Source organism: Vitis riparia, chromosome 8 (assembly GCF_004353265.1).
Source record: "Vitis riparia cultivar Riparia Gloire de Montpellier isolate 1030 chromosome 8, EGFV_Vit.rip_1.0, whole genome shotgun sequence".
Classification (NCBI taxonomy): domain Eukaryota; kingdom Viridiplantae; phylum Streptophyta; class Magnoliopsida; order Vitales; family Vitaceae; genus Vitis; species Vitis riparia.
The window spans coordinates 10,780,882-10,851,300 of record NC_048438.1 but is presented as its reverse complement, the minus strand read 5'-3'; the positions used below and the strand labels follow the sequence as shown (position 1 = coordinate 10,851,300).

Sequence of the window (70,419 nt, the reverse complement as noted above, 5' to 3'; positions counted from 1 at the left end):
AAATAAATAAATAATAAGCTGAATTTGGTATTTGCAAAGAGTATTAAAAATATAATGAAAATAGAGGTGAATCATAATACGTTATAGAAGAAAGTAATACAAATGTTTTATATAATAATTAATAAATATAGATAACATCTGGGTGCAACAATACAACTCTTAAGCTCGGGGATAAATCATTCAAAAAATGTTTACACCATGTTTCATATATTTTTTTTATTCCCTTCATTTTAGTGAAATAATACTATTATATTAAAAGATAATATCATGGATTAATACAAAAAGGGTATAAGCTTGACAGTTATTTATAAATATGAATGTTAGATAAATAAATATACATATTCACACCAGCAATTTACCACCATCCTGAATGCATGTGCAATTATGACCCATTAATCAAAATTGGAAAAAGCTACAACCCAATATTTGATCATGCCTTAAATGTTACATATTTTATAATTTTGTAATTATGACCCATTAATAAAAATGGAAAAATGTTAATCACCAAAATCTAATTATTTCGTTGAAGTCACATTTTTTATAATATAGTTTTTTTTTCAACAAATTAATTATTTTATTTATGGTAAAACATCGTGCAGAGCTTAACGGTCCACCCCCGGCGCGTGCGTTAGCATTTCTCTTTCACAGCGGTAGGTACCGTGGTTCCAGGGCCCACCGGGCATCATAATCACCTAATGGAATGACGTCACAGAGCATATTCACCGTCGGATGTAGCACCCTGGCGTTGACTCCTAAAAGAAGAACAAACCCACGGCGGTCACGCGTTTACTCATGAGACCGTTGAAGTGGAGGACCCGGGTAAGCGTACTCTCCAGTCTGCACCATTGGAACACCAACACGGCCGTATCCACGAAGGCTCGGCCGTCAAATCCGAGTATTTCGGGGGGTATTTCCGTAATTCAACAACCGACTCCATTGCATGCGAAATATGCTATTGGATTAAAAGCCGGCTAGTGGCGCATTTTTCGGTGCTGTCCTGACGCCCTAATTCGAAAATTATTTCAAAACCTGAAAAAAATGGGTATCTTCCTCACGCTCTCCGCACTCGCCAGTACGTCACTCGCCACCCCGGATGGCAGTTGGACTCATTCTCGTTATTAAACTCAGAAGACCTCGAATCAGAGCGCGAGTGCTTAGATATGAGAAGGTGTGAGAGTGGGGAGTGTTTTTTTGGGGTAATTTTCCATTTTTTGGAGAGGTTTTAAAATTTAAAATGAAAAATAAAAAGATAAACAGTGGGGGGTAAGTGGGGAGAGTTCGCCGAGTCTTGAAGTGTCGTGCATGCATTTTTGCATCTTTCACTTTCTCTCTCTACATCGCTCTTTCTCTCTCCATTTCTCCATATATTTATATTTCTCTCTGAGGCTTTGCATGCACACGCTTCTTTCCAAAACTCGATCGCCGATTGGACTCGCCGGTGGCCGGCGGTGTTCGACGCCTTGCTGATCCGAGGATTTCTGCCCCGCCGCCATTCTTCGATCAAATCTCGGGAGTTCGAGGACTCGGAAGATGGCTTGAAAGTTTGTAGTGGCGTGTTCGTGCTCTGATTTACAGACGGAGGGAGTGGTTCGGGATATAGCTGTGGGGTTAGCTTCGTTTCTACGGTTTTTCGTGTTCGTGTTGTTTTGTCTGGGTTGATCAATTTGTCGTTCGGTTGTGGTGTTGATTGAATTCGGGGAGCCGGGTTGGTGAGTTAGGGTTTTTGTTTGTTTGATTGGATTTTGTTTTTGTGAGTTTTGCAGGCGTTATTGAGTTTATGAATGGCATCGAAAACTTGCGCGAACGTGTCGTGCCCCGGGGCGTCGTCGGGGTCGACGATCGAGTGGAGAAAAGGTTGGGCTTTGCGATCTGGTGATTTCGCCATTCTCTGCGATAAGTGCGGGTAATCCAGATGGATCTCTTCTTCCTTGTTGTTATTTGCTAATTTAATGCACTAAATATTTATGGACTGTGTACTGGATATATGGGTTTAATGGAGGTTTTAATTTAGTACATGTGGACTTTTGGTGGACTACTTATGGGATTTATGGGTTTATTGGAGGTTTAATTACTGGGTGTTTTGTTTTGCTACGTTTGTTTCCTTTTCTGTTTTGAGTTTGTCAGCTTGCTTTTTCTTAGCATGTTTGTTGATTGCAATTAATGGCATATTGCGTATCTTTTTAGTGTAGTGAAGAACTATTAACTTGGATATCACGAAAATAAGCCGAAGCGAACTATGAAAATTAAATGGACTAATCAATTGAGCTGTGTGATCTGTTTATTTAAGATATGGTCAAGTGTAACAGGTGATAGGGCCCAGTACAATTCCCAGAATACAGAAATGACTCTGGGTCTGAGAGCAGCTATAGTGATGTTGGTGAACCATAAGTAGCAAATAAATTTAGCAGAGAGGAGGGAACAGATGGTGTTCTGTGCTCTGTCTATTTTCTTATTTTCTTTTTTCTGTAGCTCATGTGACCGGAGTATAAACTTAGAGCTCAGATGCTACAAAGAATATGAACTTCAGTAATCAAATAATGGAATTGAGGTGGACTTATGGTTGATGTGTCTGAACACTGTTTCTCTGAGACAATGGCTTGGTGTAATGTGTTAACAATGTCCTGTTTCCAGGATATTATACAACCAACTGTATTAGATGTACACTCAATACAACAACCCAAAGAATAGCTCTGAACGAATGTTGGTGAAGAACAGTAGGGAAGCAGGAAAGAAATGAACCAAGAAGAGGAAGAAGTTATTTTCTTATTGTATGTGTTTCTGAATTCTGATAGTACAATTATATGGCTGTTTATAGATGGAGAGTAGCAGAGAGGAAGGATTTCGCCAAATAGACAAGGGGAAGATTTTTTATTTTTTTATTCTTAGCAGAGGAAGAGGATGCTCTGTATTCTGTTGCATTTTTGGTGATTTTCTTGGTATAATTTTGTGGCTGTGTATAAGGAGTCGCCGAAGAGAAAAAATAAGCAACAAAGAAATTGAGCAGAGAAGACGAAGAAGATATTCCCTATGTAGCTAAAAAGAAATGTAGCAACCAAATAGAATGGATAAAAGAATATTCTGAAGTAGCAGAAGAGGAGGGAAGCCGCAAAAAACAGAGAAAAGAAAAGGATGAAAAGAAATTGAAAGAAGAGGGGGATATTCTATATTCTGAGTCATAGCGGAAAAGGAAATAAGCAGCAAAGGAATAGAGTGAAGTAGAGGACGTTCTGATGCAGCATAGGAATAAGAAATGTTCGTTCTTAGGAATTTTCTGGCCTCAGTAACCACAAAATTTCTATTAGCTTAGCCTCAGTCTTGATCAACTCATTCCTGGATTCAAATCCTCAAGTTTCTATAAGCCTTGCTCAGCTTTGGTTAACTTGATTCTGGATCAATTTCACAGAAGAGGACATTAGAGGTCACAAAAGAGGGAAGTGACAAATATTTTGAAGCAACAAAAAATGTTTCCAACTTAGTCTCCTTTAAGGTTCTTGTAGCCTTGCCATGGTCTCAGTTGACCTTTTTTGTATCAAGAGAAGAGGGTATTTTGACATGGCAGAAGGTATACAATGGAAAGGAGTCAATAAATAAGTAAAGGTTCCTATACTCTTTTTAAGATTGGTCTAAGAGGAGATGAAATTCATATATTTTGACGTGGCAAAGAAATAGGAAAGAAATAGAGTAGTGAAAGAGCAAAAGAAATAAAACTTCATAAGAATATGCAAATTGATTGCCTCAAATTCCTATCAGCCACACCTCTGTTGGTTAATTTATTCCAAGTTGGTAACTTCAAATTTCTAGTGACATCACCTTTCTCTTGGTTGGTGTTGCACATTGAAAAAGAGAGAAAAGAAATTGATTGACTTATCCCCAAGTTAGTTGCCTCAAATTTCTATTGCCTTCCCTTGGTCTTGATTGAGCTTGTTGTTAGATTGAAAAGTGATGTAAAAGGCAAAGAAAAGAACCCTTAGAGTCATTTTGGGAAACCCAAGGTAAATGGGTATTGGCAGAGTCTTCCAGGATCATTGAGGAGAGGTGGGTAAATCTTTTTCTAAGCCCACTGAGGAGGGATTGGCTATGGAGTTGGCATTACTTAAAGGTTTCACCTTAGCTTTTCCTATAGGTTTTAATCACTTCCTAGTGGGAGGTGACTTGGTTTAGTTATCTTCTTGGTGTCTTATGAGACCCTCAAAAGTGAGATGACTAATTACCCAAAATTTTCCATCTCCAAATCTAGTTTGGTGGATCCTTCACTTGGCCAACCAACAGACTGGTCGGCTAAGTGTAGTGCTTCTCTTTTCAAGGTGTTTTTTTATTAGGAGTTTTTACCTCCATGAGCTTTCTTCCATTATTTTATTTTATTTTATTTTATTTTTTGGTGTTATAGTAGTCCTTGTTCGATGGTGTTTTAGTTGTATATTGGGATTTCAGTTGTATTTGGTACTTGTGGATGTTTATTTTCCAATAAATGTCTAGGAAGCATTGTTAACACAGATTTATTTACTGTGATCCTAGAGGATTTTCTTTCTTGGAGGATTGCTTGTGCTTTTTGTACAAGAGAACAATGCCCATCCTTACCCTATGGTGTTTTAGTTATATATTGGGATTTCAATTGTATGCTTCTTGTTTGCAAGAAAAGAAAAAAAAAGAAAATCCTCAAAAGGTTAATTTGTTCTTAAGTAGGTCACCTTAAATTTTTGTTGTTCTTATTTCAGTGTAGTGTTTGCATGATACTACTTACATTGTATAAAAATTCATCATTGATCCTTAACAAATAATCTCAAAGCATTTGTTTGTGAATCAATATGGGACAAATGATTTCCGTTGCTTCTAAACGAACTTGACAATAGGGAAAACAAAGTGATAAAAAAGAAACCTTACTCTTGAATTTTGGCAACACTTTCAACATTTTGGGATTATTTATTCCTGCACCACAAGGAACCATTTTATGTTGCATCCTTATTCTTATGTTCAATAAATAGATGAATAGATAAGTTTGCAAAATTAATGATCTACTCTTTATATCTAACAATAGATGATAAATCAATAGATTACCATAGAGAGGGATGGCAATGGGGCGGGTTTTGTCGGTACAAACTGTGGGTTTTTTGAGCTTGGTACCGATCTAACTAAATTGTTTGGTTCCCCTTTCGTTCAAGGGATGCCTGCACATGTGGAGACCAAACCAGATAACTCCGGCTATTAAGCCTAAATGACGCTTGGAGATTTTGGTATTCACTAGAGGAAGAGTGGATTACAACTTGATCGGAATTTTTTATGGAGGAAGAGATTTGGACATTACTAGATATTTCAGACATATTGAGAAAGAGAATAAAAGCATAGAGAATGTGGAGAACCAACAATGAAGATTGTATTTCTCTATGTCGATTTCAGCAATGAAGGCCACGAAATGTTAAAGCTGCAGCAAAGAAGAATGCACTTGGCTTCACCAATTAAGGCCAAAGAAACGAGAAGCAATTTTAATAGTACTTTGCTGGATACCATGTAAACAATCATGGAATTGCATTCTTGTATTGATGGAGGAATTTACAATTAATATATATAAGGTTACAGGTAAAACAATAAAGGAAAATAATCCAAGAATACATTGAATGTAGTCACTATTAGTCAACTATACAAACAAGCTAGGAATCCTTAATTTATAATCCTAATTTTATCACTGATTTATAAGCTTAATTTACAGCTTGTATAAGTTTTATATTTTAGTCAATCACAATCAGTCAAGCTGTCAATTTCCACAATCAGCTAACATCAACAACTTTCATGTAGATTAACCTCAATGGAGTGAGCAGCCTGAATCCAACAACATGCAAACAAAAAATGTTTGGGATGGTTATAGAACACCTTCTCCAATGGTCAAGTTAGTGATTCGAAGAGAGAAATGGAAAAGAAAGTTGCAGTATGATGCTCAGGATAAAATGACCTTTTTAATGTCATCATATGCTTAATTTATATTAAGATTGAAGATAACAGTGCCTTTTCTTAACAGTAGTTGCCCATGATAGTTAAAATATAGCCATGACTGGCACTCACTAACAGTCATGACAATATTTTTGTTGTTAAGGCAGTTGTGGACTCATTTAGGCTTTGCCCAATGGATCATAGGCATTTATCTTGAGTTCAGGCTCGGCCCATACAGTTTCTGATTGGGCTTGAGACTTCTTTTTGAGCCTAATCGGCCCCTGACCCTAGCTGTCAATGGGCATGTCTAGGCCTTTCACCTAGAATAAACCTAAACGTTAATGTTCTCAATTGAATTTTGTTTTGCAATAAAGTTAAATTTCCATTTGAACTAAATTATGTTTTAGATGCTTATTGTGGACTATGAAAACTTAAATAGTATGGAAACATCACTGGGAACTTAATGTTATTGGAAAACATAATTTTTGGTGTTGAACTTGGTTACAAAACCTAGATTTAAAAAAATTAATTATGAGTTATGTAAAAATATAATATTTGAAAAAGTAGAATGTCTGGACTTCGTTGCAATAAACTGATTTGTTAAGTGTCTCTTTTAGTCAGCCCAATGTTGAGTGGAAGATGCTAATTTTTCCTTTTTGAACTTAATTGGTAATCTGGGGTTGGCTTAGGTGGGTCAATTTCCTTTTATATTTTCTTTTCTTTTGGCCTTGGTGCGCCTTGCATACATTTTATATACTATTACAACCTTGTTTATTAAATGATTTTCCTACTATATTTGTATTTGTATATAATTTACCTACAAAAGAAAAACGCAAAAACTAGGGTCTTGAAGACAATGATATTTTTCTTAATATTTGATGATAGTTTTTGTGTAATATTATTATAATTTATTCACACATTATTTGGAATTTATTTGAGGTAGTCTCATTTTAGGGCATGCCATACATGTATTATTACTTTAAAAAACAATAAATTAAATTTAATAACTACTTCATAATCTATCACCTATGAGAACAAATCTAAAATGGGCTGATCTTTCTTAATCTAGTTTAAGCCTCCCTTGTATTTAAATGGTGTAGGGGAGTTAAACCCATTTCATCTAGGTTTGCTTCATGCTTTCCTTCAATTTAAGTGTGTAGGATAAAGAAGCGGACCTATGTTATCCGGGGTTTGCTTTATCAACAGTTGGGATAAATGCCTTATTGGCAGGGTGCATTCCTCATTATGAATAAAAAATAAAATGGGTGATCTCTTAGGATTTCCTATAGGGTTTACCGCTTCATATGTAAAATGATGGTCATGTGAGTGAAGCTAGTTTCAATGAATTATTAGGGATCTTGTACATGAATGAAGAGTTAAACACAAGTTCCAGGTTCAAGTCCCTAATGGGGACAAAAATTTGCCTTAAAAAAAAAAAAAAAATAGAAAAAGATTGAGATTGTTGCATGTCCCCATAAATTGACCCTTGTGTTGCCTTGGATTTCCTTGTCCTATCAAAATGTTGAAAATTTAATGATTGGTAGCTGATTGGTGTCCTTATCAACTCGGTTCTTGGTGTGTATGGCATGGTTTTCGAAGATGCTCTCAGTGGTAAGGTGACATGACGTGGCTCCTCTAGCACCTCGTTTAGAACAAGAAGAGGTGCATTCAACAAGGCACAACTTAGGTGTAAAAGGCACACCCTTAGAGCAAGGCACAAGGCCAATAAAAAGTGCACCTAATTGCAGTTTTTTTTTTTTTTCTACCATAGTAAAAAAAGAAAAAAAAAAAAGGTCATTTTGAGCCTAAGTATTTTTAAAACAATAGACAAAACAATACCTTTTCACCCTACCATTTGAAAAAAGAAGATTTGAAGGCTTGATTCCAAGAAAGAGATTGAAAAGAAGAAGAGTAAAAGAGGAGAAGAAGAGGAAAAATGTATGTGTAGGTTGTCCATAACATGCACAACTCCTATGATCCCAATATTTTAGGCATTTTTATTTTCTTTGATTTATTAGCCATTTTGCGAATCATTAACTATAATAGCTTTATGGTTTTTGTTTGTCAGTTATCTACTTATAAGTGATAATTATTTCTTAATAAAGGACGATTATCCATTGATGCGGCACTCAGTACATAACTATATATGTAGTTCACAAATTTATTTGCTTTTTTTTAGTACTAATTGAATTATTTTTATCTATTTATTTATTTATTTTGTGATTTAATGCATAGTACACAAATAAATGATAACTGATTTTTTTAGCATTATTTTTGTTGGATTTTATGTAAAATGTGTGAAATTTTGATGTCTTTAATTACTTGAATTGAAATTTTTAGTACTATTTAATGATATATGAAAATATTATAAATGTTTGTGCGTTAATATTTGTTACATGATATAAAATTACACATAGACTTGGAGTGCACCCCACTTTCACTTAGACGTGTGCGTTGGGTTGCCTTTATGTCATAAGTGCGCCTTGCATCTTTTAAAACTTTGGTTTATGGGAGAGGGGATTGAGATTCATTGTCACATGTTTTAGGAGTTTTCTCCAAGGTAAAATCCTTCAGCTGATTTGCAACAAAATTTTCTAGGATAAAATGCTTTAGCTGATTTGTAGCAATACCTTTTCTTTTAAAGAAGGTTTTTGAAGTATCTTATGGTGTGACTCAAGAAGGATCTTAGCAACATGCTATCATCGACCAAGCTTGTGTTGAAGTTTTATTTCTGTGAGCATCTTGCTCTTGATTTTTGAATGCTCTTTGATAGCATTGACTATTCTTCCAAATTGTTTCATTGCTTAAAGCCTTAAACCACTTAAAGTTGCTTCAATCACCATGAGTGGCATGAAAAATATAATTTGTAGACTTGATAATTGGTGTAATCCATGTCCCATGCTGACTTAGTGTAGAACCCAAACTTGAATTTTGTGATTTAGCAAGTGAGCCAATAGCTTCTTTGCCACAAGAATGGTACTATTCTTCACCCCCACCAAGGATAATTGTCCAGGTGTTTTTTAAATTCACAAGCCCAAGACTTAAAGTAGCTATTTTTAAAGAAAATTGGTGCACGTCCTTTACCCTAATGTCACATTAAGTGTGCATGTTAATATTTCATTTGCTGTTGTTGCTAGTCACATGATCACAACTTATTCACTTGAAAATAGGAATTAGGTGGAGATTATTTAGCTGGGTTTTCTAGAAATTTGTGAACACAAATCTTAAACCTGAAAAAAGAAGAAGAGAGAAAGTGTTGACCATCTCAGATTTATTAGTTTAAGAAAATTGAAATGCAAACTCTGAAAATTCTTCAATAAAGAAAATATCCTCTGATTCTTTTTCTCAAAGTTGCGTCAGTCAAAGACTCGAAGAGCTGGTTCCCAGAAAAAGTGAATTCAGCTGCAGAAGGTTGGGATGTGTTGACACAGTTGCAGAGGCTTACAGCATATAAGAGAAGAATAAAGCTTCACCATGAATGTAGCCTTTGAGATCTTAAATGCTGAAGGAATGATGTTTGTATAGCTTTATATCTATAATTTAAAAGAGCTTTACTATGCTCATTGGCTTGTAGTTCGTGGGCATAAATGATGAGCATAGGTTTGAGCGACAAAATCTTGTAGAGCTTCAATTATCTCTCTTCCAAGTTGTGCTGATGACACTTTTGAGATTAGGCTATTTATAGAGGTTGATAATAGAGTTTCTTGATAAACATCTTCATTAAAGATTATCCCTTGATGTAGCTTTTGTGGGGATAAATATATTTGATAAGTTACCTTAGTTTAATCTATCCCGATAAAAATAAATACAAATTATTTAAGAGCTTATTATTCTTTTTGAAATACATGCCATATTTGGTTGAATAAATATTTGTCTTCCTATTGTTTGCTTTCAAATGACTATTGGCAGGATTCTATTTGTAAGAAATTAAGGGCATGTGATTTGACTTGCTACCTGCATTGCCTTTCACATCTCATCATCTTTGTCTTGTCCGTAAGTAAACTAATCAAGTCATTGTAGTCTGTGAATGACAGAACAATTTACCCTCATACAGTGATGAAGCAAAATTTTGAATCTAATTTCTCCCTATGTAAAATTTTTAAATTTAATTTTATCGTATTATGTGTTCCATATTACATGCAAACAAAAATAAGGATATTTTATCATTTGGTTTGAGTATCCACATGGAATTTGTTTCTGGTCCATCCTACATCCTAAATATGTTTTAAAGATGCATTGAGATTTGTAAGAGGCTGAAAATTTTTTGGTACTGGATCATCCTAATTATGTCTGGATTCGGATGATTTAACAATTTCTGGTTAAACGGTGAAACCTCACTAATGATGATGGGCTGACACCCATGAAGACAACAATTTCTTCTAAATGACTAGGAACTTTTGATCCACCAGCTTGTTTGGCCTAGATACGACTATCTAAATGCTGAGAACCTTAGAAGGTGGAAACATGGAGATGCCTAGAGTGCATGGCAATTTATGCCTTGAACTTGACCTTTAATGGTTGGTTTTCTTTCCCTTGTTTTTTAGAAATACTACACAATTTTATTTTCAATTATCTTTTTGTCCTATGAATAATATTATCTGGCATTTATTGTTTTTGAGAAACTAGGTATGTGACTGGACCTAACTGCTGGGACTTAATAGTCACCATTTTATGACAATTTTACATGATGAGCTGCAATTTTTTATCTATATTTATTGGGAAAAGAAAACATTAGGTTTCTCCATATGACTTATTAGATGATACTTTCTATTTGCAACTGAATTCTCTCCAGGTCTGCTTTTGAGCAACTAGTTTTCTGTGACATGTTTCACTCAAAGGACTCTGGTTGGAGGAAATGTACTGCATGTAGCAAGGTCAGTTGGTAGTCCAGTAACTCGTATCTTGTTCCTTCTTCCCAACTCACATCACTTTTTTTCTTCAACTCATGCTATTGTTGAAAAGTATGATTCAATTGGTGTTTCCAGCGTCTCCATTGTGGATGCATTGCTTCCAGGTCTCTGCTTGAGCTACTTGATAGTGGTGGCGTAAATTGTATTAACTGCATAAGAAGTTCAGGACCTCACCCTGTAAGATCAACTCATTTACATGTCTATGACTTCTTTTGGAAAAGTTACACAAACATACTCCTTTATAATTTTTGGTTGGATGCATTTAATAATTCTGTAGTTCCATCCTACTATCATATCAGTTACAAATTGCTAAAATCAATTCGTCGATTAGTTTGTATGATTCTTTATCATCCGTTTCGTTCAACTATATAAACACTTTCCAATTAATGAAACAAATAACAAATGGTTCATTAACAAGTTCCAATTTCTAATTATGGTTTAAGATGACCTGGTGCTGTAGATTTATGCATCTTTCAATTAATGAAGGTGACAAAAGGGTTAGTAAGAAAAGAGTAAGAATTTACCTCTAATTTCAGACAACTTTCTTATCTGATGTTTATGATGGTATTTGATAAGGTGTGCATTTCAGTTTGTTCTTTGCAGCATACATCAGATTTTTTTAATCACTTGAAAGTGATTGAATATTACAATTTAATCACTTCCTTTCAACCTTCAGGGATTTATGATACTTCTAAATTGTCATACAGATGACAGGTGATGAAAAGGCTAATGAAAGTGGTGCAATGACAGTGGATAATGTGGGTGAAATTTGTTGCACTTCTGTGGACAATCAATTAGATGGTGGTAGTGTTGAGAAGATGAAGCTTACACAGTTGGGGAATGATACATCAGGTGATGGACTGAAAAACTTTCTTCAATCTGGAAATGACAACATAAATGGGTCTCTTGGCCAAATGAAACAGGAGGAAGTTTTGCCACCTCAGGGAGAAACTGGTAGTACATGTTTGTCAAATTTAAATCAAGCATCCATCGGATCTTCCATACATGCCAAACTAGATATTTGTAAAGCAAACATGATGGTCAAAGATATACATGAGTCTCTGGTTCAGACAAATTTGAGTATCACCTTGGGTGCTCCTTCAGGAAATCCAAATGTGTTTCCTAGTGCAGTCGTTGAAGAAAGGGAACAACACAAAACATCCACTCCCATCCAACAGGGGCCTAGGTCTCGCCATCTTTTGCCCAAGCCCCCAAGGTCAGCACTTTCTCCTGTTTTGGAAACAAATACAGGTATAGTTCCACAAATACGTGTTGCAAGGCCACCTGCAGAGGGACGGGGTCGGAATCAGTTGCTTCCTCGTTATTGGCCGAGGATCACAGACCAGGAATTGCAGCAAATATCTGGAGAGTATCCTTGACTATGTCATTTTTATTTTGAAGTTTATAGATTGCTTCGCTGTTAATTTTTTATTTATTTTCATGCTTATTCACCGACTCGATCAGCAATTTCTTTAATCATGCTTTCTTGAAGCTCAAATTCCACCATCGTACCATTATTTGAAAAGATGCTAAGTGCCAGTGATGCTGGTCGTATTGGTCGTTTAGTGCTCCCAAAAGCATGTGCTGAAGTAAGCTTTCCATTGTGTGCTTAATCTGGCTTTCATTTGACAAAATAATATTTATTGGTTGTCTTTTGCATTTTTCATTTTTTTTGTTCTTCCCAAATTTAACTGTTAAGCTTATTTTTGTTGAACCCTATCTGTAATCAATTGAAACTAAACCATTTTGCAGGCATATTTTCCTCCTATCTCTCAACCAGAGGGCCTTCCTTTAAGGATTCAGGATGTGAAGGGGAAAGAATGGGTGTTCCAATTCAGGTTTTGGCCCAATAATAACAGCAGGATGTATGTTTTAGAGGGTGTGACCCCATGCATACAGTCAATGCAGTTACAAGCTGGAGATACTGGTAACTTCTATTGCCTGCTTCGGATTTTATGTAGGCATGCCACAACAATTTTAGCATATTTAATAATCAACAAAAACTAATGGTTGTGAAGTCATTCATCATTCTTTTGATTTGTATTGCTATACAAGAGGAAAAAATTTCAACTGTCATGATATAAACATGTCTCAGCTATTTTCTCTACTTGAAGAATGCCAGAGGCACTAAATTTCTAAGCATATTTTAGTTTGTTTTAATCTTTACTCTTCTCTTAGGCCTTGTTTGGGATATCGTTTTGGCTTTTGGTAGAAGTTGAAGCTAAGTCTATAATTTTAGAGGGACAATCTTGGTACTACAAAAGTTTCATTAAACATGAAACAATTTCCTGCAATAAGCCAAAAAGAGGGCTCACAGTAAACAATATTGTCCTTACTTTCCTGTTGAACTTTTTTTTCATTTTTTCTTTTAAGGCAATTAGCTTTTTAAAGTTTTATTAAAATTATCCAAACACATCTAGAGAAGCTCTATTGAGCTTAAAAAAGAGCTTTTAGCTTTGAAGAAACCATTTCAAACAAGACCTTATTAATTTTTTTATTTTGTTGTGTTTTGGGTCCTAACTATGAGACTTTAATTAGGATTCTCACAATAATGATTATGCTGTCACATCCTGTCATTCCATTCTCTGACAGAAATTTCTATTTGATAATTTTTTAGAGAATGTTATCAAATTACTTGCTCTAACATTATCAATGACTGTCTTATGCTTGATGATCTTCTGTCTTTGTCACTTCCTGTATATGGTGTGGTTTTTCCTTTTTCCCCCTTCGTTTTTCTTTCTTCCTTTTCTGTTTCCTTTTTTCTTCTCCAGAAGCTAAGATACATTTGGTGTTCCATTTTTATCCATTTAATATTTTTGCTGCAGTAACATTCAGCCGTATGGATCCAGAAGGAAAACTTGTTATGGGGTTCCGGAAAGCATCTAACTCCGTTTCCATGCAGGTAGTCAACTTCATTGATGTAACTAACTCTTATATTTGCATCCACACACTAGGAAAACAAAGTGAGTTTTCATGTTAGCAAGCCTGGATCATATAATATTAATATATAAATTATTAACTAAACAGGACACCCAACTATCTGCCATTCCTAATGGCGCTCATTCAAGTGAAACTTTCTTTTCGGGTGTTATTGAGAACCAACCTATAATAAGTGGTTACTCTGGCATTCTTCAGTCGCTGAAGGGAAGCACAGATCCCCATCTAAATGCATTGTCAAAACATTTGAATTCAGCTAGTGGGGATATTGGCTGGCATAAAACAGAGAAGCATGGAGGCAAGACAAGAGAGGGCTTGCTGCTTCCATCAATGCTGGTACCAGAGAAGAAGAGAACTCGAACAATTGGGTCCAAAAGTAAGAGATTGCTAATCGATGGCCAAGATGCTCTGGAGCTGAGGCTTACATGGGAAGAGGCACAGTCTTTGCTCCGCCCACCCCCAAGTATCAAGCCAGTCATTGACGTGATTGAGGACTACGAATTTGAGGCATACACTGTAAGCAAACTTTCCACAATTCTCAAAATAGTAATGGAATTAGCTTTTATAAATTGTCTTGCTGCTAGCTCACACTCATAAAGCATCCAAATGCCACTTACAGACTTTATTTTGACAAGGGCAGTTCGCCAAAAATAAAAAGAAAAAAAGTACAAATTATTTGTTGAGGCTCCTTGTTTCAATCTTAAACATAAATACTACCTTGTTTGTTCATACAAGCTATGCGATTGCTGTTTCTTTTTATATATATATATATATATAGGTTACTAATAATTACTTATCATGTTATTTATTTGTCATACAGGAACCCCCTGTTTTTGGAAAGAGGAGTATTTTCACAACCCTCCCATCTGGGTAAGGATTTCTGGTAACTTATTCTAATAGATTTTTGCATGTGAAGTAGCATTTTTGAACACCAATGACTGAACCCCACATGCAAAGTGAAGCTATCTGGATCATAATTACAAATACTTTCCCCATGATGGAAACTCTACTCAGTTTCCCAGAACCCATTTCTAAAGCTGATGGGAAACTTGTTTAAAAAATTTTAAGGTAACTTAGTTCTCATAAGTGCTTTCCATCTTTGAAAATGTTCAACCTTTGTTTCCCATGGGAAATGTTACTGAAACATCTGGAAAATAGGTTTCATGAGTGTTACCTACTCTTAGCACCTTTATTTTTCATTTACAAACTTCTTTAATGCTTTATTTTCCTAATGCCATGTTTTCTTTCTTTTTGAATTGCCCTTTCTGCTTCCATTTCCCATGTTTTGTCTAGTGACAATTACTGGGTGGCCCCAAGCCTAAGAAATCAAAAGAAGAAAAAATATGAAATCAGTATTTGTGAGATCACTAGATTTAACTTCCCATCTAGGAGAAAGAGTGTCTTGATTAATTTGTACGAGTTTTACTTCTGCCTCCGAAAATGAACTCTTCCAAGGTCCTTCAGCAATACTACCTCCATCCCTACCACCAAGTTCTCCTTCCTCCTTGGATGCCAAGGATCTCCAATTCTAATGACGCAGTTCCAAAAATTTGTTTTCCTAAGTAAAATGTGTCAAACTTGTCATGATCTTATGTTTTTATACAGCATTCATCCAGTGATAGGGATCTACTGATACATAATACCAAGTTTTTAAGTAAAAAATTTATCCAGTTGTCTGAACCCTGGATCAAGACACAATTTGGCACCAATTAGTGCCCATTTATTATGGTGCCACTTGTACCTCACATGGAAGAGGAGTCACTTTTTATCCTGAGAAATTCTGTGTCTGCTACTTTGATACCTAGATTTCTGTCTTGAGACTTTTGTTAGGTGAATCCATCTAATTTACTAAGCTTGATCATCCAGGGGAGAGGAGCAATGGGTTCAGTGTGATAGTTGCTCTAAATGGCGAAAGGTGCCCCATGATTATCTTGTTCCATGTCAGTGGACGTGTGCTGAAAATTTGTGGGATCAAAGCAGGTCAGTTATAAGTGTTTCCATGCAAGTGTTTTTCCACAAGAGAAACTTTAAATCCTTGACCTTCTGTTATTGTAATCCAGGTGTTCATGTTCTGCCCCAGATGAGTTGAGCCCTAGGGAACTCGAACATATTCTCAGACAATATAAGGGTATGATGCCAGCATCCGTACTTGTATTTTATCTAAATAAATAATTGCTGCAGCCTGAAACATTCTTTGAGAAATGGTTTCCTTTTATATATAATGTTTGTATTTTGCATGAGGGTATTTCATAAATTTGTTGGTGGGGGTGGCCAGGGAGGATTGTGGAGACATTCCTGATATAATGCTATTGGCCACAGAACCCAGTATGGTCTAGAAGAGTTGCAACTGGTAGTTAAAATTTTAATGAATAATAGCACCTTTATTAATGGGTGCATGACATTACATCAGATACATTGAACACCCAACGGGGAGATGTTTGTCCCAATCAGGTTTTGTCTTGAAGCTGCCATACAGTGGGGTTTGTAGTCTCCTTGAAAAGCCTACTAATACATACACCCTTCCAAGGGTCACGTTTGCACACTACTGTTCTTTTATTAATGTATTTCCCCATTGGGGTTGGAGTTTTAAACTTGGACTTACTGAATAAATTTCAATCTTTGAAAATTTAAAACCATGATTTTGGAATGAAAGCACACATCTGGGCAACTAGTGTCAGGGTTGGAATAGGGAAGTCATTGTGTATGCATGTGTACACGTGTTTCATATTATGAAATGATGTCCGTTTCTCTCTCTGTGGAGTATCGTCTACTTTGAATCCAAAAATATTTGTGACACTTCTGTTCCTGGTTAATAGATTTCAGAAAACGTCGAATTGCAGCAGTTCATAGGCCTGCACAGGAGCATGAACCTTCCGGCCTAGATGCTCTGGCCAATGCTGCAGCCCTTGGAGATGACATGAGCGACCCAGCCGCTACATCAGTAGCAACCACTACCAAACACCCGAGGCATCGCCCAGGCTGCTCATGCATTGTGTGTATCCAGCCCCCCAGTGGGAAGGGCAAGCACAAGCCCACCTGCACATGCAATGTATGTATGACAGTTAAACGTCGTTTTAAAACACTAATGATGCGGAAAAAAAAGCGCCAATCAGAGCGTGAAGCAGAGATTGCCCAGATAAATCACAACATCTGGGGCCCTAAGGATGAAGCAGAAGTGGACAGCACCTCAAGACTTGCCACTCCAAATCCTGACCCTTCGGAGAGTGAAGCTGGGTTGGCAAACGAGTCAGAATCTAGGAGCCAAAGCAACAATCTGTCCAACAAGTTGAGTGAAACTGGCAAGGGAAAAATAGACTTGAATTGCCATCCTGACCGTGAGGAGGACTTGCAAGTGGGATCAAACCGAGTGAGCATGATGAGTCTTCTACAAGTGGCAAGTCTTCCTTTGGAAACATATCTGAAGCAGAATGGTCTCAAAAGCTTGGCCGAGCAACAAGGCAGCTCAGGATCACATGTGCCACCACCACAAGCTACTGGAGAGAGTGAAGGACCACTAAATGAGGATCATTGTATTACTGCTCCTGCAGTTTCAGAGCGAGAGAATGGGGGAGATGAGGAGCACTCTGGACAAGATCAAAGCAAAAATGATGCTTAATTCGTGAGCTCCTCTTCCCTTTCTACCTTTTTCACTCTCCTGGTAAGAACAACACCTTTCTCTATAAATTACATACTTATCTCTCCGTTTTTCTCTTGTGGCCTGGTATTGCTTGTACCAATGGTTGGAGAGGGTGCTTGAGGTTTTTATTTGTCATATAATATGCGTCATAGAAAAAGAGGATGTATGCATGGATTTTAGACTCTTAACATGCCAGAAATCATCATTTGTAACAAAGAAATTGGATTTGCTTTTCATAATCTTTAGGCCAACAGTTTATTCTCTTTTCTAATTTATTGTCTCTTTCTTTCTATGCTCCATTTCCCCTATCAGCTTGACTTCTCCTAGAAAATAGCACCCTGCCTTAGTTTAGTTCAAAGGTCCCTTCCAGGATCCTTTTCGACAGAAGTGATGGTCATGTGCTCAAAATAGGTCTTCTGTTGCTTGTATATTCCGACTATGTGATATGATTTTATGGTGAATTTGAAGCTACTTTGAGATTGAAAGAATTAATAGGATAAAACTACCTAGAGGGAGGGGTGATTTAAACTAATACTTCGGTGGTGTTTTTTTTTTTTTTGGCTTTTTGTTAAAAGCAATTTTGTTTTAGAATTTAGGTTGTTTGTTTTTCTACTTTTTCATGACTTATTAAAAACTTTTTACTAAATAAAAAAATCAAAATATGTAACTTTTTTTAAATAAAAAAAATAAAATATTGATTTTTTTTATTTTTTAATACTTAATACTTAATAAAAATAAAATACTATAAAAACAAATAACCTAATATTTAACACTATTAAGCATTGAAGTTTTATTTAGAATTAAATAAAAAAATAAAATTAAATAAAAAAACAAACACCACTGCATTTCTAATTTTTGGTTTTATCCCTTTGGATTAATTTTATATTGAGAGCATTATAATCTTGTGTAAAATTAAATATTCCAATTGCACAAAAGAACCTATGCAAAAGTAAATGATCCAATCATAGAGTATAACATGGAAAAATTACTTGATCTCTTGATCATTAAATAATCTACTAACCAAAAATGATACACCTTTTTTACATCCCTAAGACAACAACCTTAAGGGTTTTATCGTAACAAATATGCATACTTACATCAAATTTGATGACTCAAATCAATTGTACTCCAAAATTATCTTAAAATAAATATGAACTAAAAAAAATGTATTGTAACTAAATAATCATCACTTATACCCAAAGAAAGATTACAAAATTTCAAACTACATTGACTTTTGTGGTCGACCATCTATAAAATTTGAATTTGAATGCTTTATGATGTGATAGAATTTGATTATTTGAGTTAATAATTAAAAAAATGGAAAATATCATAATTGAACCTTCGAGTCATCCATTTTCAACTACAGACAAGGTGTTTTTAATTTACTATTTACCTGGGTAATTGGCCAATGTTCAAAACCTACAGCACTGCTCTGATGTCAGCCACCCACAAGTACTGAACCCTACAAAGTCATTCTTGTGGATCCACATTGGATTCTACTCTGCTCAGACTGTAACGTGTACCGTCTACGTACGCCAATCATGTTTTGGGGTAATCGACTTTCACCACTTGGACTGTCAGACTATCAACTTTCACCACTTGGGAGTTGGGACACTCCAAGTTAAGGATTTATCAGGCGTATTTAATTAAAACCTTAAAAAATACTCTCTCTCTGTGGATTTCACCACTTGGGAGTTGGGACACTCCAAATTAAAGATTGGTGATTAGATGTATTTAATTAAAACTTTAAAAAATATTAATATTATTCTTTTAAATATTTTTATTTCAATATTATGAGATTTAAACTTAATCAGACAACATATTTTTTACAATAATTTTATAAATGTTTGTTAATATTTACATAAAAAATTAAATAAATATAAAAATATTATTTATTAATTTACCTCACACTGATTTAATATCATTTTAACTAAAAAAAATAAGTAAATTAATTCATTATATTATTTTTACTTTTAGAAAAAAAAAATATTTTATCCCTTTTAACATGCTATCACATGCATCACTATATTTTAAATTAATTACAATAATGTCAAGGGGAGGAAAAAGAAATGCCCTTGATCTGGTCTTAGTTTCAAGACCCGGAAATACAGAGGAAGACTGACTTTAATTAATTAATTAAAAGATTTCTTGTGGAAAAAGATGGCAAAGATTCTAAAGAATAAACCCAGATTTCCAAGAAAGCGGAAGGAGGAAAAGTTTGTTGAATTCAAACTAAATTAATGTGCAATCTTTTCTAAATGCTGACAAATTTTGAAGAATGGTTGAAAATATCAACTAGTAATTATTTTTCAAGAGCCATTCAAAACATTCAATACATTATCTCTAAAGACTTTTCAATTTAGAGGAAAATAGATGGGAAAGGCAACTCCAGCTTTCCTTTCTGGAAGAAATGAAGAGAGTTTGGATTGGTATATTATTAATGAGGTGTCATTGTCTAGCCGAAATTTGATTTGTTCAAGTAGCCAAATTTTGACCAATTTCAGATTCTCTGAACCTTTCCAATATTTTCTACCCAAATTGCAAACAAATCTGTGTTTCATTTCAATGAAGACATCACAACAACATTTGCCAGAGGGAAGGAGAAAAAGCAAAATCAAATTGTGGAGAGGAGGAAACTAACTGAACCCAATAAGAAGAGAGGCTCACACTTTTTTTTTTCTTTTTTTTTTCTTTTTTATCTACAAAATAGCATCCTCCTCTGTTAAATCTTCTTGAGGGATGGAAAGGTGGAAGACCCACATTTTTTTTATCTTCTATATATTGTGTTGAATCACAAAAGGGGAAAGAAAAAACAAAAAAAAAAATGAAAATGAAAAAATTGCATACTATTGACAATCAAAAACCTTCAACACTGGGCCTCCGAAAGGTGGATGTTGATGATGAAGATTTCCTGCTTTCCTGCCGTTCAAGGTCCTCCAAAGAGAGAGTGGAGGAACAGGCTCGGGGAGGAAGAGACACGGGTACTACAGGCGGTCTTGTTGGAGAAACGGAGAGGTGGGTTCTTGATGGCGGAGAAGGGGAGAAACTTAGCCTGGGCGCTGGGGTAATGATCCCATTGAGACTAGGCGATCTTGACATCCGTTTTCCAGCAACTGCTGCAGGCTCTTGCAGAGGAAACCGGCAGGAATACTTCATGTCTTGAATGATTTTGAGATGCTCCACAATGGTTCTCATGGTGGGTCTTTCTAAGGGGTCCATCTGAAGACATCTTTGGGCAATATCGGCCACTGTTCGGGCTGCTTTGGCAGGGAAGCGGCCTTTTAGGTGAGGATCCATTATCAATGAGAGTCGACAATCATCAGCTAGATAAGGTCGACTCCACTTAACTAAGTTCCTCTCTTCCTTCGGATGGCGGCTGTCAAGGTTCTTGTGCCCAGTGAGTAGCTCAAGAAGAACTATTCCAAAACTCCAAACATTGCTTTTGGGAGTTAGTAATCCTCTCTCTAATGTCTCCACTGATAGATTTGCTACTGCCTGAATAAATGGACATGGCACAAAAGATAATTAATTCCCCAGGATCAAAAACAAATCAGAGAAAAGAAAAGCACCCAGAACAAAAGGAACTCATGTAAAAAAGACCAGAAATCACCATGCTGTCATGTTATGACAGTTTCAGAGAAGTAAATACTTCATTGTTGTATTAGGATTTAGTCTTACTTGATGGAAGTAGTTGCAGAAATAATAAGTGTCTTATTTGTCATGATTGTACTATTCCATCTCTATGCATGGGAAAAGTAGTATCTTGCAGTCGGAAACCAAAACAATGATAGAATTATCCTCATATGAGTTAAAGCACTTACAACTGAACTACTGCAAACATCTGCTTCTGGAATGTGACCAACGCAACCATATCCCGAAAGCTTTGCACTAAAATCCTTGTCAATCTGTATATTGGCAGTTGAAAATTCATTGTACATAGCCTGTAAACACACAGGGAAGTTCTCAGTACACAACAAGAACAACAACCACTGGAAAAAAAAAAAATCCTAATATACAGAATTGGGACAGTGATCTGAGGGAAACAGAAAAACAGGAATTGAAATATTTGCATTTCAAGCAATCTCCCACCAAAAGGTCACATTCAATAAATATTACACCAATCATGAGAATTGTCATACTGTCCTGGAACATTCACAAGGTAGGACCTACTGGATGGGATTTCAACCAAATCTACAGAACTGATGGATTGGACAAGCATGAAATACAGAATTAAAGTTTTTATTATGACTACCAAAAAAAATGCAACTCTGGGCAAGCAAGCTAAAAGGATAGAAGCTCAAGCCAAAATAATGGTAGAACATGATAAGGCATATTGAAATTTATCATCTCCCATGTGCATTTCCATCAAACGAAGAAAGGGCAATATACCAAAAAGAGAAAAAGAAAAATGCAACATAAACTGAGAAGTGTTACTAGTTGACCATGTGGGGGATCATGTACCATCTATTTCAATTTTAATCCTTCAAAAGAACAGAGACAGGATTTCAGCTTACCTGGAAAGGCCCTTCTTCATGCAAGAAAGTGAGACCCTGTGCAGCACATAAAGCAACTTTCATTCTTGTGTTCCAATCAATGGATGGCCCTTCCGATCTCCCATATAGAAGACGGTCTAAGCTTCCATGGTAGAGCCTCTCATAAACCAACATCCTCTGGTCAGATCCCTCACGCGCATGGAAACCAAGCAACTTACAGAGGTGGGGATGTTGCAATGATGCAAGCGTGTTTACCTCATTTATGAATTCCTTTAAACCCTAGATGAGCACAAACAGGATGGGTTATATCTCAGTGTACTAAGGGTTGTAAAACATTTCAAAAGAAAAAAAAAATCAAAAAGAATAAAAAAGTAGAATCATAGAAATTCCTAGCAAATCTAAAGCCATGGTTAAATATTACAAAATTGGCAGAATTTATTATACATTGTAAAGTCTTATGCTTCAAATCAATCTATTTGCGTTAGCGATATTTTGTATTATAGAGGGGAATAAAGAAAGAAAAGTGAGATAAAAATGAAAAATACAAACAGGCAGGTGAAAATTTATCTCGGTTTCAAACTTCTATTAACATTTGCCCTAAAACTAAATCATTAGAATGTTGAAACATAAAAGTTGCTTCATCAATGAGATATAGCTCATATACTCGATTACATTAGTCATGCTTTTTTATTGATAAGCAAATAAGAGTGTATACTAAGAGATGCCTAAAAGGGGGTGCACCAAAGTTCAATTACATTAGTCATGTTAGCATGCTCATATATAATTTGCAACAGTTTGAGAACTGCAGGAAGTTTAGGAATAAAGACATGACATAATAATCAATCCAGGGCCTGCATTCAAATAAAAAACCAGAAAGTTGTGATACCTGGGTGGATGGGTGAAGCCGGGTAACAGTGGCTTCCAGCTTTTTTGAACCTGAAGCATCATCCCCAAAGGAAGCCTTGTAAATTATGGATGAAAGTCCTTCTGACACACATCGATCTGAAGAGAAATTGAGGCAGGCGTTTGATAATTCTTCATAGCCAAAGTTCCGGAGTGCTCCTAAAGGAGGCAATGGCAGTGGGCCAGAAGCATAGAGAGGGCCACTCGCATTCCCTGCTTTAAAACTTCCTGTAGCTTTCAGTACAACAGTGCCTTGAGGTGATGGGAGAGGAAGAGGCTGAGGGCTTGGCGATCGCTGTTCCTTTGTTAATCCAACACGACTCTTCAACTCTTCTTGTTCTTCACATTCATTTGATGCAAGCGCATCTTGTTCAGTTGCATTGAGGCTTGATGGGGCGGACAATGCTCGTGTTCTACTGTTAATGATTCTTTTAACTGGTTGAACAGGTTTAACTAGGGTTCTAAAACTTGGGGGTGCAGATTGAAGTGTGCGGCTCTGAAGTTTGGGTTCAGGCAGTGTAGTGGGCGTTAGCTCCTGAGGATTGATCCTTTTAATGTGAGCAGTGCGCTCAGCCTTTTTCTTCTTACTCTTCAAAACCTTGAAACAGCCCATTTTATCTTCAATGTCTTCACCAGTGACAAGGTTTTGTATGCTCCTGCCAGATGAAATGAGGAAATGACATGTCATTGCAAGCTTCAAACTTGAGAATTTCAACAATACCAAAATCATGAAAAACAAAATAGGAGCCTCAAAATCTTTTCCTATGACACCCAGCAAGAAAATTTTTGTTTGTTATTTAATTAAGTTAGCAATTCTTACTATGAAGAAACAAAGACTAAACTAGAAGCATTTAATACAATAAGATTCACCAAGAAATTTTATTAGAATAAGGTTTTATCAATTAACCTAGAAAAAAAAAAGGTCCAGAATGTTTTGATTTCTGTCTTTCTAATTGATCCATACATGGCCTAACCCCAAACCTTAAAAGAATTTCTCAACTCTGCTAAGACAGCGATGAGAGACGGTCCAATGTATGTCCTCCACATTGATACAATCTTTCAAATCATGTTTACCTACAAAGTTACAAACCTCCAATGATTTTTCAGCAAAAACCCTAAAGACATACAGAGTGGCAACATGGCATGTGGATAAGGCAATATACTATTGCAATCTCCAGGGCCAATCTTAATTCACCTTTAGACGATACAGAAATATGAAATAAAAACAAACAGTAAGCCAACATCAAAAGTAAATAGCACCTAAAAACCCCTGCCCACGGCAAATCCATTAATACTTCATGAAAGAAAAAGAGATGAGAAGAAGCCCATAAACTCAGCACCCAATCATCTGCATCAAAATCAACCCAGATCCAAAACTACTCCAAATCTCAACCCCCCCAAAAAAAACACCAAAAGATACCAAGGTTCACGCGATTAGAGAGGGGAAAAAAACTAATTAGCTGGTTGAATTTTCCTAAGATGGACGTTAAGGCCATCAAAGCAGTCGGAATACCTCAACTGAACATCCCCATTAGCATGATGAAACCAAGTCAAGCATCAAAACAAGAACATCATAGCTCCAAAAAAAAAATCAAGCTAAAAAACACTCCAAATTTTCCCAATAATACAATTCCAAAATTCTCTACAATGAAATTCTTCGTTTAGATGCCGAGAAATTGTCCAAAGAAAAAAAAGAAAATTAAAAAAAAAAAAAAAAATCCTTAGAATCCTACAACAGCCAATTCAACCACAAAACCTCCATAAAGAATTCATTTCTTCTCCTAGGATTTCCCAGCAACCAGACAGAACATAAACAAGAACACACAAGGCCCCAAAAAATAAAAGAAAAAAAAAAAAAAAAAACACGAACCGAACCCAAAACAAGTCGTCTCTGCAACAGCCACTGATCTCGATTGCGCCCTGGGTGCAGTAAAGTTTCGATCTTGGAAGAGAGAAACAGAGAAGAGAGGGAGATTTGATACTATAAAAACGAAACCCTGAGCAAGTCAAAGAAAGGAAAATGAGGAGAAGGAAGAGAAAGATTTTTCTTGTGACTTGTGAGAGAGAAAAAGTATGACAGAAAAAAAAATAAAAATAAAAATAAAAAAATGATAAGAATATTGGAATGGAGCCCCCAATGAAGCACTAGTCAAACCTACCCAAAACCCCCCTTCCTTTTTTATACTTAATTAATAAAAATTCAAATATTTTTATTTTTAATTATTAAGTCTCATTATTATTATTGTTACAGTAAAACAACAGAAGTGGCTTTCTCACTGTGAGTTTACCTGAATGCCCCCTTGAGTTTGGTTTCCTAGGGGGATGGCCGGGGGAGGGGGAGGGGCAAGATGATAAAAATGGGGGTGAAGGAGCAGAGTGGCTGGAGATTCAAGGAAGAGGGGCCTGGAATGAAGTGACAAGGCAGTCAAAGTTGGAAAACTTGAGTCATTTATTAATTAATAAAATAAATATTAAAATAGAAAGAGGGAGGGTGTGGTCAAAGAGACCCATCAAGATAGCTCTTTGACTCTCAACCTGTCCCGTCAGATCTGCTCTTGCCTCCCGTAGATCTACGGTCCCCGTTTTCCCATTCAAACCCACTACTCAACATCACCCCCTCCCCCTCCCCCTCCCCCTCCCCCTCCCTTTTTGTCCTTTTCATTTTTTTATTTGTTTCTCTCCTCTTTGGTGCCTTTTCCCACGCGCCCTGCTCCCGTGGCTGAATTCGGGCCCACCGCTGTCTCCTGGGCCTGGGCCTGGTTCACGGGCCTACTTTCGGTTTTCAGGATGAAGCATTGGTGAAGGGCCTGCTTTGCCGCTCGATAAAATGTTGACAATTTTGCATGTTGGAATGAAAATTTTGGAATTATTAAAACCGTTTTCAATAACAATTTTTAAATATTATTTTTTAATTTTTTATAAAATAAAATTTATTTAAAATTTTAAAATAATCTGAACATATTTTTTATGTTTTGAAAATAACTTTTATACTTAGTGCTTTAAAAAAAAAAAACTAAAATGTTCTTCACATGCTTTTTATGTTTTTAATATGTTTTAAAACAATATTTCATAAGAATTTTTTTAAACCATTTTTAGAACAATTTTTTAAAACCATTTTCTAATATTTTATAAAATAAAATTCTATTTGAAAACTAAAATATTCTTAACATGTTTTCTATATTTTTATATATAAGTTTTTAATCCTTATTTATAATTCTCTAATTATTTTTAAAAATAACTCTTTAGAAAATAACTAAATATAATTAAAAAATATTATCTAAAATCACGAGCATTGTGAACTATTTTTTAAAATAATTTTATGTTCTCTACAATAAAAAAACACATTTGACCATCAAAAATTGTATTCTATTTAATATAGTGTATTTTTCAGAAAATATCTTTTGGTTATTTTATGTTATTTTCACTTGTTTTTTAAAAGCTATTTTAAAAAATCATTATGATTTTCACTTGTTGTTGTAAGGTTGTTTTAAAAAATAATTATACAAAATGTAAGATTATTAAAAATAAATTATCATATATATATAAAAAATTAAATATATTAAAAACATTTGAAGTTTTCAAATAGATTTTTGTCTACAAAAATTAAAAATAGCTTTAAAAAACTTTTTTTTTATAATTATTTTTTAAAACAGTTATCAAATAAACCTTATCACATTTTTTTTGTTTTTAATAATAGAAAACTCTTTTCTATTTACCAAACATGTTTTTTTTTCTTTATTTTAGATAATATAAAATTATTTTGAAAAACAAATTACCTTTACTTTCTCTTTTTTATTTTTAAAATTATAAAATAATATTAAATTTTATATAAAGTACAAGAATTCTTAGAGATTTATGTTAAAAAATAATACTTTTAAAAATTATTTCAAAACAATTGATGTAAAAAAAATATTACCTTAAATTTTAAAAGGTTTTAAAATTATTTTTAAAGAATATAAGACGAATCTATACTTTTTATAAAAGAATTTTCATTTTTATATATAAATTTTTTTATTTTAAAAACAAAATATAAAATATAAATAAAAAAAAAATATGACTAAACTTACATTAAACACATTTAACTATCTTAGTTGTCATAATTTATGGATTTAAAAATATTGAGGTATGCAACTTTCAAGGACTTTTAATTTATATAAACAATGACTTCAAAAGTAAGTCTTTTTTCGATCAAGATTGACTATTCCACTCATTCAAAAGTTTTCTTACCATACTCTTATCAAAGAATTCAAAAAAACTACAATGGAGTGACACTTCAAATAAGGATGCAATTACTTCTAATGATGATGCACCCACTACTTTTCTCAAGGAGCCATAGGCAACCCATGACCAAACTATATTTGAAATTTATATATTATTTTATTCTTAATCTTCTATTGGTAAAGGGATGGTAATTCACGGTAGTGAATCGTGTTCGTGTCATCTCAAATTTTAGGTATTCTACTACATAAACCTAAACCCGACATGAATAATAATTGTATAGAAAACATAAACCCCAATACTACATTATTATTAAACAGGTAACGCGTTGTGTAATTCATTTAACACATTTAATAATAAAGTCCTCTTATTTAACAATCGAATCGAGTTAAAGAATTGTATATATTTATATGATTAATGGTTATGAATCAATTAACCTATTTATTTAAAATAAAATTTTAAAATAAGTCAAATATTAACTAAGTAGTTTGAAAGTATAATTAGATTAATAACGATATTATTAGATGGTTCAATATGCGGTCAAATTCATGTTATGTAGGTTGATGATTTAAGTTGACGCGAATTTGATTCAAACTTATTTATGCTTAACTCAACCCCGCAAAAAACGTGTTAGGGTTGTATCATATTAACCAATCATGTTAAATTTTTCACCCCTAGTTTTTATAACCTTTAATTAATGGTTTTTTTAAGGCATCTAAAATAATATTCTCTCAATCTTGGTTAAATAAATTAGATAGAATGAAGGGAGGATGGTTGAGGGTGACAAGATTAATATATTATTATTTGTTGTTATATTCTTTATTATTGCCTGAGATATATTTTTTCAATTGAGTTGGACCAATAATCATTATTCTAATAGACTAATAGTCATCATGCTTGTTTATAATATTAGTATTTTGATATGTAGTGGGTGGAAGCTTCTTTATTTGTTCGTTTTCTTTGTTTGAAGGAATGGTCTTCTTGTTCATTTGTCAAACATTTGGTGGGTTGAGATTTCCATATGGGGTTGTAATAACGTGTCATGCAACAATTTTTTTTATTTTTTTATTTTGGAAAATTCATGTTAAAAATGTGAATTCTTTGACATTTAGGAACAATTTAAACTAAATCAATCAATTGATGGTTAATTAAGTTATTAGTTGCTAGAAGAACAAATGTATAACAAACAATCATTGTAAGACAAAAATCTTGATTGGTTAAGTGACTTATCGACCAATGCTCGATCAACTAAGGTTTTTTCCTCGATCAATAGTTATAGCCTACCTTAAATGCAAAAGCCTCTTTAATTGATGAACCACATTGTATTTTTGTTTTTATGAAAATAATGTATTTTTAGCTAAAATTCTATCAATTTTATAAAGTCGCTCTAATAGTAAATGTCAAATTTTCCTGATTTTTAAAATGTCGATGTATATTTTAATTTTCCTCGAGTCTTAAAAGTTTGATATTTTTTAACAACTAATTTTTTTTTTTAAAAAAAAGATGAAATATATAGCTAATCTAATTTGTTTTATTTAATAATCATTAAAACCAATCTCAAGGGAAACATTGGTTTTTTTTTTTTTTTAAATAATGGGATGATTAATTAAACAAAAAAGAAGTTAAAAAAGAAAAAAGAAAAACGCATTCCAATTCCAAACTCATTTTCAACAATTTATATCTAAAAATTAGAATTCCACAATCTTTTTTTCCCACCTAAGGCCCAAAAGGGGGAAAATAAAAATACCTCAGTTTTAAGAGAGAGATGCATCAACCGATGAGCCAAACATTGCTTCTTGGCTTATATTTGCCCCTCTTGAAATTAGCCTCTATTCTATTGCTCCCGTATCCTATTCCTAGCTTTGTCCCTGCCTACCGTGATAATCCCCACTCCCCACTCCCCCTTCACCCCCCATCCCCCCACCCCGGCCCGCCCAAAAAAAAAAAAAAAAACATCACTCACAAAAAATGAAGATTACCACACATTTATAAATCTATATAATATAAAACACATTCCAATCAATCTAACAAGAAGTTAAAAAATAATGAGAAGGTATATTCACAAGCTTGTAACTTACTATCTTCAAAGGAGGTTCTAATGGACACAATGAGTGATGGTGGCTGTACAAAACCTTCTCGGAATGAACCAACCATTTGTGACACCAATTCTTATTACACTTTGTCTACTGCCCTGTGACCTTTAGCTTTACATTTGATTTCTGGCTTCACAAACTTTTAAGTGTCTTAAAAATGGACAATAAAGAAATTTATTCAAACTTTGTAAAATATTTACTCCTCAAGTATCTGGCTTGAACCATTGCAGAAAACACCAATTGAACAAACAAGAAGCCTTACCAGTATCATTGCCAGAAGACCTCAATCATCTGAGTGCTTTCATATATTGAAAAAACCTTGAGAAAATTACCTGAAATTTAAGAGCAAGTGGCCTCTGATTACTGATGAAGCTTTCAAGCTTAACGTCAATTATGAGAGAGCAAAATTTACCTGGGAAAATACATACAAACACCCAGAAGAGGCTGCCAAGTTGCAGATCGTCCAAACACATTCTGAAACAAGGCCGCCATTATAATTCAGGCCACTGCTCATATCAAACACAAGCGAACAACCCACTATTGCAGCAATCAAAGTTGCCAATAGATTACTCGTTTCTCTTGTCGTGTACTTCTTAAACAACAAAGCAAGGTACAGCAAGATTATTGAGGTGTGGATGATGATTCCACTGTGGTCCTTCACTGAGACCGAGCGAGAAAGAAAAGCCAGGCCTCTCATCATTATCGAACCCACGCAGATGGGTTCCTGTGAACACATAAAACCCATCAAAATTTTGATTAGAATTTGGATCAACATCAAAACAAACATGTGTAATTTCGCATTACCTCGTAAGCGAATCGTTTCGGTCGCTGATTTTGGGGAAGTTTAGCTTCTGGGTGTCGAGGACTCGAGGTTTTCACAGCAGAAATGGCTGGTTTCTTGGTGCCTCGGGACCGAATTTTCTCGAGAATCCTGGCGAATTTGGATCTGAGTGGCGTCCGGTGTTGCCTAGACGCTGGAGGTCCGCGTTCAGATCTAGCTTTAAGAGAAAAAGAGCAGACCTTGAGGAAGAGTGAGAGGCGAAAGAACTTGTGAGAGGGTATGATTTGGGTGGCCTTGAGCTTGAAATTGAAGTTCTTGGCCTTGGCATGAACTTGGAGACTCCATGGCTGCTTCTGCTGCTCTTGATTTGCCTGCATTTGGTGCTCTCAGACGAGAATTCAATGGTGTACTGTTTACTAGCCGTTGAACCCCTGAATTTTCCTTGATTTTAAATTTTGATTGCCCTCATCCTCACTCCTCAGTACTCACCACCATTTGGGTTTGGGGTTCGGGCTGGACCATGAAAACCATGGACTTGGAAAGTGGGCTTTTGGAGGTCAAGGCCCAAATGGTGATTGGTGAGTAGGTTTTTAGTGAAAAGGTACAGCGGTTTTAGGAGACTAATTTATCATTTTTGCCAAATTTTAATTTTCCATTTTTTTGTATTTTCTATTTACAGAGTAATTAATTTGCTTTTATTAGCATATATTTAAAAATTTAGTATTCTTCTCAAATATTGGTTTGATACAAGGTCTTGTGGGAAGTGATGCCAATTTGTTGGGGCCAAACCCCTAATTCCCTCATTAAGCAAATTTTCTCAGGATTCAAATCCAACATTAGGTTGGCCATGGTGGGGTCTTGAATTACACCACTGATCCCCATTTCAAAATCCCTTAACTTGAAATGGAATCAAAATTAGCCCAACTTACAAATCTTAGACCCACAAAGCTGTGTTTCTAACTGATGGAATTAATATGGAAAAAAATCTTAGTTCTTTTTAGGAATCATGGCCAAAGTTTTAGAACTTTTTCCTTTAAAGGTATTATCCAAAAATACATATCACTCCTAAGTTCAGTTCAAAATTTTCAATATCACACGCAAATTCCGTACCAAAGTGCTCTGATTGGTGATAAAATATTATGTAATACTTTTTCTTGAACTGTCAAAAAGAGCTTTAAAAATGGTGTCCAACTTGATGGTTCTGATTAAGTACTAACTACTGCCATTTGATTGATTGCTCTTTCAGAAGATATAATCAACAAGGGTTGTCTATTTGGGAATAAAACAGTTTATGATATGGCATGGAATGATGGGTCATCTAAGGAGGAGCAGATGAAACAAAAGAGTTCATCGAGCCCCCCATCTGTCATTATCTGATGTTCCGTGGATGGTTAAAATTCAAAGCTTCCTTTGCAGTTGAAGGAACAGGAAGGATTTAGAAGCAATTCAATCAATGAGGTAGATAGTGGATGGCCCACTGATTAATGTCATTGATTGGAGGACCTCATACCCAGAAGGTGTGAGGTGCAGGAAAATTTACTGGGGGCATTGCTCTGAAATGAGATTTTAGTGATGAGCCAGCCCAAGGAAGTTATCTTCTTTTTTCTTTTTATTTCAACGATTGTAGGTTGAGACCTTAATGCTCCATTAATTGCTAAGAAGCGTAGACGCAACAGATTTTATAACCTTTCAACCATTCCAAACCCATACGGTTGACAAGAGTCCAAAATTTCCCTCTCTCTCACCCACTTTCTCCCCAACCAAACAGAGTATGTGAAATTTGGAAATCTCAGCCCACTTTAGGGGGTGGTATGTAGGCACTTTCACTCACCAATACATCGCCAAAATCAGTTTTGGCCGTTACACAGATTATCAAATGGAGAAAAGAAAGCTTGTCTAATGCACCACCCAATTGAAAAACCTTTGGATTTTGGTAAGGCGCATGGACAAGGATCACGGAAACTTCTCCTCTAGTATTGATCCATTTGTTTAGAGATGAAGAGAAATGTGGATAAGCCCATAACAGAAGCATGTTGGTTTGATGTCTACTATGATTTTGAATCATCTGAAAAACAACTTTTAGCATTTGCAATCTGGGGTAGTTCAGTACTGGTGACACAAAAGATGTAGCCTAGTAGGCTTAATTTTAAGGCCAGCATTATTAACTTGTCTCATGGACAGCAATGACAATGCTACCTTGGTGGGTGGACCCATTTGGCTGTGGCTGTTCCGGGGCAACCTCACCAGCTGCGTCTGAAGTTGTTGGGCGCTCAAGCAATGAGTGGCGACAATTTGGGCAGGATGAGTGTGACACCAGCCATGTGTCTATGCACCTCACATGGAACCCATGATTGCATTTGGGCAACACCCTAACCTTCTCCCCCTGCACAAACTCGCCCAGGCAAATTGGGCATTCAGTGGCCGGAATCTCCACTCCGGGCCCATAAACTGCTACCGGAATTTGGCGCAGAGCACGCTTCTTGAGGCCAGTAGCAGCTTGCCCCTGGGACTCCGGGGAGAGCCTTCTGCTGCAGCGCATGGCGCAGCGCACGATTGAGTTGAGCCCAAGTGCTCCTATTAGAGCACATAGCAAGGCTGCTAGGATGATCACCATGTTGGTGTCGAAGTTGGTCTCGTTCACATAAGCCTCATGAGTACTGTTCCCATTTGACACGATGCTCGGCTCCGGCGTATCGAGCAGGAGGCGATGATGATGATGATGAAGATGATGAAGAATCGGATTCACCATTTTCTAGCTTGGTTCAGTGGTTCCGCACTCCACAACTTCACAAACCCAGCTGAGCTTACTCGGGGGGCTATAGCAGAAGGGTTAATCTAACCACTAACGGCTTGGAAAACTTAAAGGGAGTTGATGACCCAAGAGAGGAAGTAGCTGCAGAGAAGCAAAAAAGGGAAAAGTGCAGGCCTATGTTTTCTGCTCTTACGCTCTTATTGATTCAATTATGGCAAAAGACGAAGGCTGTTCTTTCGAGTTACAGACTTACAGTAATGTTGTCGAGATTCCAACTAGAAAGGGACACAGAAAGAGCATCTTCTTTGTCTCTAGGATAAGGGAAAAAGAAATGGTAATTTGCTATCCGAATAAGGGACCGTTTGCTGCACGATTCCAGCTTCTCAATCAGAGATGGTCCTCTCTAGCCAGCTTGGTTTCTCCTTGGAACCAAAACCCAACAACAAGAAGGCAAAAGGGGAAAAGAAAACCCACAAAGAGGATCGAAATTGGAACAAGAAACAACTTTTCACAGCCTTACCTGAGCTTCATAATTCCTAGTTGCAGGTGACCTCTACTCTTCTCCTTATCATCCACATCCACATACTACAGAGGACTGACCTTTGTGGCGCACAGGACTTGTGAAGTGATGATTGTAGGCTTTGAAGGGGTCAAGAGATATATACAAGACACAAACGAGAAGATACATAGTGAAAGCGAGATACATTTGGGATCCCTTTTTGCCCACCTAATCATGATCAGCAACTTTATAAATCCTAATAATCCTCAGTACCAAATCCCAAGTTCACAATTGTAAATATCAAACCTATTCCCCCACTCATCACAACCGTTGGGTTAGATGGTCTGCCTGTATGATATGATCTGCCTTTGTTTCATTTGATGGGACATACCTTTTGAGGTCATGGTACGTTCATAAAACTATAATTAAGTGAAAGAAATACACCTATCCATAAAAAAAATCTCTTTCCATCTTTTCCCTTTTACCCTCTGCAGGCATGGTCACACAAAGTGAACCCTACTTATGTTTCCCCTTTTCCATGATGTTACTGTCATTCACCCAAAGCGTTACACGAAACATTTCACTTTTTTACAAAAAAGTTTATACAAAGTTGATCATGTGATATTAATTTCGCTTTTCATTTGGAAATTAGAAAAGGGACTTTTATCTTGTTTTGTATAGAGTTTTACTAAACACATCGGTGCTGATTTAAATGGATCTGCACCGGTCCGAGAGGGACTAAACCTTAAAGTCTGTTTCTGGGCCACTCATATCATACGTGAGCAAGTGATCGACCATCTTGTGGTCAGCAAATGCCCCGATCCGCGATGGCCGGTGGAACCGGTGGCACGTGTAGCCGCTAATTATGGTAGGTTTAGCTTGTGTCCCTTGAGGGTGGACCCTTGATTGGACAAGATCTAACACATGGACCTTCTCGGTTAACACCTTTGCATTCAGATTTCATCACAGCCGTATGGGTGCTGGACTTGATTATTTATGAAGTTAGGTACGATAGAATGAGAAACCGTTGGGGGTTGGAAAAAATATGATTTTTTCTATATATTATGTGAATGTCAATTGGGATCAGAAGAAGATAACCTAATATCTGAGCTTAGGTGATGGGTGAGCTGGGGTCAAGCCCAAGAGTCACCAAACATTCGATGGGAGTTTTGACCCAACCAACCCAATAGGTGGAAATGGTTCAACTGCTGTCCAGTCTCCACCAGTCATGGTCTGCCTTGGTTGCTGGCCATTAAAACACTTCGGTGTAGTATAGTAAAATAGCAGTGAAACATGGTTTCACTGCATTGATCAAGCGATGGCCTCTGTGCTTAGCCAATTCAAGAAGCTTTACAGAGTTGGGGGCCATGGGAGACCACAGTAGAGTGGTGAACAGATATGCTTTTGTAACCATTGGCCCACAAATGAGGATAATTCCCATGTGAGACTTGCTCATATAAAGGATAGGATTCAGGATGTCATGGGCTCGTTTCAGAAAGTGAGTGCAAAATAATTTCATGGCAATGGATGAGATTTTTAGATGTTGGCCTATAATTTGCATCAACATTAATTTTCTGAAAAAGTTTTCAACTCTTGAAAGGCTTTTCCCAAATTAAAGCATCAATGAGTAAAGGAGAGGGCAATACTAACGTACTCTTTCTTTTTATTCTACCATTATATTTATACATATAGGATGAGGTTTTCTTTATTGATATTAGTGTAAACAAAAAAGAGTAGGGTTGTTCTAGGGTACCCACTCTTCATTTTGAGGGTACCTACCCACATTTGACCCCAATAAAAATATGACATGTGTAAAGTACATATCATTAAAAAATTTATAAAAACTTATCAAACCGGTAAAGATGACTTGTTGGTGAGAAATAATCACATGCATTTCATATATATCTAAATATTACAACTTTTTTATAATTTATTATTAAATATCAAATATAATTTGTTATTTAATGCATTACCTAACTCTATCTAAAAAAAGAAAATCTTGCCTACTACTCTTATACTCTCATTATTCATATATATAAAAAAGGATAGTAATTTAATATGAAAATTAAATAATTTCAACTACCGAATTACAAAATATGTAAGATGTATTTTGATGAATCAAATTTCAAGATCAAGTTCAAAACTTTTTGAGAGAGAAAATTTAAAATTTGTATTATATGAAGAAGATGAAGGATTTTAAGTGATTACAAGTGTCAAAGGTAATATTTGATATTTTTTTTTTTATCTAAATATAATTGTTGTAGGAAGAAATGTGATGTTAAATAACGATTTTAGAAATTTTTATGAGTTTATTATAAAATTTTGTTATCAAATTGTTATTAATATTTTTATATAATTTTTTTTTTGTTCATAGATTAAATTTGAAGATGAAGTTTTATATGTCTTGAAGGATGTCAATTGATTACAAGTGTTAAAAGGTAACATTTGATATTTTTTTTTTCCATTTACATATAACTATTGTAGGTAGAAATGTCATGTTAAATGGCATTTAAATATGTAATGATTTATAATATCTAGATTTTTAAATTTTTTTTCTGAGTTATTTTTAATCAAATTGAGAGTATTTAATAAATTGTTATGAAATTGTCATCAATATTTTGTAAGAAAGGATACGAACTTTGTAAGAGAGGGTACGAACTTTCTAAGAGTGGGTACGAACTTTCTAAAAGAGGGTACGAACTTTCTAAGAAATGGTACGAACTTTCTAAGAGTTGGTACGAACTTTCTAAGAGTTGGTACGAACTTTCTAAGACGGGGTACGAACTTTGTAAGAGAGGGTACGAACTTTGTAAGAGAGGGTATGAACTTTCTAATAGATGGTACGAACTTTCTAAGAGATGGTACGAACTTTCTAAGATAGTGTACGAACTTTCTAATACAGGATACGAACTTTCTAAGAGATGGTACGAACTTTCTAAGAGTGGGTACGAACTCTCTAAGAGAGGGTACGAACTCTCTAAGCGAGGGTACAAACTTTTTAAGAGATGGTACGAACTTTCTAATAGATGGTACGGGGTACGAACTTTCTAAGAGAGGGTACGAACTTTGTAAGAGATGGTACGAACTTTGTAAGAGTGGGTACGAACTTTCTAAGAGATGGTACGAACTTTCTAAGAGATGGTACGAACTTTCTAAGAGAGGGTACGAACTTTCTCAGAGAGGGTACGAACTTTCTAAGAGTGGGTACGAACTTTCTAAGAGATGGTATGAACTTTCTAAGAGTGAGTACGAACTTTCTAAGAGATAGTACAAACTTTCTAAGAGATGGTACGAACTTTCTAAGAGAGGGTACAAACTTTTTAAGACATTTCTAAGCTTAATTAGTATCGATAAATAATATTATTGTATTTCCATGTGGAAAAAAAGTTGAAAAGTTTGAAAATTTGTAAAATTTTTTAAGGCAAAGAGAATGTGACGAAAGGTGCTAAGAATGTGAGGATTTCTCACATTCTTTGTACCATTCCTCACATTATTCATACCTTCTACAACTACTTAGTGTTTTAATTTTTAAATTTTCTTAAAAATAATTTTCATCATTTCTAAGCTTGATTAGTATCAATAAACAATATTATTTGTATTTTTAAGTGGAAAAAATTCGAAAAAATAAAAAAATTGTTAAATTTCAAGGTACGGAGAATGTGAGGTAAGGTATGAAGAATGTGAGGATTTCTCATAATCTTCACACCTTTTCTCACATTTTTCATATTCTCTCTAATTTTTTAGTGTTTTAATTTTCTAATTTTTTTTAGGATAATTTACATTATTTCCATTTTAAAATTTTTTTAATTCTTTTTTTTTTTTTTTAACAATTCTATCAATAATAATTCAAAATAATATTATTAAACGATGTTATTGTTATTTCAAGTTAAAAAGTAAATCTGAAATTTTAAAAATATAAATAATTTAGGGTACGAAAAATATGAGAACGATACGAAAAATGTGATAAATACATGTTTGGTACTTTCATCACATTTTTCATATTGATTTTTAGTTTTAAAATTTTTGAAATTACAAATTTATTTTCGAAAATACTATCATTAGTAACTTAAAAGAGTATTAGTAATTTATTTTATTGTAATTTAACTTTAAAAACCTTAAATTCAAAAAATGTAAAATTTGGAGAGTACAGAAAAAAATTAGGACGATCTAATTACCTAAGCTTTACATATGATTATCAAAATGTTGAAACTCATTAAAAATACCCATTTCATATTAAAATATTACCATATTCATTTTTATGTTGAATTTAAATGTTTAATAATTTGTTAAAAATAAAATAATGTAATTATGATATATGATGATTTTTTTTTTAATAAATATGTTTTCAAATTTTATATCATTTTTATTTTTATTTTTTTCCAATTCTACTTTTATCTAATATTTTTTTTATTTAAACCCAAAATTGTTGAGAATGGAGGAAGAAAGAAGGCCATAACCGGTTCTTCCCTTAATCGGTTAAGTGAAATTTTTATTTTAAATTTAAAATGGATGGCCAAGATGTAATCTTGGACATCCAATGGCTTGGAAAACTTTTTCGGTAGGTACCGATGAGGTACCCTAGAATTTTCCAAAAGAGTATTGTTATTCCTTTTCTTTTGTTGATCACGGGTGGTAACACCCATTTTCTGCTAAGAGGTTTTATGGTTACAAAAGTTCTCTATAAAGTTAAGATGAGTTGATTACATATATAGTATTGGTAACTTTTCTTTTTAACTAATGTAATATATTCTAAAGGTAAATTTCACTCACATCCCCTTAAAATAACAAATAGAAAAGGTATAAGAAGTATTTGATAAAATTTCAAACTAATAATAGCCAGATGTATTTAACTCAATTAATACTCGAGAGATGTGAATAAAATTAACTTTATTTCATAATCTTCCTTTCATGCAAACATGACATTCTTGTCTTATCCCATGGGATCATGTATTCAAATAAACAAATGCTTCTTACAACTCCAACAGAGTCTTATACCAAGTCGGGAACATAGTTTTATACCATTTATAATGAGTCAATCATTTTCATATGGATATTGTTTGTTTTAAGTGTAATAAACTCTTACAGTTTTAAAATTTATCCACACAATTTTGAAGATTTCACCATTTATATAGTGTCAAGTTTTGGAAGAGAATGTGTATAAGTGTTCTTTAAAATGAAAAAAAAAAAAAAAGTGTCTATCCCATATTGGAAAAGAATTGGTACTTTTATTAGGTATATATTCTACCTCACTTAGCCTCATGAGCTTGTGGAGAGGTGAGTGGGAGCCTTGCACATCCAAGGGGCTCAAACCCATTATAGTGGGAATTTGGGCCCCTCACATCCTACATGAGGGGCCCTCACATTTATGACATTTGAAATTTATTAGATTGATTTGGCTCCTTCTCATTAGAGTTATTCATTCTCCTCTCCTCTCTGTAATCTCTCTCTCCTATAAATTGGCTATTTCTTTTGCACCGTAATCATGGTTTGAAATGTCACAATATTTCGCTAAAATATCATCGATATTTCATTGACATTTATTTGTTTTTTTTTTACTAATTTTTTGGTAAGTCAAACACGGTCACACATCAAGCCCCTTCAAATTTCAAATTTTCTTGAGTTCAAGCCTGGTTACTACATGAGGGCCACTCACATTTATAACATTTGAAATTTATTAGATTGATTTGGCTCCTTCTCATTAGAGTTATTCATTCTCCTCTCCTCTCTATAATCTCCCTCTCTTATAAATTGGCTACTTCTTTTGCATCGTAATCATGGTTTGAAATGTCTGGATATTTCGCCAAAATATCATCGATATTTCATCGACATTTATCAATTTTTTTTTACCGATTTTTTGGTAAGTCAAACACGGTCAACACGCCAAGCCCCTTTAAATTTCAAATTTTCTACAGTTCAAGCTTGGTTATTACTAAGCCAAGTTCTCATTTGTTAATATATGTTGATAATAAATATGTTAAAGTTCATTATTAAAAAAAAAAAATTAATTATTTTATTTTAAATTTTATTTAATTGATTAATAAATGTTATAAACATTTATAACATTTGAAATTTATTAGATTGATTTGGCTTATTCTCATTAGAGTTATTCATTCTCATTTCCCTCTGTAATCTCCTTCTCCTATAAATTGGCTACTTCTTTTTGCATCATAACCATGGTTTGAAATGTCAGGATATTTCGCCAAAATATCGCCAATATTTGATTTTTTGGTAAGTCAAACACGGTCAACGTGCCAAGCCCTTTCAAATTTCAAATTTCTTGAGTTCAAGCTTGGTTACCACTAGGCCAAGTTCTCATTTGTTAATATATGTTAATGATAAATATGTTAAAGTTCATTATTAAAAAAAAATTATAATTATTTTATTTAAATTTTATATAATTGATTAATAAATGTATAAAAACCATCATTATAATTTTCTTAACAAGTATTTTTTAATATCATTTATATGATAATTAAATATAAAAAAATATAAATATTAAAAAATCATATAGACATCATCATTTATTTTACATTATTGAATACGTTTGAATTAAATAAATTATAGTTTTAATATTAAATGTATCATCATTTATCTCATTAATCCCATTTTTTAAAAAATACTGTCACTTAACTTTTAAATTTTTTTTATAGTTATCCTTTTAATTTTATTTAAATTTTAATGTTTTGTTTTAAAATATTAAAAATATAAATTTATTTAAAAATACTAAAATATTAAATAATAATAATAATAATAATGAAGTTCTAATATTTTATAAATTTAATTTAATTATATTAGGTAAATAATAAATTATTAAGACCGATATATCCTTACTTATCAATATTTTTCTCTTTGACCATACCTATATTAATTACACTTAGAAAACAATTTTAACATGCATATTTTTTTTTTTTTAGAGTTTTTCCAAATATTTTCATAATTTTTGAATAATTTTCGCCTCATCGATATTTTTGTCAAAAAATCCATCAATATTTTTAATATATTTATAAAATCCAAGTACCGATATATTCGTATTTATTGATATTTCAAACCTTGACTACAACTAGTAACCAAATTATCATTATATTGTCTATTGTTATTACATCTACTATCTACTATAGCCATCTTCTAGCACTACGTCCCCTTTTGTTAGTGTAGTACCATACTCTGTAATACTTGAACGTTGTTGTACCCTAATTCCAATATTTTCAACTTTTCATCTAGAAGAATTTCTATAAGATCGAGCTGTATTATTCCTTGCTAAAGGTGTGCACCTAAAGCAAGGATTTTGGTTATTGAATCCTGAAAGTAAGACGTTAATTCCCTATTGCACCGAGTTTGATACTCGAGGAGTGTGGATCTACTTTAAAGATAATGTTTGTCACACCTTAGGCAAATCTGATAGGTACCCTAATTAGAATTTATTTTCCTATTTGTTTGTGCTTGGTCAATTTTAGTTCAGTATAATTTTTTGAGACCTAATTTTTTCAATAATCTTAAAGTATATCAATTTTTTTTTTTTTTGTTAAAAAAAACTTTCGTAGTTCACACTTGTCATGAGACCTCTAAAATTGATTCTTTTAATGAAACATTCTTTAATAGATGGTAGGAAATGATATTTTTTGCAATTTCTATAGTGAATTTAGGACATGTTTTGACTAGCCCAAAACCCGGAGAGAATGGCAGACACAAGATTTAAAGTTTGAGGAGGTGATTGGCAAGTGCATGTGATTTTTGCTACACTTATTCTGTTCACTATGATTATACATCTAAACTTTAATAAATATGAACTATTTTTTATATGTCAATAATATATATAGTTTGAAATATAAATAGAAATAGCATGAAAATTTTAAAGTATTTAACCTGATTATCCAATACATCAAATGTTGAAATATTAATAAATTGGAAGAAAAGCTTTGAGTTATAGTGTCTTTAGCATAGCAACTCTTAGTGGTGATAATAATATGATCTCCTTCCTACATGAAGAAAAAAAATCATTATTAAATAATAAAGTTATGTGAAACACAAACAATAATGAAAAAAATATTATTTACATATGTGGATTTAAGGCTAATCAATTAAGAAAATCACCCAAGACGATGTGAATTGAGTTTTTAAAAATCTTTTCCAAACATACCAAATTTAAACAAATTAAAAAGTAATAAATAAAGAGATCTAAAGTGAAAGCAAACATAGTTTTTATAATGGTTCGATACTCCTTATATACGTTCACTCTCCTCAAGCTTCAAAGGTTCCAATGCTCTACACTTGGTTTCTGGCTCCAATGGACGTTACAATTGTTGGGATTGAGCCTTGGAAAGCATGATATGATGTAACAGATTGAAATTCATTTATAAATTTATTTATTTATGTTTCTTAGTTTCCCTTAAATATCTCATTTGTATTAATAGGTTATTTGAACATACATGCCTTACATCACTTACATTGTACATGACTTGGGTGCATTAGGAGTTGCACAGAGGATTCAAGTCATGGATTCCTTGTAGAGTGATGAGTTGTTCATAGTAGGTTCATGGATTTGGGCTATCCATCTGAGACTGTAGTATACTACCTCATAATTAGAGGGATAACTTGTCTTGACTGTCAGGATGATTTTCCTATGGTGAGTGTACTAGCGCATATGATGAGCATTGGATAGGACCTACGGTGAATCATGACACAAGGCTATCAATTTTCATGATTCATCAAACTACTATACTGCATTGACTCTCAACCTTAAGAGGATATTGAGTATGTGCCAAAGTTAATATGAGGTTTTAACCTATGAGTGAGATCCTAAATTGGTTATATATCTCTATAGATTGAGTCATTTTTTATGGAGGTTGGTGGTAATAGGTAGTCTCAATAAAGACATCATGATATCTCATGGATTGAGACAATGTGTCTCCTTGGGTGATCCAAAGGACATGTGATCTAGAAAACTATGGTCATAACATTTCATTTAGTGGAAATTTGATATATGCTCTTTAGAGTTACAGTATCTCAATTGATTATATAATAAGTGGAATTTATAACTCAGAGATTGAAGAGATAATCTTAATAGATGATAGCACTACCTTGTTAGATTACGAACACCAATTCATGAGAAATTTGCATATAGTGGATAATAGGTCATGGACCCCGAGCTTCTTCTTGTTTTTAATTACATAAGATACTGAAGTGCAATTGATTCTCTTTGGTGGAATGTTGAATAAATTTCAAAATTGGATTTTGAAAGAGATAGTACTCTTATGGGTCCTAATGGTCTTCACTTTAAGCTCATATACCATAATGACACGATTTATGAAAGATGAATTGACTCTTGATTCATTCTTGTGCATAAGGGTGTTTTGGTGATTACGCAAGGTTGCATAAGAGATAGTGAATAAGTTCTCTGGATTGGACTAATTGATAAATTAGATGACCTTATATGGTTAATTAATCAATTAAGACCAATTTTGGGCTAGATTAAGTAACCTAAGCTTTGGTGAGTTTAAATTAGTGAGCCCAGTAGGGGAACCCTATAAATACCCCACAGGGGCTAGGGTTTCCACAACCTTGAGATAAACATTGTTTTCTACCTCCAAAAAAATAGAGAGATAGTGAGAGCTAAGAGAGACTTTTAGATTCATTATTCTTCATTTTCACCAAGCGGAATTGATTTGGGAACATCCAAATCAAAGGTAAATTTCTCTAATGGCTCTTGATCCTAGAATTGTAAAAAACTATTTTTTGCTTCCGTTTTATAGGATCTAGCAACCTATGGTAGTTTTGCATGCACCTATACGATTCAGGGTAAAGGAATGGATAAATCTAGGGTTCCTAGCAACAATATCCCTTCAAGTATACCTCAACTTAAAACTTTAAATACTCGCAACCTCTCTTTAATAATCAATGAAAAAATATATTACCCTAACTTAATAAATGAACAAATACAAAAGAAGGCTAGGATGAATGACAAAGGTGCTAAGGTGGTTTGCAAATGAAGAATCAATGCACCAAGTATGAAAAAACTTTTAATGAGAAACAAGTAGTTGGAAGATAATTACAGACGTTTTCTATGTAGTAAATGAACTGAAACTCTCAATTTACAGGTTTCTAGCTTGGACACCATAAGTGGCAGAAACTAGCCTTGTCTAGTCGATCTCTAATTCAATCAGTTGACTAACTGTTGTGCACCAAATGCACAACAAGTGATTGTTGGACCCTAGACCAAACCTCAACTAGAAAGAGCTTTCCCTCGATCGAGAAAGGTCCCTATCAACTAGGACTGCATAACTATTAAATGAGAGAGAATTTTTTTTTGGCATTCCTCAATTGGTCCTCTACCAGTAAGGCTTAATTGATCGATTGGTTCCCTGATGAGAAACTTCTTTGCCTAATTCACCTATTTTGGCCTAAAAACTTATATTTTTTGAGTTTTTTTTTTCCTTCTAAGACTTAGACAAGGTTTATAGGTACTTTAGTAAGTTAAGTTTAAATTAATTTGCCTAAGGGTCATGTGAGAATACTCGGGTTTTAATGAAAAATCAATTTTAGTGCATAAATCAAGTATTGAAAAATGCATGATTTTATATGAAAATCCTAAGTGCACCAAATTATTCATCTTACAAAGAATTCCTAGGCTTGAACAGTTTTCATGCACCCTTGGACTTGCACTCCTTTGATTCTTTGATAATTATCTTGAATTTTTATTTGAATTTCTCAAAATAAAACTTGAAACTCATCTTGATTTTAAATTACTAGTATAGTGATCATGGCTTGTTATCATTAAAATGTGATTAGGAAAACCATTGAACTAACAACATACAAGTCCATTGTTAGGCTACTTAAACAAAATAAATTGTGATTAGGTTCTTTTGATTTATTTAGTTTGTATTATGATGGAGTAAATACAAGGGATGTTAGTTTAGGCTTAATCAATCAGCTTTCCCCCCTTAAGTGTTTTATTAAAAATATGGCTTTTTTTTTCTCTAGATTTAAAATAGATGGAAGATCTATGTCCAAATGTGCATATGCGTAGACACACATGCTATTGTTTCTCTTTCTTCCTCCACGTCTTGAACGAGGACTTTTAGATCGTAGATGTAGGGTACACCTCTATGGGATTTTTAACCATATTGTAAGGAGTCATGATTAGTATCGAGATATGTCTAAATCTAGATATTGTATTATTTGATAGCATGTTTTTGTGGTATTATTTTTATTAATTATTGTTAATGATAAGAAAATGCTTTTAAAATTCATTTTCTTTTTGGACTTACAAACACATTTTGGCACAAAAAAATATGACAAATCTAAGATATTGTATTATTTGATAGCATGTTTTTGTGTATCATCTTTATTAATTATCATTAATAACAATAAAGTGATTTTAAAATGCAATCTTTTACTTTTTGAGAACTTAATAGGTATATTTTTCACACCGTTACACATATATATTTTTTAATATTATTAATGATACTCAAAAAATATTATTTACGGAAAACGTCTTTAAGAATCCAAAAATGGAAAAAAATATCTAATTTTAATATTTATTATTTGTGATAAAAAAAATTGGGAGAATTATGTTTTAGGGGTAGATGGACCCCCAAATTAACAAAAGGTCCGTGTAACTCTTCAAATTGAGCCAAAGACTCAATGAAAGTATGGAAATTGAGTTGAAGGATATTATCTTTCAGTATTTCCAAAAATACCCTTTGTTGATTTTGAGAAAAAAATTAATATTTTTGAAAAATATTTTTATTTAATTTAATATTTTTTTTGAAATATTTTTGATTTAATTTAATATTTTTAAAAAATACTTTTATGTAATTTAATATTTTTTAAAATAATTTTATTTAATTTAATATTTTTGATTTAATTTAATATTTTTTTAAAATAATTTTATTTAATTTAATATTTTTTTAAAATAAATTTATTTAATTTAATATTTAAAAAAATTATTTAATTTAATATTTTTTAAAATAGTTTTATTTAATTTAATTTTTTTTTATAAAATATTTAATTTAATATTTTTGAAAACCACTTTTATTTAATTTAGTATTTTTGAAAAAAAATTATTTAACTTAATTTTATAAAATATTTTATATGTGTTCTTAAAGGGTATATTTGTCCGTTACTATTTCATATCCTTCAACTCAATTTGAAGAGTTATATGGACTTTTTATTAATTTTTGGGCTCAGCTGGACCCAAAACACAATTCTCCCAAAAAAATTTACATTTTAAATTTATCATGAAAATTTCATTTTAAAATTTAAAATCAATCAAAGCTTCCAACAAGGACCACAGAATCCAATTACGAATGGTAACCTTGTCAGCGAACTTTTTACCTGGAAGCCACGTATGTGAACGCAAAGCACCTAATCATGTCCCGCCATTTTTTCGCGCCCTTTTTAGTTTTAACTTTGCCTGTAAGCTTCCATCACAAGTTTCACAAAAAAAAAAAAAAAAAAAAAAACATTTATCCGAGTAAGATTTATTAAGATTTTCAAATGGTTGTTCTTTTTCTCCTCAAGCCCTGAGAAAGTTAGGGTTCACAGTAAGAGTGTGAAAGGATTGGGTTGAGATGAAGAGAGCGACGAGGAAATCTTCCATAGGATTAGAAGAAGAACGGAGCTCGGTAAGTACTTCGTTCTTTCTTTCTCCCTTTTCTTTATTTTATTTTATTTTTTTATAAATTTTGTGATATCAATTTGGGAAAAAAAATTTAGAAATTTCACTTGGCTGATGTGGAGACCTGGACCTGGAAATTACAGAAATTAGTCATTTTGTGTCTGTGGGAGTAGCGATTTGTAGAAACACATGTGGAGAGTATCGATTTTTGTTTGAGCAAATTGTGATCTGAGTGCATTTTTTGTAATTGAAAGGCTCATAAAATCCATTGCTTCGTGGCCCTGTTTCTGGGATTCTGGAAGGGATGAGTTTGTGGAAGTGGCCATGCAGGGACTTGAATCCTGGGTATCATGAATTGGCACTTCAGGATGGTCTCATGGTACCTAGTCATCCGCATATTTTTATTTTTATAAAAAGCATGTATTTTTGCCATGACCTAACGACAAAATTGCTGTAGAAGACCTATTGAACGTTGATAACCCTAAAGTAGAATTCTTTTCAATTGAAACTTAAAAAATAAAATAAAAATTGAAGGGAATATAGTTCTATAGTAGCAGTAAACAATTTTAATTTTTAACTAATTTTAATTGTGTTTGATTTTCTTGCACTATTTTTCATAGTGAAACAAAATGTGTATAATTCATTTTCCTTAATATTTTTTTTAAAAAAATTTCTTATACTTTCTGGGAATCAACCAACCAAACTCAAGCAAAACATTTACAACACTCACTCATTCAACAACATTATACCCTTATATGCATAGCTCTATTTTCTGCATTGTCAAGAATTTGTGTTTGATGAGATAATTTTCATCATCTCACCAATTGGTCATCAGCATAGCAGGTTTTTCTACTGAATGTCATCAATTCTCCTAGCTTCATACTGCCCCTCTAGTGCCTCTGTCTTGCACTTGCAACCTGCTCCCTTCTGGCTTGCTGAAATTTTCTGAAGAGGTTCTCACCTGTCTACTTTTGTATAAAAGAGCGAAAGTTTTGAAAGGATAAATGACATTTCAAAACATAGTGATCAAACTTCATATACTTTAAAAACACAAGCAGTGTTGGTTTTGATGCTTCTTAAATGCATTTGATATTTGGTTTAACTTCCCCGGTTCTTTCCACTTGTCCATCTCACACTCTTCTGTTAATATATTATCACAGTATGCACTAAACAAGCATCCTCTTTTGCTGTTCAGCTTTGTTGAATGTTGTCTTTTGGGTATTTGATTGGATTGTCTTGTATTAATCAATACTGATTCTATCTAAGCTATCATTACTTAAGATGCAAAAATGATCAATACAACAAGGGTAAATAGACAAAGTGTTTTGGAATATAACTCAGTATCCTAAGCTATCTACTTCTTTCAAGCTTGAATGACATGGTTACTAAGGATAGGACAAATTGTTTGGTTGATTTGGTTTATTCAGTGTTTTTGAACTTGTGGATGACATCTGAAAGAGAATTTCGGTTATAGAGTGAATAAACAAACTCAGAAAAAGAAAAACAGAATTGGCGGTAGGTAAGTAGAACTTCTCTAAAAGACAAGTGGCAATGAGAAAAACTTTTTAACTTATGCTATTTTAGTTTTGTGACATGCATAAAACCTTAGATAAAACACACATATAATTGACATACGCAGGATTATGGAAAAAACCCACTTATGTCAATAAAAATGTGCACTTAATATATGCATGCAGGTTGGGAATTTCAGTACCAGGTTTTCCTTGCCATCATTTGTCAGGCGAGTGGAGAAACTAACAGATGATCAAAGAAATGCAATAAAGAAGATGGGATTTGGGCATCTCCTTGAGATGCCTATTCAGACACTTAACAAGAATCTTTTAGTTGAATTGATGGAAAGGTGGAGTTGTGAGAAGCATGCTTTCATACTTCTTCCTGGGGAGATTACAATTACTCTCATGGATGTTGCACTCATTCTGGGACTACGTGTAATGGGTGATTCCGTAGTCTTAAAGGAAGATGAACCTTTTTCAGATTTAGAAAAAGAATATGGTGCTACTTTTTCAAATAGGAAAATCATGGTTTCGTCAATTGAGAATAAACTTGAGTCCATTGGTGAGATAGCTAATGATGATTTCGCCAGAGCTTTTTTATTATTTACATTTGGGACATTTCTTTTTCCAAATGCAAATGGAAAAGTAGATTCCCGATATCTTTCTGTTCTCAAAGACTTGGATAATGTGCATCAACTGGCCTGGGGTGCAGCTGTTCTAGAGGACATAATTAAGTGGTTGTCCAAAAAAAAGGAAATGAATGTACAATATGTAGGAAGTTGTCTTATATTTCTCCAAGTAAGTTTCTTCAACTCTATCTCTAATATTTCTTGATTCTCTGTCATATGTTTCTTGTTTAGTCAAGGAGCTATCCCTATAGTCTTCACATAAATATTTGGAGCATCTTTTTTATGACATTAGATAGACAACCTCAACACTCTTTCCTCCCTCCATCTTCTCTCTTTCTTCCTAAAATTTTTGCGAAATAAAAGCACAAGAGAGGCTGAGTAGGGAGCACAGTGTTTTGCTTGATAATTTATGCAAAACAGCATGGGGAATTGGTGCCAGAGGATTTAAGGTGTGCCCCAAGTATAATGCAAAAATTTATAAGGGCTGTTTTATCTTTTAAGTAACTATTATGCATCATTACAATATTGATCTTGGTTATATTGTTCTGAACAGATATGGTCTTATGAGCATATTGACATTGCCCGGCCTAGTTTGCTAGATTGCTACTTGACGTTTCCCCGTGCATGCCGATGGGAAATTGTAGGTCACATCAAAGAAAATGGATCACTACAAAGTTTAAGGAACTGCAGGAAAATCAGGCAATGAGACCTATCTAAACTGATTTTATATTCACAATTAATTTATGTAGTGGTAGTATAGGTCCTGTGGTCTCCTGCATATGCATATTGATTGAAACAACAAAAAAGCGTTTTGCTTGTTTTTAGACCTCAAAAACTTTTAACTGAGTTAGCCATTGTGTTCTAACATGACACCCATTTGATATGGTAGCTCATGATGTATCCAACTGGACTGCTGTTTGTTTTTATTTTGTTAGGTAGGTGCTGACAACTTCTGTTTGTTATCAGATAACTTGGGAACTTCAACTGACTTCTGAGGAGTTAGAAATTGATATAATCAAAGAGTTAATAGCTGCACAAAATGACAGGACGGATGTTTCTAAACCTGAATATCTTTCATCTATTATGTTGACTGTTGATGTGAGTTCTTTTCCTTAGTTTTATTTCTTTTAAAAGAAAATGTAAGAAAGGAGGGGGCTTCTCTTGCCAATGTAAACATTCTTCTTGCTTGTTTGAAGTATTTTATTGAGTTTTTATGACAGAACTTCTTTCATTTAACAGGATGATAACTTGAGAATCAGATCTCACTTGATGGATAAACAAGCAGTTGAAAATGGGTCAGAAAGGGAAATAGTCAGAGAAGGGCACAGGATACAAGAAAACAATCTGGAGCATTTGAGGGCACCAGAAAATGTAGTAGAAGTGTTAACAGATGCAACAGGATGCCCATCTGCATCTTGTTGTGTTTCAGAGGAACCAAAAGAGCAAATGCAGCATCCATCAACCTCAAAGAATTCTTCCTGAATTTTACCGTTAGTGTTGTATGTATATCTTCATTTCTTGCCTTTTTTTTATTTGTTTTTCATCCCATCAGTTATTTATTTGAAATACGTGTTTCAGGAGGATGACTTGAGAACAAGATATCAGTTATTAGAAGAGCAAAATATGAAGTTAATGGAAGAGATAGACAAACTGAGAAGAGAAAATAATATATTAAGAGACCAGCTTTTATCGAGCCAGCAGCTAGAAGGGCAGATTGTAGATTTAAATAAGGAAGTGAATGACCTGAGAAGAGATAATGAACTTTTAAGCTTCTCCTCAAATAACCTTGTGTCTCGGCTAGAGAGACTTCTACTTGATGAAGATGTAAATGCCACAGGAGAAATGTAGACTACCACCAAAAGGTAAAATAATGTATTGATATCCAATTATATGCACCTTATCCTTTTCTTTTAGCATTAGAACTATTGCTTCCCATATTTCCAATTGCTGACAATTAGTAATGCCTTTGTATATAATCATATACACATATACAAAGTTTCCTGAAAGATGTTTTATTTAACCCATGAGCTTTTGTGTTGAATGATAATCAACAATTTCCCAGCTCTGCATTCGCTTCATGTTTGCGAGAGCCACAACCTGCTGTGGAGCACTTTGTTTACAATTGAGCACAGTGACTGATTTAGAAAGAGTAAAACATCCTGTAAGGACAAATTCTAGTGAATAAATTTCTGGCAGGTATGAATCCAAAAAGAGAAGCTCCAGTCCCATTTCTTATTTTTAGTTGTATGATGAGTTGCAAGTTCTTTTCTTGCAGGTTCCCATTTCAATGCTTAATTTAAAGAAGAGGTATGGTGCTGCACTGGTGCTCCATTATTATTTCTTTTCTTTTTTTCTTTGTGCTAGATGCCCATGAACTTCTTATCATCATATAATTCACTAGGTTCTTTTTGGATAATCAAATATTACTATTATTATATTTCTTGAGCTTATAAGCACTATTAGCAAACTTGCAAAATCAGCGCTGAAACTAGAATCCTTTATCTTCTCTAGATTTTGTTTGTCTATTTGTCAACTGCTATTTACCACTCATTACCTGAGCTAATCCACACTTCTTTCCTTTTAGATGGCTAAGTTGATCTTCTAAACCAAAAACCATGGCCCTGCCATGCAAATGAGAAAATCTTCTCATGGGTTTGTGGGTGATTACCTGATTGAGACTAGTCCTGTGTCTCAAGGACTAGGGTTCAGAAGCCTGTAGTCATGAAAAAGAGGGGCAAAAAGAAAAGGAAAAAAAATCCCTTGACTCATTTTCACCTGTCTGCATCTTTTTGGATGTGATTTGTTGGTGGTCTTTGAGTATATTCCAGATAATATTACAATTGGAACAGTTTACCACATTCAATCCAGATCCAGTACACTTACAAGTGCTTGAGGCACGATATATTTTATTTGAATGCAGATCCAGTACACTTGTAGTGCAAAAGATGCAATATTTGGGCATTCTCTTTTTTTTCTTTTTTTTCTTTTTTCTGGGATGAAGAGGAGTCCCCATTAGGTCTCTCTCCGTCCATCTTAGTCTCAATCTACTATATCCTGAGTGCCATAAACGTTAACTTGTCAACCTTACTTCACCCTGCAACACAATGACAAAACAATAGTAAAAATCATCAATTTTAAAGTAATGCTCAACTGCTCAGAAGACAGAGCCATGAGCGCTGAATACCTGCAGCATTCAATGGAGGGGTTGATCTTGTATGGAACGCTGACTTCACATTTGCCTGGAAGCTCAGAGAGGTAGTTCAATTTGATTCCATAAATGGAGGATATCGCCTTCTTCAAGCACACAGGTGGTCTGGCGGTCTTTGGTGTTCTTAACTCCATTGTTGAGGGTCTTAACTTCTTGGCAGCATTCTGCTGTGACTGAACCACAGTTCCTCAGGAAAGAACTGCATTGGTGAAGGTGTTCATCTGATAACATATTAGGGCTTTTCAGCTGCCAGTGCTGCAACCACCGCCATGCAGATAAATCATTGCCCCTGCCAACTTAAGCGCTCTAGAACTGGCCATGATGAGTGACTGGCTGTTCTGCCCAAAAACTTTTAGCACCGAAAGAGAAATGCAGGTTTAGACGTTTGGATGCTGATGGAAATGCTGTGAGCTTTTGTTGCTTCTATAGGAGCAAGTGTGAGGGTATGCAATTGCTTAGCTTAATGCTCTGATACTTCTTTGCCGTGCCCAGATCTGTGTTTTTCTTTCTCTGGCTGGTTTTCGTTTGTGAGAAAAATTGACGTCCAACTCCTTGATCAGTACTAAGGAATTGTTGAAGTTCAAAAATATCAGACAAGTAACCCAAAATAAACACCTCGCATGGTTTGGATAAAGAAGCGGTTCTCTAAGATGAGGAATGATTATGATCTGAAACTGAGATGAATGGGAAAGAGCCAAACAGTTGATCCTGCTTGAAGAAAATGAATCACGTGTGTTAATTCCAATGATAACAGGGCTTGCTCAACCATAAACTCAAGATCGCTGAGTGTTTTAGATTGGGTTTAGACCCCATTGCGCTGTATTGGTTCTAAGTCCAATTCAGCCTGATAGACCTTATATGATTAAATATTCATTTCTAGAGTATTCATTTATTCAGCAATGTGGCTGTGAGAGAAAAGAAAGGCAAATAAATCGGTTAGCTCCTTGTGGAAGTCCTGCTTTCGAAATTAATAAGAGTATTGTAGGATTTCCTTGACAGACAATATGCCTTCACGTCATAAAACTAAAAGTATTACGTTGCTTCTCATTTATTTAGAAGCAACCCATCAATAATTTTTTATTGACAGATTTAATAGCATTATTTTTTTATATTTTTTAAAAACAAGATATATTTGTTCCCAATATCAAAAAACAAATTTGCCAAGCAGTTCAAAACAATTACTATCTCTGTTTGCTCAGTATATTTATGTAACAAAATGCCACAAGCTTTGGTAGTAGAGAGCACGCAATCTAAGTGCATTAAGCTGCCAGCCATGGGAATGAGGTGGTGTGACTCTAGTGGTTGTGCCCCATTGTGAATGTTGTAGTTAGTTGGCAATTTCAGGTAATTTAGAGCCCTTGAGCGGTCTCTTAATTTGGGTCTATCAAATCCTTCCTCCGATTATTTGTCTAATAAAGAACTTTGGGGCGTTGAAAGTATTTAGAGACTAAAGTATGTAGTTAAGGTAGTGGATGGGAAAAATTGAATCAATCGAGATTTTCAAAATAGTGAAAATCCTTTAAAGAAGTTTTAGGAGACTTGGGTAGCTTTTTTATTTTTTTTTTAACTAAGTATTTTTGTACTTTGTTCCAAGATCGATCTAGGTTTATGTAGGATCAATCTATCTACTGTTGTATTATTTTTTTAGTCATTAGATTAAGGGTTTTTCTTCCTATTTAAATCCAAAACCTTCATTTTAGGGTGGAAAACCATTGTACTCCTCTCCCATTCTAGTATGGGTGTGTTTGTTTCCCTAGAAACTCCTATCCATTTTGAAGTTCACAACAATTTTTGATTGAGGTTTTTTAAAAGAATGCACTAATTCTTTTGGTTCTTTCATCCATTCTCTTTTTAGGGTTGTTGGGTTGAAGTAAAATCTTATTTTCGTCTTGTGTGAACTCAAGAAGAGGTCAAGATTAAACTTAATGTGGACTGTAAGTATGATTTGAAAGGAAAAAAAAAACGGATAAATGAAGTGGAAAAGTATTGGTCAAGTGATTCAAGAAGGATTGATAAACTTGAGTTAGGTAAAATCTTATAGCAGTTGTTGCTCTTTATAGTAGATGTTTTTTAGCGTTTGTATATGACTTTTTTAATCCCTTTAAAGATTTTCTATATTAAATCTTGGTGTCATTGCTTTATTCTTTCTATCTCTTTATTGGTTAATTTTTCCATATTTATATTGACTAAGAAAATAACTTTGTTTTGATAAATGGATTAGTAGATAATTTGAGCTAAAATTTGTTTGTGTAATCCTTGAAATTGTTTGATAATTTTTAACTTGGTTTTTGTTTGAAGTAAATGGTATTTAGATTTGTTTCAAAAATAGTTGGAAGTTAACGAAAATTTGTTGCTTTTACTTGCTGAGGGAGTGCTAATGCATTCATTTTTACGTGTGTCTCGACTTGTCTATTGAAAAAAATAAAAAAAATGAAATTTTAATTGATGATCTTTTTTAAGTTGTTTTTTAAACTCAATAAGAACTTTTATACATATTGGGTTTATTTTGTTAAAGGAATTTATAATTTTAAAAAGATTAAATATGAAAATTAAGAAAATATTACTTTTCACATGACCTTTATTTTAATTTATGTAAAAAGGTTTATATTTAATAAAACTATATGACATCAATATTATTCTTTAAAAATTATGATATTAGTTTTAGGTGTAACTTCCCCTTAAAATTAAACACAAGAAGCTATCCAAAAAGAACTTTCATTTCACAACCTTGTTTATTTTATATAAATCAATTTCCTTGAAAAATGCGCAAAAATGAAGAAAAGACTGTTTGGTAGGCATGCTAATCTAGACCTTGGAAATGATAAATGTATACACCGAATTGGGAGCTACATTTATTAGTTTCGTACATAAATGTGTGGCACAAAATTCCCCATGATTCCTATTCTTTGGTTGACCCCCAATCACACTACGAGGTAGCAAATATTAATGTATTTGGAGGTAAAATTATTACCTAAAAAGGCTTTTATCTCCGATGAATACTAGGACTGAATTTACAGTAAAATTAACAAGGCATCCTTCTGATAAACTTGCTTTCATAACCTTTTTTTTTTTCAAAATTCTTTTCAAATGCATATTTTCAAACTTAACAGAGGAGTATCGTCACTTTCTAACTCCACGTCCCAATTCTCTAACTATATGATTTTGATACTTGTCTTACATAGTGTTTGTTTTTTGAAATGATGGAAAAAACTAAAATATTTGATTTCTTCTAATTAGTTAAAAGTAATGTACTGATGATCTATCAATATAACTAAAGTAAATTTGTTGATAAGAGTATTGTCACTTTCTAACTTCATGTCTTTAGTTTCTAACTATATGATTTCAATGTCTGTATTAGGAGGTGTTTGTTTTTTGGTTGAATAAAAAAAAAACTAAAATATTTGATTTTTTTTATATTAAAAAAGTAATGATATAAATCAATATAATTAAAGTAAACTTATTAACAAAAGTATTGCCACTTTTTAACTTGGTCTCCTTAGTCTCTAATTACATAATTTCAATATTTGTCTTAAGTAGTGTTTGTTTTTTAGTTGAATATAAAAAATTGAAATATTTAACTATTTTTATTAAGTTAAAAGTAATATGTTGATATTAATAATATAACTAAATTAAATTTATTTTTATATTGATTGATATCAACATATTATTTTTAACTGAATAGAAAAAATTACATATTTTGATTTTTTTCAATTCAATCAAAAATAAACACCACCTTAAATTAAAAGTATTTTTAAGTTGCTTTTATGCATCTTTTCGAATAAACTCAAGCTTGTTTAGAAAATCATTTTACATTTAACAAAATTTGTGCAATGCCCCATCTAAAATATTATTATTATTTTTTTTACTTTGATTTGAGATTATAATTATGACTAATTAAATCTAGTCAGCTCACATGGACATCAGTCATTTTCAACATTATTTGATAGCATGCAACATAATGCATATTGTCCATGGTGAGTCTAATGAATTTTTATGATTTAAAAGGTATTTATATAATTAAAAGAAGCCTATACATCCACTCTGTGAAAAATATTTTTTTCTTATCCTTCTTTCCTATTGTTTCATGGTCATATTTTTCTCAAACAAGTAGTTATCTTAAATTTGATTCCAGAGACCTGTTTGTTTCCTTTTCTTTTTTCTGTGTTTTTCTCTTTCCTGGACACTAGAGAGAGAGAGAGAGAGTAAAAGTTATATAATATGATAGGGTCCAGCAACCAGCAGGGATATTTATTACATGCAAGTATGCAACCGCTCCAGTAGATGTCATACAAGCACAGAGAGGAATATGACACCAGTACTAGTACTACTAATACTAAAGGCTGAGTGGTCCAAGTGGAGCCTCTACCCTCCACTTCTTTATTCTTATGCTAGTTGCTACCGTAGCTCATCCTACTCCTCCACCTTTTGCTTCAAGTCACCCTGAACACATTCACAAAAAAAAAAAAAAAAAATCAGTCGCAGAAATCTTATTGGTTAATCAAGCTGAATTCTATATAAATATATCATGAGTAGTAGAGACTAGAGAGATTAATGGAGCATACTTGGAGCAGTCAGTGGAGGGGCTGATCTTGTAAGGAACGCTGACACCACACTTGCCCGGAAGCCCACTTGCAAGACCGAAATTGATGCCAGAGATGGAACTAGAAAAGCTTTTCAAGCACTTACAAGCGGCCTGGCGATCAGCTGTGGTCTGAGCCGCGCTGTTGAGGCTCTTAATCCCGCTGCAGCACCCAGCTGGCACTGCACCACCTTTCTGCAAGTAGCCAACGCACGGGGTCAAGGCAGATGCCACCTGACCACATGTTATGGCTGCTTCCACCGCCGCCGGTGCCGCCACCACCATGCATATCACCATCACACAAGCTAGCTTCACAGCTCCGGAGCTACCCATGATGACTACTCAGTGTCTGAGAAAATTAGAAAGGCTAGGAGAGAAGAGAAAGTGAAGGTCTGGAGAGTGGAGAGTGATGATGGAAAAGGTTTCAACGTGGGATGTGTTTATATAGAGAAAGTGGTGGGTCTGGGCACCACTCAGTAAGGGGCATGCATGAGAGATGGGGAGGAATTGGTTGGCAGTTGGATTTAATTCCATGATTTAATGCGCTTGCTTACTTTTCAATGTGTAGTTTGACATGCATTTCACGGTAGACATGCGACAATCATGGAGGATCGACACCCAAGTTTTGATATCAATTACCCCTTATATATTTTAATAATTAATATTATAAAAGGGAATGAATATATTTTGTACCATTGCCCTTTTTTCTTTTTTCTTAATCCTTCCAGCCTTTTCCCTTTCTTGTGGCATACTTCACATTTTATTCATGTTTGAGTGAAATTGGACGAAAATATTCAATACGATACTAAAAGAGTAATATTATTTAATATTAAAGATCGAGCTTTTGTTGCTGGAAGTATTTTTTAAAATAGTTTTTAAAAACGGTTGTATGATATTTTAAAAAATAAAAGTCCATTTGAGAACTTCCCTGCTTTTAATTTGTGTTTTAAATGTATTTTAAAAATATATTCATTAATTTGTTGACAAGTTAAAGGAGAAATATTTAGATTATTCACCTGTCAAATTTAAAAGATTTCTTCATAATAATAACAATTATTTAACAATAATAACAATTTAATAAGAATTGAATAATAATAATTTAAGAATATTCAACAAAAAAATGTATTATATATATCAGTGAAAAAACCTTTCAAATGAAGGTAAAAAACTATAAAGAAATTTTTTTGGCTTCAATAAAACTAGTATACAAATAATCAAATCCTTACTAATTTATTCATTTTAAAAACTTATATAAATATATCTCAATACTTGATGAGAAAATCCATCATCTCAAAAAATAATGAATAGAAAAAGATTAAAAAAAAATTATATCACAAGAATTTCTTTAAAAGATCGATGAAAGAATTTATAACTTTACCCTTGAACCCGAGTAAACAACCTCAATTTATTTTATTTTTTTAATATATACTTGTTGAATATTAGAGGACACACTTTAATTGAAGATGTTTATATTAGAGATGAATCATTCAATTCCGTAGCTTACAACCACAAATGCCATGCTCAAGATTATAGACTACGATTTAGGGTGGGTGGCCGGTCTAAATTTCAAATTTAGGTCGTTTTCAACTATTTATACGTGTTAAACCTAAGGCAACCAGACAACCCTTAATCCTTGTTTTTTCCTTATATATATATATATATATATTTATCATCAATTTGGGGATTAATACTGTTCATATAAATGGTTTAGGATAATAACATAAGGATGTGAATTATCAGAATCGTAAGTCTTACATGTGGGTAGACGAATTCTTTGACCATTTGTCTCGTCTCAAAAAGCACGCCGGCCTGAGAAATAGAAGTAATGGAGAGAGGCCCAACATGTTGGCCAGGATGGGCGACTTTCCACCCAAGAGCACCGCAATTTAATCACTGCCCCTTGTGTTGAAAAGTCTTCTTGTATAGTAATTTTATTGCACAAGAAAAAGGAAACCAAAGAAAAGGTCAAAAAAACTTACTCCAAATTTTGTCGGCAACCAAACACAGTGACAAGTCTTCGAACCAAGATACCTCAATAAATGCAACACCGTCGGTTTTTGTTGTTCTTTATTTCATGAAAGTTAGGTGGTATTTGTTTTTTTTGACTTTTTGCTTAAAACAATTTAATTTTAGAATTTAGGTTGTTTGTTTTTCTACTTTTTCATGACTTATTATAAACTTTTTATTAAATAGAAAAAACCAAAATATGTAACTTTTCTAAATAGAAAAAATAATATATTGATTTTTTTACTTTTTAATACTTAATAGAAATAAAATACTACAAAAACAAATAATTTAATATTTAATACTATTAAGCATTAAGGTTTTATTTAGAATTAAGTAAAAAAAACAAACACCACCTTAGTTTCTTTTTCTTGTTAATTTACATTCACTCTATTTTTACTGAAGCTTTTATTATTACTTTTTTTTTTTTCACCAAAATACTTTGGCTTTGTATAACAAAGATACAATGTAGGTGTAATTTGGAGATTGAAAAATGAAAGGGACAAGTACAATTTGCCAACATATTGTTCCACAATTGGTTGATGTGTACACTCGTTGAATTTCAAGGCCAGCGGCCCTGGGCCCGTAGGCTACGTGCGCCATGCAAGAGGTAATAAAGTCTTTAAAGTTACAAATGGCGGATTTTTTTGGAGTATCCATCTTACCTTGTTTTTAATGGGATATATTTGTTTATATATTTGAAATTTAAATAAACGATTAAGGATGTGTTTGAGACTTTTTTTTAAAATCCCGAAACAAGTTTAGATATTTTTTATTTCGATTATATATAAAATTAATTTAATTTAATTTAATTTTTATTTCTCTGTTTTAATATATAATAATAAAAATATTTTTAATCAAATAAATTATAATATTTTAATTATTTATAAAATATATTTTATTTTAATGTAATTATTTTTATTTTATTTTATAAAAATAGTTAAATAAGATGAGGTAAGGAATTTCTTGTACTACTCTCATCTCATTTAAAATTTTAAATAAAACAAAGATAAGAATTATTTTGAATAAATGAATAAAGTTGGAACGTGGTAATCCATCTAAGCTCACCCTATTGTTATTCCTATATGTATTTAAGAATATAAAAAATATAATAATATATGTATAATTACTTTTTATTTAAAAATATTGATAATTTTATTTACAAGTTTATAATTTTTTTGTATTTAAAAATATATGTATATAGGAAAAATCCACTATAATAATAAAGTCAATGAACGGTTTACAATTCAATTTTACTAGTTTGAATCATCAAGGAATTTTCCGAATTTGTCAAATATTAAGAGAAATATTAGAGATGTTAATTCATATTGATGGATCATGTTCGTGTTATATCAAAACTTAATTATTCTACTGCAAAGGTTAATCCAAACCCAATACTAATTATTATTATACAAAAAATATAAGCCCAAATACCATTTGACTATTAAATGGATCACACATTATATAACCTATTTAACTCATTTAATAATTAAATTGGATTAGGTTTTATACAAGTCTATAGGATTAATGTTTCAATTAACATGTTTATAACTTAATTGACCTATTTATTTAAAAATAAATTTAATAATGTTAAATAATTCAAAATTATAATTAGATAATCAGTATAATTATTAAATAGGTCAATTTTGTTCACGTTTATGTGTTGCCTCCAAAACCTATTTATTTATTAAATGATTTATGTAACTTAACATGATTTTAACTCAAACTCAATTATACTCTATCAAAATCAAACTCAATTATACTCTATCAAAATCGGAAAAAAATATGTTAAGTTTGAGTTGTATCAATAAATTGTATCAAACTTTGCCACCTTCAAGAAAAGATGATAAAATCGAGAAAAAATATCCCAAAAAAATTTCTGGTTGTGTTTTGAAGTCCACACGGGCCAAAATCCGAGAATATTGACAAATATTCCCTTCATTTCAAATTTTGACAATGTGGCTGGGATGTTACGACCAGGGAAAGAAAATCTCAAGCTATTGTATGATTCTCAATCTCAAATCTGAGTCCATATGGTAGATGTAACAAAATCTAAATTAAAATAACATTAAAGTTTTTAAAAAATAAATTTATAAACGACAGGATTTTTTTTCAAAAAATATTATTTTTAAAAAATAAATTTAAAAGTATAATATCTTTTATCATTTTCTTTTAAATTTTATACGTTTCAAAAAATAAATTCATTTTTTTACATTAAACTTGTCTTTCCACTGAATTCATTTTTTCAAAAGATAAGTTTTATTTTTACTTTAAAATTTTTAATGTTGACTTCGTCCGGAGAAAACGAGTTTACTTTATTTTATATTAAAATCGTTTTTGAAGAAACGAGTTCATTTTTATATTCAACTCATCTTTTCAAAGAGTTATTTTTGATGTTACGTTGTTTTAAAAAATAATTTAAAAAAATACACAACTTCAAAACTCCTTAAATGGCTCCATTACTATGCTTACCTAACTGTTCATTTAATTTTTATTTATTTTTCGTAATCATAGACCCTTCCACTAAAAAAAGGCCTTTTTTCTGCTACCAAACAACCCCAAGATTTTGAACAAGATTGGGGTTTGGTCTCCTATGTGGTTGGGCCTTTAAAACAAAGAGCATTAATTTTTACCGGGAGGTCATCAGCGACATCCATGTCCACACCAGGGATAGAAGCAACATCATTTATCAAGCACCGGCAAGCGGTCCTGTGGTCATCTGGGGTTTTGGCAGATGTTTTGAGGCTCCCAACACCGTTGCAGCACACCGAGGGCACTGGGCCAGCAACCCCAGATCAGGTAGAAGATGCAAGGGACCAAATAGGTTGCTACCTGATCACAGGACAACCCTTCGACTGCCATGGGCGAAGCCACCAACATGCTCATGACCACCAGGCATGTGACCTTGACACCTACTCTGTAACACCCCAAGATTTACATTAGGGGCAAAATAGTAAACTTGAAGTAATTAATTAATTAATTAAATTCATTAAGGTAAAAGAGTCATTTTACAATTAATAATCTAGGTATAAATTAGATATTTCTTTTGTCTTCTTTATTCTAAAAACTTTATCAACCAAAATTAAAGAATTGGAGATCGTAAAGTTCAAGGGTTAAAGGTTCAGAGTTCGAAAAAAAGAATAAAAAAAAAAAAAGGAAAAATCAATGCGAAAATGGCCCCAAAATGGTATAGTGTCAACAAAAAATAATGAATGGAGATGTGAATGAAGTGGGAGGAATTTTTGCTTTGTGTGGTAATAAATGGGTTAATTTGAATACAAGTTTTGTAAATTGGCTAAAGCTTAAATTTTTTTTTTACATAAAAGGGCTATTTTACCCCCAAAACTCTAAAAAACACATCATTCTCCTTCTCTTAAAGAGGCTTTACCCATAAGATAAAAATATATTTTAAAAAAAAAAGAAGAAAAGAAATCAGAGATATATTCTGTATACTAAATTCATGTTTTTAAAAGGTAAACTTTGTTGATTTTGGAGCCTCAGGAAGCCACTCTAATGCCTCATTCCCTTGAATCAACAAAAATGTGAGTTTAAATGATTTTGGACGGACCTCTTCGATGTTTAAATCAGCTTTGAGGTTTTTGGAAAAGATTTCTTAAAAAAAATTGAGGTCTGTTTAAAACCATCCAAGCACACCTTTTTATAGGTTCAAGCGGACAAAGTATTGAAGTAGTTGGTCGGAGTATCCGTCTCAGTCCAAAATCAACAAATTTGAGATAGAATTATAAAGTCTTGAGTTGAACCATGATGTATAGAGTACATGCAAATAAAAAATTATTTTATAGATAAAGTAGCATTAGGCTTCTTATTCATCTTATGTCTTCATTGTGTTTTGGTCATTTTCCGAGTCAATTGTTGCAAAGGTGATAATGATCCATCAGTAACCATGATATTCATTCATGCAGAATACACTAATTGATAAGAAAAGTCCTTGTAGCTCTTAATTTTGAATTAAAACGTTTTGATAGTAATTTTAAGAAATATTTTTAATATTTTTTATATTTAAAAAATTTTATTATTCAAATATTAAAAATATTATAAACACTTTATAAAATTATTCCTAAACGTATTTTAACTTATAATGTATTTGATAATAATTTTATAAAGTATTTTTAATCTTTTTAATATTTAAAATTTTTTATCTTTCAAATATTAAAAAAATATTAAAAATACTGTCTAAAATTATTATCAAACTTACTCTTAAAATATATTTGATAATAATTTTAAAAAATATTTTTAATATTTTTAATTCTTTAAATATTAAAATATATATATAAACAATTTCTCGTATTAAACACATTCTTAATATTTAATAAATATCCACTCAACGAAATTGGTTCTCAGTTGAGTAGAAAACATATCCATTATTGCCCCGGCCCCACTAGGCATGAAATGAGAAATAAACCAAATATATATAAAAAGGAAAATTATGCCATGTTTGGAATGGGTTTTTGAAAACAACGTTTCATTTTTAAAATTCAGAACAGTTTTTTAATTCAAAGAATATGTTAGAATATATTTTTTATAAAAAAAAAATATTATTTTAAAAATATGTTTTGTGGTGGTTTGTTTGCCCATATGTCCTATAATTCTATGTTATACAACAAAAATGTGTTAATACGGAAGGTGTTTGTGATAATTTCCTCAGCCAAGTAGACGGTGAGGATCATTTTGAATCCAAATGTGATAATTTCCATATGATTGGTTGTGAATGGATAAACCCTATTTTAAGAAATAGGGATTCATTCGATATCCCTTGGAGAACTGCATTTGGTTTTCTTTTAAGAATATTGAATTTTTGGAGATGGGTGGTTGTGGGTTTGAGTGTCTCAGTGTACTTTTAGATATTGATGGAACGGCCAAGAAAATACATGAGTCACAAGGGAGTGTTTAACAATTGGTCATATTTCAAAAATATGTTCATTTTTGGAAATGAAATAATGTCTTCTTTTTACTCACATTCCACCTTCGATTTTCTGTAATGGGAAAAAGAAAAGAAGAAAAAAATAAATCTCTTTTCTGCTACCAAACAACCCTAAGATTTTGAAACGATTGGGGTTTGGTCATCTGTGTGGTTGGGCATTGTTACAGTAACATAAACTTCAATTACTTACGGAAGAATGGGGCTGAGCTCCAGTTTTTTCCTTTAAGAAAGTGGCCCTATGTTAAAATGTGATTTGTCTGGCCCCAACTCCCAGCCATTAATGTTCAATTGGCATGAGTGTGTGCCCTTCTCTTCACATTTCTCACCCACCCATGTGCCGCTGCCTAGCAGTGGAACCCTTTTCATTTCATTGTAGGGTACCCCTTAGTTCAGAGAGAGAGAGAGAGAGAGAGAGAGAGTAGTAGTGGTATAGAAAAAAGTAGACCAGCATGGTTCCCGTAAGGATAATTATTACATGGATAGGCACTCACTCGCTCACTCACTCAAGCAGATAGATAGATGGCAAACAAGTAGAATGGGACACGGACACACATTACTACAACTACTACAGGTCACTTGCTGGAGTGGAGTCCCGAGCACTGGACTCAACGTCCGCTTTATTTTCATGCTGCTAAACAGGTTCCTCGCTCCTCCAGTCACCTCAATTCACTCTGCAACAACAAACACCACGAGTTAGAAAATATGTGAAATTTCATGTTAATTCCTTATGAGATAAGGAGATAAGGAGAGAAGGAAATAGAGAGAGAGGGTAGATACTGGTCGCAGTTGGTGGAGGGGCTAATCTTGTAAGGAATGCTGACACCACATTTGCCAGGGAGGCCAGCAGCCAGACCAAAGTTCACACCAGAGATGGTTTTAGAAGCACTTATCAAGCACTTGCAAGCGGTTCTGCGGTCTTGTGTGGTGGTGGCAGAGGTTTTGAGGTTCTTAACACCATTGCAGCACGCCGGAGGCAATGGGCCAGTACCCCTCAGGTAGCTGATGCACGAGGCCATCTGGGTTGCTACGTCACCACACGACAACCCTTCTACTGCCATGGGCGAAGCCACCAACATGCACATCAACACCAGGCATGAGACCTTGACAGCTACTGAGCCAGCCATTCTGTTGAATTAAACTCAAGAATCACTACTCTTGGAAGCTGGGTTGAGTTCGGAAACTGATGAGTGAAGTGGGTTGGAGGCCTGGTGCTTATATAGAAGAAGTGGTGACCCTGGTGGGTGTGAATCAGAAGGAACATTGGTTAGGCGGTGGTTGGATTGAATTCAATGCCTTAATTCCTTCCCACTATTTTAAAAATCTGGTGCAATGCTGTGAGATGTAACGCTGCTGTGCATGCATACTAAATGATCCGTACGCTCCCCCTAACAGAGATCCCCACGGCATCACAATTTCTTGGCTCCAAATTCCAATGCACCCTAATTTACTCGCATGTCACAACCACTAATGCGTCTGACGAGAAATATGACTTTCAACCAAACTTACAAAACTCTGTCACCTCACATGGCCTCTTTCGAAGTTGGAGAAGTTTTCGTCATTCACTCTACTTGTGATCTCCACGTTCAATCGCAGACACTTCTTCCATTTTAATGCCACATGGCACCCGTGTAATCCTGATTAAGCATGGTTTCGCTACATTTTTCAGTGTTTACCGCATTTATTCAAAGAAGTTGAAAGATACCAAGAAACCCAAAAAGAAAAAACCCATCAACTTGTTTTGAATTAAGGGGAATTTAAAGGGGAAAAAAAAGGATTGAATTAACTATTTGATAAAACCAACTTGGTCTTCCTATTTCTCAAACCTAGATTAAAAACAATTCCAAACTTATCAATTTGATACTAATTTTTTGATTGAATTTTAATTATTTTATTTAAAAATGAATTAATATCCAATAAAAATAAATCAAACACATCACCATTTGCGCTTGACCCAAACTCAGGCATGCACCCAATATCATTACTTTTAAATGAGGTAGATAATGTACATAATTAAGGTAGGTGATACAAATTTTTTAATATGATTGAAAATTGATTTAGATGGTCTTTGTTTTATGGTTAATAGAAAAAGTCAAAATTTAGTTGAAAAATAATATATAAATAATAACTAATATGATGAACGTGAATTTGTTATAATAAATTATTTTAATTAAATAATTAATTAAATATTTTGGTACGAAAAACATACACCACCTTAATTAAAAAAAGTGGGGTTTCCGCCCACAGGTTTTCATTTGCAAGACACGGGGTGCAGCAGAGGGCTGTGAACATACGGTTCGCTCAGGGAGGCTTTATAACTTGTGGAAAAAGGCCTGTTAATTTGTCAGAAACCGTACTTCAATTTACCCAAGGTGCCGACTCCCTCTCAAGTCTCAACCTGCACCCTGCCTTTCAACCCCTAATGGTCCAGCTTACTTGTATTCTTCAGTTCAGAGGAAAAGGTACGTTAATATCTCACTTTTTCTTTTTCTTTTTCCTTTCCCACCTTCTAAAAAGCTTCGCCATTTATATCTTAAATGGGCTTTGTCCGCTGAACAAATGAAGAATGCACATGAAAGGATAAGGTTCATGAAAATGAGGAAAACAATAATAAAACCCACAAGCTTAAAGAGCTCAACACTCTTAAGACAAATCATTCAAAATTTAACTTTAGGATTTGTTTGGATTAGAAAACTTTAGAAAAGAAAAGAAAGAGGAAAAAAAAAGAAGAAGGAATTCCCTTATCCCTCCTCATCCGGGAAATATGAGGAGATCTAGGTGACTCTCTGGAGTCTTGCCGTTAAAATCTATTTTTGACCAATCCACTAATTCTGAGTAAGTCCAAAAATGTGACAACTCAACATATATAGGAAAGTCGTGAGGGCAGTGATCCCCTTGGAGATGGGTACCTGTCACATTATTAGGTTAGGGTCGCCCCATCTAATTGACCGACACCCCATTTTTTATCTAGAAGAATGTGGAGTAAGGACAAATAATGTATAGGTTGAGACGTGGCTACCATGCTCTTTAATGTGGACGGTATGGTGTCAGGCTTCCAACCCAAGCCTACCACTTCTGTCATTTTCTCCAACCAATTTTATTTATTGCACAACGGTACACATGGCAACCCCATTTGAAATTATCAATCTCTACCATCCTTCTCAATTATCATTATTTTTCGTTTACTGATTCCATCTACTTTTTTCCATAAAAACTGGTCTCAAGATTCAACATTTTCTTCTAAGTTTCTACATACCAAAAGTGAATTAACCCCCTTATTCAAATTTAGCTTCTTACTTTTTTTTTTTTTTTTCCTATGTCTCATCTCTCATAGGCATTAATTTAAAAAATATTACCTCTATTTGATGATAGCGAGTAGTTAATGAACATGGAAGAGGCTAGCATATACCTAGAGGAAGACTGGATGGCTGAGCACCGACGTGCAGGAGGTAGTCATGAACGTAATGTTGACACGTGTCTGAGTTTGTCAGATGATAGTACATTCGCTGTCTTTTACATTTACTATGAATGGATTGGATGAGGGCCAGAGGGCCCACCCCTGAAGTACAGAAAGGAAAACTTGTGGTTGCCCAACACTCATAGTGGGCCCCGTACATATGACTGGACTCATTTCCATCTGCAACGCCGGCCCATAATTCAATTCGGATTTATTATTTAATTAATACATGTGAAATGCTGTGGGCTTGCAGCTAGGCCCAAGTTCGACCCGATTTGGATAGTGTTGATAATAGCGCTGGGGATGGGTGGACTAAGCCCAATTCCTATTTCTGACGCTCCTTAGCAGCCCAAAGACTTCCAGCCCATATACAGTGAGTCCTAGGTTAAACTAAGGGCCCAAATTAAGCATGTTGGCCTCAAGGCCCATATGGTGAGGGAGTTCTAGTTTACATCCAAGAAAAATGTGTCTTTTAAGGAGAACTTCGTGAATGAAGAATGTTTTAGGCATAACCGATTAAAAGGGACAAAATTCCCTTCACATTTTAAAAGTAATCTCCCACTTTTAATAACCTAAAAAATAGCCTATTATGAACAAAAATACCCCTATAGTTACCCCTTCAGCCACTTGAGCCCATTTTTCCTTTAATTATTACTTTCCCTCTTTTACTTTTTTTATTCCTTTTTTCTCCTTTCCTTTTTTTTTTTTCATTTTCTTGATGGTTTCGGTTTCTCTCTTTTTCAACATATTTCTTCAAATTTTATTTATATGTTCTCTTCAAATTTCTTCAACTTGAAGTGTTTAAAGTTATGGTTGGATAAACGAGGTATGTTTATTATTATTTTTTTTTCATATATTTTTTCTTTCATTTTTTATTTATTGAATATTTTCAAACGTTTAATGAAATGTAATCAATATTTAAATAAGTTTGAAATTGTTATAATTTTTTAATATAATTGAAAATCATAAAAAAAAAAGGTTAAAAGAAGGGAACAACCGATCTAAAACATGTGGAGAAACATTGTCTAAATAGAGAGATCAAATGATGGTAAGTAATAAAACATATGAAATTTTATGATGGTTATAGTATTGTTTCATATTTGTTTTTTATATAGATATAAATATATATGGTAATAGGGTTTTGACATAATATATAAAGTTGTATTTTTTAGTTATAACACCAGAACTTTATCGATGTTAAGTTGAACTTAAAATAAGTTAAATTTATATATATTTATTTTATAGTAACATTATATTATTGTTAATTTTTTTTAGTTATATTCAACTTGAGTTGAATCATTTGCAAACTACTATTAACATTAAATGAATTATAGTGTAACCAATCTTTTAGTAAATAAATAGATTTTTATTGTTAAAAATAGTTAAGAGTTACAATATCTTAATATATTTAATAACATAAATAATCTATTTTCTATAGCATTGTTGGTATTATTTGAAGTAGTAAAGATGATTAATAATATTCTTTATTTGTTATTTATTAAAAAATAAATATGTGTAATGAAATAACATGTATTTAATAATGAATAAATTTTTTAAAATGAATACCTACTTATTGATGCTAATACTCCGATGTAACTAAAAAATATTCTAATATTGTACATTGGTGTCAATGATTGGGATTATTTTGTTGTTTTAATGGTTGATGAAGTAGGAATAATGCTTCTATATGAAGGAGAAAGGGTATGAGATGGAAATACTTTTTATTTCAAATGAAGTAAAGACAAAGACATTGAGGTCCCAAAAACTATATCATATGAAGAGTTATTAGGGGTTATTCATCATATTCTGAAGCTAGATCCAACAAATTGTTTTCTTTCAATGAAGTATGTATTCAATACCAACATACCCACAAGTCCTATATAGCAGTGTTTTGAAAACCGGACCGTCAGTCGGTTCGACCTATCCGACCGTTAGTCGATCATTATTCTGGTCTGGTTCGACCATTTGAACCGACTAACTTTTGAACCAACCTCAAATTGTTGGAAATGGCAATCAGACCAGTAAACCGATTGAATCAACTAGTTTTTTTTCTTTATTTTTTATTTTTTATGAATTGAATAGTTCGAAACCCAACCCTCACCTCTTCTTCTTCATCCCTCCCAGATCCCACCCTTGTGCCCTTCTCCCATCTAGATCCTGCATCTAGCCCCTTCTCTCTTCTTCTCTCCTCCCATTTGTTTCCCTTATCTCTTCCTCACTTGTTGGCATTGCCACTATCATTGTCGTTGTTGTTGTTGCTGTCACTGTCGTTGCCCTCCTGCTACCCTCCAACTCCTCATCTCCCATTTCCGGTCAACGTCGCGGCCGATAGTTTTAAACCCATTTTGAGATTTTCTTGACATTTTTATTTTTATTTACTTTATTAGTTTTTTCCCGTTTATTTTATTTTAAATTTATTATTTTTTCAACTTTATGATTTTTAAAATTTGTGATTTAAATTTAAATTAATGAAATCATTATGATTTTAAATAAAAATTTTAAAATATTATGTCACTTACATTCTAAATAATTTTTTAGTTTTAAAATAAGTTTATGATTTAAAAATAAATTTTAAAATTTATAATTTTAAATTAAAATTTTGATTTTAATCTAAATTTGTGATTTGAAACTAATTTTGTGGTTTTCAAATAATATATAAGTTATTATTTTTATTTTTAATAATTATTTTTTATTTTAATAATATATAAATTATATATTTATGACGTTACTGAATCAACCACGATTCAACTGTTGATCCGACCAATGAACCATGAATCGATAACTTTTTCAGTTCAATGACCAATCCAATTATAAAAACATTGCTATATAGCTAACTGTTGATGCATATGTGAAATTCTTTATTGGTTTAAATTATACAAATAATAAGTTGTCCATTCCATTACACATCACAATTGAAAAGAGAATTGAGAATCATAGTAAAAAATCAATTTGCAACTCTTATTCTGAATATCATATGTCATCTGAAATTAATAAAGAATTGGACAGGGATCTAATGTTGATGCATAAAAGTAAACACATTCATTGTGAGTCAATTGAAACTCTTAGTGATGATGGTGAAAATGGACCAAGATTTCAAAATGAGTCACTTGAAGGGTATAATGGTCATAATTGGAACATGAATGCATGAGATTGCTATTAATGAGGAGGATTGTAGGATGGATACTAACCTTACTAATGATGAGCAAGTGATCCAAATTGGATCTTCATAACTAGTTCAACTCAAAATACATAAATTCTAACCATATTGATACAAATGATGGTTTCATGCATATCTATTGAATTTTTCCATTTTTTATCCAAATAAAACATGCTCTAAATTTTATTTTTTTTCTTCTTTTATTTATTTATTTTTATCTTTATTATTATTTTTTTTACCTCTCTTAAAAAAAAAAAAAAAAACTTTCTCTAACTCATCATTACACACCTTGTTTTCTCTCTTAAGGTATGTGTCCCTTATTCGTAATGATTTTTGGCGACATTTTGGAATAAGACTAAGACTCAAGCTTGAAATCAATAGAGACTCATCTTTATTAAATCTTAAGTCATTTGACTTCAATAAAATCCACATTTCATTGTCCTTTTTGGTTTCATATTGACATAACAACAATTGATGGACAATTTGGGTTGAAAATCTAAGTTTGAGAATAAGTAAAAAGTGACCAAAACATGACTTTCTAAACATCTCCAATTATAGCTTGGCTCGGTTAATTTCTTTTTAATATTTTCAATAGCTATCGAATGAGATAAATATGCAATTTTTCCAAGAAAGTACTCCTCTTTATGTATTTTAGTTATAATTGATGGGAGAGGAAGAAGAATGTTAATATGCAAGATAATAACAAATTGTAAAAATATCAATATAAATTGTGTAAAAATATATTAACAAACTTATCCAACTATGTTAAATCTATCATTTCGTATTACTTCCTAATATAGATTTTCCTTTTGTATTATTCAAGGATGTCATGCTAGATGCTAATATTCTATAAGATATTACATTTCATAAGGATATTGCTGATGATATTGATGCAATTAAAGCTATTAATTTTACTAAGTTGCAGCTAGAAATAAAAATGTAAAGAATATTATGATGTCTATAGAAACAAAATCAAAGTATTTTAAAACTCAATTTTTTTTTTTTTATAATTAATTTGATAGTAGTTAAGTTCCCATTTTTTAAGTTTTATTGAACAAAATATCAAGAACTATCGTGAAAGATTGAAAAAATTTTAAAAATAAAAGAGATATAAATAAAACATTAAGTATATAACATATTTAAATCAAAATTCTAAATATATAAATCAAAT

General features: G+C 33.2%; 7 protein-coding genes across 16 annotated transcripts; 2 read left to right on the top strand and 5 right to left on the bottom strand.

Moving 5' to 3' along the window:
* Positions 1-1,291: 1,291 nt before the first annotated feature.
* LOC117920205 (B3 domain-containing transcription repressor VAL2-like) lies at positions 1,292-17,677 on the top strand. Of its 6 annotated transcripts, none has more exons than XM_034837600.1 (13): positions 1,292-1,634; positions 1,764-1,903; positions 10,715-10,796; positions 10,908-11,009; positions 11,540-12,201; positions 12,325-12,421; positions 12,585-12,759; positions 13,658-13,734; positions 13,860-14,285; positions 14,590-14,639; positions 15,636-15,749; positions 15,830-15,897; positions 16,586-17,677. In XM_034837600.1, the coding sequence occupies exons 2-13, from the start codon at positions 1,782-1,784 to the stop codon at positions 17,383-17,385; spliced, it is 2,775 nt and encodes a 924-aa protein (XP_034693491.1). In that variant the 5' UTR covers positions 1,292-1,634; positions 1,764-1,781; the 3' UTR covers positions 17,386-17,677. The 6 variants fall into 6 exon arrangements, with proteins under 6 accessions (XP_034693491.1, XP_034693493.1, XP_034693494.1 ...); XM_034837603.1 differs by having other exon boundaries at positions 1,293-1,607; positions 13,968-14,285; XM_034837599.1 differs by having other exon boundaries at positions 1,293-1,607.
* Positions 17,678-19,944: 2,267 nt separating this feature from the next.
* LOC117920862 (probable serine/threonine-protein kinase PBL11) lies at positions 19,945-24,881 on the bottom strand. Of its 3 annotated transcripts, none has more exons than XM_034838526.1 (5): positions 24,673-24,881; positions 22,786-23,458; positions 21,921-22,178; positions 21,228-21,347; positions 19,945-20,901 (listed from the first exon to the last, which is right to left on the bottom strand). In XM_034838526.1, exons 2-5 carry the CDS (start codon positions 23,413-23,415, stop codon positions 20,263-20,265), a joined length of 1,647 nt encoding a protein of 548 aa, XP_034694417.1. In that variant the 5' UTR covers positions 23,416-23,458; positions 24,673-24,881; the 3' UTR covers positions 19,945-20,262. The 3 variants fall into 3 exon arrangements, with proteins under 3 accessions (XP_034694417.1, XP_034694418.1, XP_034694416.1); XM_034838527.1 differs by having other exon boundaries at positions 24,678-24,881; XM_034838525.1 differs by lacking the exon at positions 24,673-24,881 and adding an exon at positions 24,063-24,657.
* A 4,174-nt stretch (positions 24,882-29,055) lies between these two features.
* LOC117921009 lies at positions 29,056-30,523 on the bottom strand. The gene is made up of 3 exons (XM_034838744.1): positions 29,918-30,523; positions 29,526-29,837; positions 29,056-29,445 (listed from the first exon to the last, which is right to left on the bottom strand). Exons 1-3 carry the CDS (start codon positions 30,269-30,271, stop codon positions 29,401-29,403), a joined length of 711 nt encoding a protein of 236 aa, XP_034694635.1. The 5' UTR covers positions 30,272-30,523; the 3' UTR covers positions 29,056-29,400.
* Positions 30,524-31,670: 1,147 nt separating this feature from the next.
* LOC117919593 (RING-H2 finger protein ATL74-like) lies at positions 31,671-33,372 on the bottom strand. The gene has a single exon (XM_034836785.1). The coding sequence runs from the start codon at positions 32,641-32,643 to the stop codon at positions 32,056-32,058; it is 588 nt and encodes a 195-aa protein (XP_034692676.1). The 5' UTR covers positions 32,644-33,372; the 3' UTR covers positions 31,671-32,055.
* A 12,255-nt stretch (positions 33,373-45,627) lies between these two features.
* On the top strand, positions 45,628-52,110 carry LOC117919738 (protein MAIN-LIKE 1-like). 3 transcript variants are annotated; one of them, XM_034836980.1, is made up of 6 exons: positions 45,628-45,768; positions 47,459-48,073; positions 48,458-48,603; positions 48,871-49,002; positions 49,144-49,403; positions 49,483-49,924. In XM_034836980.1, the coding sequence occupies exons 1-4, from the start codon at positions 45,715-45,717 to the stop codon at positions 48,872-48,874; spliced, it is 819 nt and encodes a 272-aa protein (XP_034692871.1). In that variant the 5' UTR covers positions 45,628-45,714; the 3' UTR covers positions 48,875-49,002; positions 49,144-49,403; positions 49,483-49,924. The 3 variants fall into 3 exon arrangements, 1 of the variants encoding a protein (XP_034692871.1); XR_004652133.1 differs by lacking the exons at positions 45,628-45,768; positions 47,459-48,073; positions 48,458-48,603 and adding exons at positions 49,967-50,100; positions 50,180-50,211; positions 51,063-52,110 and having other exon boundaries at positions 48,872-49,002; positions 49,483-49,766; XR_004652132.1 differs by lacking the exons at positions 45,628-45,768; positions 47,459-48,073; positions 48,458-48,603 and adding exons at positions 49,967-50,100; positions 50,180-52,110 and having other exon boundaries at positions 48,872-49,002; positions 49,483-49,766.
* Positions 52,111-55,308: 3,198 nt separating this feature from the next.
* On the bottom strand, positions 55,309-56,110 carry LOC117921194 (non-specific lipid-transfer protein 1-like). Its single transcript, XM_034839012.1, has 2 exons — positions 55,675-56,110; positions 55,309-55,552 (listed from the first exon to the last, which is right to left on the bottom strand). The coding sequence occupies exons 1-2, from the start codon at positions 56,022-56,024 to the stop codon at positions 55,543-55,545; spliced, it is 360 nt and encodes a 119-aa protein (XP_034694903.1). The 5' UTR covers positions 56,025-56,110; the 3' UTR covers positions 55,309-55,542.
* Positions 56,111-63,062: 6,952 nt separating this feature from the next.
* LOC117921100 (non-specific lipid-transfer protein P3) lies at positions 63,063-63,830 on the bottom strand. Its single transcript, XM_034838895.1, has 2 exons — positions 63,415-63,830; positions 63,063-63,308 (listed from the first exon to the last, which is right to left on the bottom strand). The coding sequence occupies exons 1-2, from the start codon at positions 63,759-63,761 to the stop codon at positions 63,299-63,301; spliced, it is 357 nt and encodes a 118-aa protein (XP_034694786.1). The 5' UTR covers positions 63,762-63,830; the 3' UTR covers positions 63,063-63,298.
* Positions 63,831-70,419: the final 6,589 nt, after the last annotated feature.

Bases quoted from the DNA above. Each gene is read 5' to 3' on its own strand.
- LOC117920205 (XM_034837600.1), top strand. From the start codon at position 1,782: ATGGCATCGAAAACTTGCGCGAACGTGTCGTGCCCCGGGGCGTCGTCG. The intron at 12,202-12,324 runs GTATCCTTGACT...GCTTTCTTGAAG, and splicing joins TTGCAGCAAATATCTGGAGA to CTCAAATTCCACCATCGTAC. The intron at 15,898-16,585 runs GTATGATGCCAG...CCTGGTTAATAG, and splicing joins TATTCTCAGACAATATAAGG to ATTTCAGAAAACGTCGAATT.
- LOC117919738 (XM_034836980.1), top strand. From the start codon at position 45,715: ATGAAGAGAGCGACGAGGAAATCTTCCATAGGATTAGAAGAAGAACGG. The intron at 45,769-47,458 runs GTAAGTACTTCG...ATATGCATGCAG, and splicing joins TAGAAGAAGAACGGAGCTCG to GTTGGGAATTTCAGTACCAG. The intron at 48,074-48,457 runs GTAAGTTTCTTC...TGTTCTGAACAG, and splicing joins GTTGTCTTATATTTCTCCAA to ATATGGTCTTATGAGCATAT.
- LOC117921009 (XM_034838744.1), bottom strand. From the start codon at position 30,271: ATGCAGGCAAATCAAGAGCAGCAGAAGCAGCCATGGAGTCTCCAAGTT. The intron at 29,838-29,917 runs GTAATGCGAAAT...ATGTGTTCACAG, and splicing joins CGAAACGATTCGCTTACGAG to GAACCCATCTGCGTGGGTTC. The intron at 29,446-29,525 runs GTAAATTTTGCT...CTTAAATTTCAG, and splicing joins GTTTGTATGTATTTTCCCAG to GTAATTTTCTCAAGGTTTTT.
- LOC117921100 (XM_034838895.1), bottom strand. From the start codon at position 63,761: ATGGCTGGCTCAGTAGCTGTCAAGGTCTCATGCCTGGTGTTGATGTGC.
- LOC117919593 (XM_034836785.1), bottom strand. From the start codon at position 32,643: ATGGTGAATCCGATTCTTCATCATCTTCATCATCATCATCATCGCCTC.
- LOC117921194 (XM_034839012.1), bottom strand. From the start codon at position 56,024: ATGGGTAGCTCCGGAGCTGTGAAGCTAGCTTGTGTGATGGTGATATGC.
- LOC117920862 (XM_034838525.1), bottom strand. From the start codon at position 24,091: ATGGATTTGCCGTGGGCAGGGGTTTTTAG. The intron at 22,179-22,785 runs GTATCACAACTT...GTGCTCATCTAG, and splicing joins GGCTTCACCCATCCACCCAG to GGTTTAAAGGAATTCATAAA. The intron at 21,348-21,920 runs GTAAGCTGAAAT...GTGTGTTTACAG, and splicing joins ATGAAGAAGGGCCTTTCCAG to GCTATGTACAATGAATTTTC.